General features: G+C 43.5%; 6 protein-coding genes across 11 annotated transcripts in view; 5 read left to right on the forward strand and 1 right to left on the reverse strand.

The window, feature by feature from the left end:
- The window catches only part of LOC311350432 (A-type potassium channel modulatory protein KCNIP2-like), a gene marked incomplete at both ends in the record, with an annotated part of 86128 nt that extends 81907 nt beyond the window's left edge, over window positions 1-4221 (forward strand). The window contains 8 exons of the mRNA XM_084470451.1: window positions 1-10; window positions 1246-1366; window positions 1800-1869; window positions 2509-2579; window positions 2944-3051; window positions 3494-3598; window positions 4029-4091; window positions 4174-4221. The exon at window positions 1-10 is cut by the window's left edge and continues 93 nt beyond it. Of these exons, the coding sequence (XP_084326577.1) occupies window positions 1-10; window positions 1246-1366; window positions 1800-1869; window positions 2509-2579; window positions 2944-3051; window positions 3494-3598; window positions 4029-4091; window positions 4174-4221 (596 nt within the window). The remainder of the gene's footprint in view (window positions 11-1245; window positions 1367-1799; window positions 1870-2508; window positions 2580-2943; window positions 3052-3493; window positions 3599-4028; window positions 4092-4173) is intronic.
- A 2046-nt stretch (window positions 4222-6267) lies between these two features.
- On the reverse strand, window positions 6268-10285 carry cox15 (cytochrome c oxidase assembly factor COX15). The gene is made up of 9 exons (XM_084470671.1): window positions 10121-10285; window positions 9590-9777; window positions 9337-9459; window positions 9026-9212; window positions 8539-8706; window positions 8052-8133; window positions 7756-7910; window positions 7525-7638; window positions 6268-7331 (listed from the first exon to the last, which is right to left on the reverse strand). The coding sequence occupies exons 1-9, from the start codon at window positions 10187-10189 to the stop codon at window positions 7200-7202; spliced, it is 1218 nt and encodes a 405-aa protein (XP_084326797.1). The 5' UTR covers window positions 10190-10285; the 3' UTR covers window positions 6268-7199.
- Window positions 9749-16722, forward strand: cutc (cutC copper transporter homolog (E. coli)). Its single transcript, XM_084470672.1, has 9 exons — window positions 9749-9884; window positions 10732-10809; window positions 11020-11079; window positions 11227-11436; window positions 12723-12758; window positions 14738-14871; window positions 15042-15069; window positions 15715-15820; window positions 16461-16722. Exons 2-9 carry the CDS (start codon window positions 10740-10742, stop codon window positions 16570-16572), a joined length of 756 nt encoding a protein of 251 aa, XP_084326798.1. The 5' UTR covers window positions 9749-9884; window positions 10732-10739; the 3' UTR covers window positions 16573-16722.
- A 2104-nt stretch (window positions 16723-18826) lies between these two features.
- On the forward strand, window positions 18827-44648 carry abcc2 (ATP binding cassette subfamily C member 2). The gene is made up of 32 exons (XM_084470724.1): window positions 18827-18968; window positions 20780-20953; window positions 21223-21360; window positions 21631-21771; window positions 21982-22104; window positions 22195-22250; window positions 22457-22682; window positions 22930-23114; window positions 24127-24304; window positions 25308-25562; window positions 26030-26095; window positions 26315-26452; window positions 27089-27235; window positions 28010-28094; window positions 28191-28257; window positions 28492-28618; window positions 28959-29135; window positions 29547-29714; window positions 29993-30182; window positions 30810-30948; window positions 34152-34254; window positions 34398-34617; window positions 36014-36168; window positions 36737-36892; window positions 37479-37678; window positions 38195-38321; window positions 38641-38742; window positions 39024-39167; window positions 42004-42162; window positions 42284-42450; window positions 43302-43496; window positions 44419-44648. The coding sequence occupies exons 1-32, from the start codon at window positions 18924-18926 to the stop codon at window positions 44546-44548; spliced, it is 4683 nt and encodes a 1560-aa protein (XP_084326850.1). The 5' UTR covers window positions 18827-18923; the 3' UTR covers window positions 44549-44648.
- A 2874-nt stretch (window positions 44649-47522) lies between these two features.
- Window positions 47523-50728, forward strand: LOC311350154 (pyrokinin-1 receptor-like; the record flags this gene model as incomplete). Its single annotated transcript, XM_084470171.1, has 6 exons — window positions 47523-47666; window positions 47760-47856; window positions 48155-48360; window positions 48726-48947; window positions 49910-50087; window positions 50277-50728. 6 exons carry the CDS (start codon window positions 47523-47525, stop codon window positions 50726-50728), a joined length of 1299 nt encoding a protein of 432 aa, XP_084326297.1.
- A 2150-nt stretch (window positions 50729-52878) lies between these two features.
- Window positions 52879-60480, forward strand: LOC311350430 (rho GTPase-activating protein 19-like). 6 transcript variants are annotated; one of them, XM_084470445.1, is made up of 11 exons: window positions 52879-52936; window positions 53239-53492; window positions 53804-53884; window positions 54390-54599; window positions 55232-55458; window positions 55825-55911; window positions 56522-56587; window positions 57356-57510; window positions 57810-57905; window positions 58883-58981; window positions 59858-60480. In XM_084470445.1, exons 1-11 carry the CDS (start codon window positions 52884-52886, stop codon window positions 60036-60038), a joined length of 1509 nt encoding a protein of 502 aa, XP_084326571.1. In that variant the 5' UTR covers window positions 52879-52883; the 3' UTR covers window positions 60039-60480. The 6 variants fall into 6 exon arrangements, with proteins under 6 accessions (XP_084326571.1, XP_084326572.1, XP_084326574.1 ...); XM_084470446.1 differs by having other exon boundaries at window positions 59861-60480; XM_084470448.1 differs by having other exon boundaries at window positions 57274-57510; window positions 59858-60025.
- The last annotated feature ends 3615 nt before the right edge of the window (window positions 60481-64095 follow it).

Consider the following 64095-nt stretch of genomic DNA (forward strand, 5'->3'; position numbering starts at 1 on the left):
GTGAAAGCAAGTGACCCTCCGCTGTCTCTCCATCTCCCATGTGACCTTTGATAACCAATACTCAGTAATCACAAATACATTGACTGAACAGGACTCCGTACCCTTGCTAGTGGGCACGTAGGTTTCGACTAGAGACACAAGCAATGGACACAGGCACAAGGGCACAAACACGGAAACAGACACACACACACTAGTGCATTAGTGCTTTATTTCGCCTAATGGTGCAGGCCTGTTGGCCCATTTCGTGATTCAACGTTATTGTTCCCTTTGGCAATGAACTGTCTTTTTTTGAGTGTGTGTGTGTGTGTGTGTGTGCGTGCGTGTGTGCGTGTGTGACAGAGAAGTAAGTGAGTGTTCCAGGGGAAAACTGATTGAGAGGGAGATAGAGAGGATACATAGATGTTCTGTGCTAGATGTATCTGGTTTTAGCCTGAGAGAGATGCAGGTTGATTTAAAGCAGTGGTTTGTTGATGACAGATTGCTTCTTGAACGAAAAAGGTTAAAAAAAAAGGATCTGTTAAAAAAACTGGAATGGAATGCACGTCTTTCTTTATGCTATCTCACTAATAATATCCTTCTGGCTTTTTAGTCATCATCAGCGATGGCAATTGCGTGATCAATTTTCCGTCTAATAAAATAATGCTATAGTATAATTTAAAAGTGATGAACGGGGACTAAAAATATAAAATAACGATAACATATCATCACAGAGGGATGCATCCCCTACAAACCTACTGAATACCTTGTGAGGAAATGTGAGAAATGTGAAGTATATTGATACACATCTCAAAGTCAGCTAAGAAACTCAAGTCAGCTAAGAAAAGTCTTAGAATTGAAGGGGTGTGGTCCCCCCCCCCCCGAGCTTTACCGTCGCCGTAATGACGGTAATTGGTCCCTGGCTTTGCCACGTGAGTGTACGGTAATTGGTCAACCCCCTGGCTATGAGGCCATGGGGGAAAATAGACTCCACACATTAAATGTGGTAAAGAACAGAAGGAAACCGAAATGATGTATAGATTGCAATGGATTCCATGGAACATCGTTTTCTGAAGCTAAATGTACTCCTCGACAACCCAGATAAAAAAGAAGAAAAAAAAAAAAGGAAAGTTAATTATAGATCGCTGTTGTATTTCACATTATTGGGTAATAATTCTGTTTATGCCGGTTGTCTGAATAATCCACTCCAATACAAAGGCTGTGTGGCTCGTTGTCTGACACGAGTCTCCGTCCCTCTCCCACAGACAGCATTGAAGATGACTTTGAGTTGTCCACCGTGTGCCACCGCCCGGAGAGCATGGACAAGCTGCAGGAGCAGACCAAGTTCACCAAGAAGGAGCTCCAGGTCCTCTACCGGGGCTTCAAGAACGTACGTGGCACCCTGGGGAGAACGGGCGGGCGGGCGGGTATGGGGGCAGCTTTTATCATCTCCAGTATTGATTATATAGTATAGATTGAAAGACAAAGGGCAATTAGTTCTGCTGTACTGTAGCAGAGACCATATTTCTGAATTGGACACAATGATACATTTAGTAATTTACTATCAAGTTATTTAGCTCTAGGATTCCTACAGATAGACTGAGGTCAGGGGGGATCAAATCCGGTAACTTTCGACTGGGCGTCAGAACACCCTAACCCCTCCCCCCCTGTCATGCAACATATAGAAAGACTACAAAGACTACACAACTAGATACTATGCTGCTTTAGATTGAAGGAGAGACCAAATTAGAGGGTTGGTAATGACACTGTGTGGTAGTGGATAGTGTGGATGTTCACTTCTATGTTTGTGTTCTGAACCCCAGGAGTGTCCCAGTGGGGTGGTGAATGAGGAGAACTTCAAGACCATCTATTCTCAGTTTTTCCCACAGGGAGGTGAGAAGTGCTGCAGTCCTATCGGCTTCAGATGTTATGGCTCATCACGACTTTTAGAAATGATTCATTAAGCATACGTTTCGTCTCATGAAACAACATGCTATTCATGTTTTGATTAAAGGAACACTGTGTTGCCTCCTCTAATGCTGTGCCTTATACTAACTTTCAACATGAGGAGTACACTATAAACACAATTTTTATGTGGCAATTATATTCCCCAGCAGCCCTCGGCTAACCCTTGAGACGGATAACAAGAAGATATTTTCAAATTGGTGCCTGACTTCACTTTGTTACTATATACTTTATACTTGGATAATAGGGCAGCACAGAGAAAACCCAGGCTGACCATTATTTTTCTTTATTACTTTCTATTCATGTCTTATATGTTGGTAGTTTAGAGCCAGAGAAAAAAACATGTGATATTCCAATGATCAGTGCAGATTTCAATTTCAAACATGACAGTGCATATCACATCCCATATAAACATCATATACAAATAAATTGAATATTAAGCGGTAAAGTTAGCGTTGTTGCTATATTCAGCTTAGCTCATGTTCTAATATTTGTTGGTGTTTGGCTTCTTCAAAAGACGCCGTTCATGTCTCAAGTTCTGCTGCTCTCTCTCCTCTGCCTTTCTAGATTCAAGTATGTACGCCCACTTCCTGTTTGAAGCCTTCGACACTGACAAGAATGGCTCTGTTAGTTTTGAGGTAACTGCTATTTTTGTTTTACTGTCTCAAAAAAAACAACACAATATATTTTTGTCTCCAGCAGGTTAATCACTTTCACTGTCCCAAGAATAATAGGACATGGAAGAATTATGCATTTTTTTTGTACCTGAACACTAAATATACTGCTTATTCATAATTTAATTTGAACCAGTGCCAGTTTATTATGAGAAGTCATTGTTGTATTTGCATGCATTTTCTCTATGGTTTTGGGTGGTTCTTAAATGTGTTATGTTTCAAATCAGATCTTTCTTGGAAAAGAGGTGCTTAATCTCAATGAGACTTACCTCTATGAATAAATGTAAAATAAATACAAATACTGTACTTCGGTGAACCTTCTTCCAAGGACTTTGTGTTCGGCCTGTCCATCATCCTGAGAGGGACCATCAACGATCGCCTGAACTGGGCCTTCAACCTGTATGACCTGAACAAGGATGGATGCATCACCAAAGAGGTAATGCACAGGGGACACACAGACACACGCCTCTTGCCCACTGTACACGTCCATCGACGGAAGAGAGTGGGTGTGTCCAACGCATGGGGTAAAACACGATCTGCGTATAACGTGCGTGTAACGCGATCTGATTGGGTGACGGATCCGTCGCTGCCTGAAAAGTTAAACTTTTCTCAACTTTTGGACGCAAGAGACGGAGCCGATTTGACGGACAGACCTACAATGCATTTCGGGAGCATCCCATGTAAAGTCAATGAGATCCGTCGACGGACGTGTACAGTGGGTAGGGGGTGTCACTCACTCACACACGCTTATACACACACATACACACACAACCACAGGCACACGCAAAAGGGTTACAATTAAGCTTCCAAGATGAATCAGCATTTATAGTGGGGTTCTTTTAGATAGAATGACACAATTTCCTTTGTTCCTTTTGCAGGAGATGCTGGACATCATGAAGTCCATCTACGACATGATGGGGAAGTGCACCTACCCCAATATGCAGGACGAGGCCCCCAGGGAACACGTGGAGAACTTCTTCCAGGTCATATGCTCTCTCAATTCTAGTGTGCTCCTGTAAGGTCCCTGCCTGCCTCACTCCTGATTATTCCCCAGAAGAATAGAATATAATAGAGCAAGCAGAGTCTACAATGCTTTTTTAAGAATAAAACATTTCACGCAGAAGAATGGCCTGGCCAACAATTACTTTTATTTGTATCCCCAAACTTTTTACCATATGCTGATGGCAATTGTTCGTGTTGGCTGATCAACCTTGTGGGTTGAGACATCTTGCTACATGCAGATTTGGGTCGCCAGAGTTTATTGACTTAAAAATAATTTTCAAAATGCATGTTTTTATTAAATACTGTATATAAATGGTGTTAGTTTTGGATACAAAGAAAGCATTGGGCTTTAAAAACTTGATTTCATTTGAATAAACCTCTGTGTCTGTTCTTTCATCTCTGTATTTTCAGAAAATGGATCGTAACAAGGATGGAGTGGTCACCATTGAGGAGTTCATCGAGTCATGTCAGAAGGTAAATGTCCATACATGGATGTATATGAGTTTTACCAGAGTTGATGGCCTGATTCCTGCTATTTTTCATTTTCTCTCTGCAGGATGAGAACATCATGCAGTCCATGCAGCTGTTTGACAACGTTATTTAAAGGAGCTGGAGCAACAGAGAATCCACCACACTGGGATTGAGGTGGCTATGTGGGGTATGGGTCTACAGTGTGTGTGTGTGTGTGTGTGTGTGTGTGTGTGTGTGTGTGTGTAGGTGCGTACGAGTGAGCGCGTGTGCCTGTGTATGTAGATTGTGATAAATCTCTATCCGTGTGCTGCTGGGTTGAGGGGCAACATGAGAGAAAAGAGAGAAAGAGGGTGATGAGAGAGAGAGTGTTTTGTCATCGTGAAGATTCCTATCAGACAATAGATCTCTTACTCATTTCTTGTTTATCCTGAAAACGTGTACGGACCTCACAGGAAGAGAGAGAGAAGATGACAAACAGCTCACACCCCGAAGACATTCCCATGTTTTATTCAAGGTTACGTTTGACAGAACTTAAAATGGCTGAGTTCCATCAGGATTGAAGGCACCGTGATTCCTGCTTCAAGTATGTCTTAAGAAAGTTTCGGGAACAAACTGTCATCTTGGTCCGTGTGGGTACAATCTATACTCAAAAGCTACAATTTGCCCCATCTTCTGCTGGTTCCTTGCAGTGAATCTAGCACCACCTGGTGGACTAAAAGGATCCCAAACAACCTCTAAGGGAACTATGGACCCCGACAGTGAGAGAGAGAGAACTGGTCAGCTTTTATCAAGGGTCAAATGGCAGATGAATGCACAAGTATTGTTTTCAATAAAGAACTAATTTCAATATCGCATGATGATGTCACCAATATCCAATTATGTATTTATAGTGGAACTCCAAAGTCTGCCTATATCTGTCAACCTTCCTTTTCATCTAAAGGTGCCTCACCCATAGTGTGTGTGTGTGTGTGTGTGTGTGTGTGTGTGTGTGTGTGTGTGTGTGTGTGTGTGTGTGTGTGTGTGTGTGTGTGTGTGTGTGTGTGTGTGTGTGTGTGTGTGTGTGAGGTTGGGGTATTAGACAGAGTCATCAGTTATCGTTCCCGTATAGGATAAATACTGCAGCTTCTAACCTGTATACTCATCTCCAGCCCTTCATATAGAGGACAAATAGTTTGTGTGGCCATATGTTTTGTGTGTGAATGTGCGTGCAATACAGACTGTGTGTACACATGTTTGTGTGTATGGCTGACAGCGGTTTGGGAGGGTACTGTTAAGAACTCCTGTGCCCCTCTTCCCACATTCTCCCTCTTTCTATCAACACCAAAGAGTCACAGTTCTACTGAGGATGCATAGAGAGCCATGGATAATGGGGAAATGGAGAGACTACCACAACTTATGAGGAGAGAAAGAGGGGGACATGCTAGCTATCGATAAAGCGGCTTTCAGAGATATTAAACTGTTCGATCTGCAACCCTTTGTGATGTAGAAGTTGCTGACCCAAATGTAAGGGTTTGGACAAATATAGCTTTATTTAAGTAATCCTTTATACCTATTTATTTTAGTTATTATTAACTGTCCGTATTTTATCTGAGCTACTGAAAGTGTACGTGCAATAGGTTCAACAGGATAGTGAGTCACTAACATGTTGTGAGGTACTTTTAAATGGCCAGACAAGCAATAATGTTCTCAGATATCATCTAATATTTTTCCACTCACTCTACCTTGTTTATCAGAGAAATAAAACAAAGGTGAAAAACATTGATGTCCTCACCACCTCATCCCGTCAGGTGAACTCAAATATGAATCTCAAATCAGGACCTAAAACAACATGACTATTTGTAATTTATTTTTATTTATTTCATTATATTTTTCTCTTGGAAATATTTTTTGGTCCCATGAAAAGGCAGCGTAGCTTGGATCCCTCCTTGCACTTGTCACTAAGTAACATCCATTCCTGACCTAGGGTTCGACCTGTCTATATACCCGCATGTACTGTGTCTAAGGGCAATGATAACCTACTAATCTGTTGTGCTGAGTGTGTCTAGTTACCTAGCCTCAACTGGTTGCATTGCATATTTGAGATGTGTATATTTTGTACAGAGACAATAAACCTACCATTGCTATGCAAAGATTGACGTGTGAATTGAAGTGATAATACCAACAATTATCATGGCCTGTCCTTTATTCAACACGGACAACACTGTCACACTTCTGGATGACACATAGAAAAGTAAAGGCAATGATTCATTTCATTTATGACATTGCTGTTTTTATCAAAAGCTTGAAGACAATAACTTAATACAAAGTATAACATAATTCCATAGGATTTCCTCACGCCACTTCCAGATATCCTTGCTGGAAATGGATTTATAAAGACAAACTACTAAGCAGTGCATAACCAGACCAAGGATACCCTCTAGTGTTCTGATTGGTCCAGTTAACTATAATATAGTATCAAAATACAAAATGTTTGAATAATTTAAGAAACACAATTTGATTATTGGATAATGTAACACAAACGTCGGATTCAAGTGTATGTTTAGGATGTGTTCATCCCTATATTACTAATCATATTCGAGGATGTTTGTTCTAAACAGATTTTTTGATGAAAACATTTTTTGGGTTGTGATTTGTATCTTTCAGTGAGGAAAATCGTCGAAAAGGCAACAGGTAAGAGAGAAAGCACCTGTCTTTTGCATCAGGCACCAACAAGATAACAACTCTAACACACACAGCGGTCTAACGCTGTATATAAATATGGTTAATAGTAGCATATTCTTGTTGCATAAAAGCTCTAACACCCAGTGAATCAAGACAACCCAAGTCACACAAGGTGACCAAAATATGTATTTTCCAAAACAATTTCTTCAGTTAGGAAACAGACCATATTGTACCTTGCGGTTGAACAATCAATTGTGATGCTATGGGGCGCCATAAAGAAAACTTCAATGCAAAAATCCATATCAAATTTCCGTCAGCCATTGCTCCTGCAATTTCCCTTGGTAAATAACGAGTCCATTCATCTTTGAAAGTTGTGATCACGGTGCACCGCCGGGACTCAGGTGGTGAGGCTGGAAGATTCTCAAGTGGTCCATTGAAGAGGCAGGCATTTCATTTGGCCACCTTGCGGAGCTCTGCCAAGACCCAGATGGCCAATGAGAGGAGGGCCACTGAGCCAGACTGGTGGGTCGCTGCCAGAGGCGTTGGAACGTACAGCAATAGTGTGCTGATACCGAGGGCCACCTAAAGAGACAACAGTGAGTCAATGGTTACTGGCGAGTGTCTATTTCACTCTAATACAGACCACTACATTTGAATTAGAAAATGAAAGGCACACTTCTCTTACCCTTATACCCTTTTCTTCTGACAAATGTACTTATTGTAAGTTGCTTTGGATAAAAGCTTCTGCTAAATGCCATAAATGTAAATGTAATACCTGGCTATAAGCCATCGCTGTGAGGAGACTTATTGCGATCCTTGCCCTCTTGGGCAATGCCACCCTCCTTGAATACATGTACAGGCCAGTGATGGCAGTCAAAGATGAGATGGCCTGGGAAGAAGAGCAGAAACAGAACAACCTTTAAGAAGCATTCGTAGGAATAAGGGTTACGCCCAGATCCTGATGTTACTTGATCAAAGATGTAAAGTAATTGGCTCGGCCCCCTACCAGGATTCTGTGGTCAAACTGTACAGTGGTGGGGTTCTCAAAGAGGTTCCTGAGCGTGGGGGAGAAGGCCAGCAGGTCGTCTGGGATCCATCGCTCCCCCATCTTGGGGAAGGAGTTGTACACCAGCCCGGCATCCAGCCCTGCCACAAACGCCCCTGCGACACGTGTTCAAACATATACATCAATTTTGCATCTAAATATCAGTATTTAGAAGATGCCTACACAGATCAATATCGATAGCGTATGGAAGGGGTTGCTTTGCACAACTGATGAAGAAAGAGGGATCAATTCCTTACCAGACAGAGCGGTGAGGAAGACCAGACCACCAGTGCCTTTGGCAAACCGCCTCAACTGTGTGAGACGGGCTGTGTCTGCCAGCTGAAGGGAAATCGATAGAAGACAATCAGGATGAGAGGATGGATTGGAAGAACCAAAATGCAGAAAATTCAGACACACCCATTACTGTTTCCTTTTAACTTGTTAATATTCAAGTCATATATTGTTTACACCAATTTCACATTCCGGTCTAGATTCTTTACCGGACCTTATTCATGACTCTCTTCTCAAGGTTATGGATCCCCACTTTACTGTCTGCCTGGAGGGTTTAGGATCAGGTATGCCTTGAAATGTAGTTTGTATATGGGCCTCTGAAGCCCTTTGAGACTTACTTAATAAAATAAGTGAATAAGTTTACATTTTAAATCGCATCAGTTTTGTTTGTCCCTTTAACAAAGCAGACACTGACTATTAAACAGCCAAGGTATCCCGCTGTCTGAGCCGTACCTTGTTAACGGGAAGTATCAGTTGGAGGCCGGTCCAGAGGCTGGCGCAGTACAGCAGCAGAGCTGAACCCAGGTGAGCCGACAGACGGTACTGGCTGACCCGCGGCACGTCATGGGACTCGGGCTTCTCCTCCAGGCCGCTCTTCACCATGTACCAGCCCAGGAGGCCCTGTGAACACACACACACACACACTCAGGTTAACATAAGGGTGTTTGATACCCAGCCGAAAAGGTTATGTGTTCAATCCCCAGCATCCACTTGAGCAGGAAGCCTGCCCTTTTACTATCGATCAATGACATCACTGTAAGTCGCTTTGGATAAAAGCGCCTGTTCGATGTCTAAATGAACATTTTAGGTAAGAATATATTGCAATACAACTCACCTCCCATTTCAAATTCAGTTTTTCAAATTAATTAAATACAATTATTAATGTAGAGCACCCCCTGATTGCACAAACTATACTAGAGAGGCTGTGGTCACTGTTTACCTGGAAGAAGACAAATCCACACAGGCCGACCACGCGTCCCTTCATAGAGCGGGTGAAGTAGCCTTTCTTCCAGAAGTAGACGGTGGGTAAGATGTAGGCCAGTCCGACCAGTCGACCCCACATGCGGTGGCCCCACTCCATGTAGAAGATGAACTTGAACTCCGGTAGGGTCATGTTATGGTTCATTCTGAAAATGCAATTCATAAAATACTAAATAATAAAATAAATCATGTCAAACGTATTTAGGAAAAAGGTGAAAGGTATGTCATCGTAAGCCTAAATGGCTATGGTTGGGTAAGAGGGACAATTACATTTTAAACTCGGGAAACTGCTGGTACTTTGCAAACTCCGCCTCCCATTCGACCTGTGTCTGAGGGGGCCTCATTTCTCTCACTAGATGCCAGTCCACCATGGACAGTCCTGATTCGGTCAACCTGTTAGATTACACAAAAACAACATGAAAACACTGCAACATTTATGAATGAATAAATTAAAAATACATACAAGCCAAGGCTATACATCTACAAATACGGACTCACTACATGTCATAAGTTAACTATTCACCTTGTGACACCCCCCAGGACAACAGCCCCGACCACCAGACCGCTGCATCCGAGCAGCCAGCGACCAACGATGCGATTGGAGGCTGCGTTGGGGACAGCGCATGCAGCCGGGGTCGTGGAAGCCCCTACCTCCGCTGTGATGGTGCTCTGCCCTCTCTTTACCAGCCATTGCCGCAAATGTGGACTCTTCTGTGATACAGATCAGGGAGGTGATTAGTTGGATGAATCAGGAAGTTAATTGGATACGACCAGGAAACCATTCAAGGACGTGACAACCACTCAGTGCAACTGCTTAGGTAACGTAGCTAAACAAGCTAGCATGTATCATCTTATACAGTTACTCAAAGTTAAAATGGCATGCATTTGTACTTAATTAATATGGAAAATGCATTCGCTTCTTGAAGGAGCACGGTAAACAAAGAACAACTTGAATCAATCGCTTGCGCGCTAACGATACAGTAGCAGCTGACCTTTGATACATAGTTGTAGCCTAGCTTCCTAAACGAGCTAATCGTACTGTAACGTTACTCACATTGTTAGATCGCAGGCCCTTTCCAACATTTCTACCACCACAAATCAACAGGGTCCGCAACGAAAGCATATTTGAATTGGTTCTGGTTCGTTCCCGCTAGGTAGATGTGCCAGGCAATGCTTAGGTAAAGCGTTACGACAGCATGTTTCCTAACGCAGGGAAACACGTCCACTTTGACACGTGACGTCACGGGCGTACTGGCGATCGAATACGTCATGAATTGAATAAGCGTTTTCATATTTCTTGAAGATATGCCGTTATGCCGTTTTTTTTTATTGGTTGAATTTGATCTTTTCAGTGTGAACTGCTCTTAGTTTCTTTAAGGTGTTTTAAAATATGGATTAAAGACAAGTCTAGGCGACCTAGAGTAGATTACTGGGGGGGGGGCTACCTTTTAATCGAAACAATTTGTTATAGACCAAAGCATTGTATTAAATCTTTATTTAATCTTAAAACTATTCATATTAAATACATTTTGGCAATGGTTATTATGGTTTTCATCTTTCTACATATTTACAGTTAATGTCCATATTAACATTCTTCATATTTATGCATACAGTCTGTATAAAGCATTTTTAATTGTGATGTCCTTGCCTCCCCACACAAATCAGACAGAAGGATGGCGGAAGGCTTCTTGATGGAGGTGTGTGTGGATTCTGTTGAGTCTGCGGTCAACGCTGAACGTGGAGGTTGGTGGAACACACTGTATTTTCTCTGGTGTAAAAGTAATGACACATAATTATGAATGGACAGGGTCAGCTGTGAACATGCTTTGCATGAAACAACATTTAATTCAGACATCTTATAACATTATACTACTGATAGTACAATGAGTACTGCACCAATTGTTGTCATGCGATGAGATCAATGCTGGTATAACCGTTTATCTTTCCTAATAGGTGCGGGTCGGCTGGAACTGTGCTCCAGCCTTCTGGAGGGGGGGCTGACTCCCAGTGTAGGTGAGACACAGATACTTAAACTTACTATGGATGGAAAACAGGTACCTTTTAGTAGTACCATGTTCCCATATTTTCTGTCTATGTTTAACAAGTGTAAAACATTATTTTATGTCATCCAATCCTTCCTATTGCTGTGGTCTGGTTCAGGACTCCTGCAGGTGGTGAAGCAGAATGTCAAAGTGCCGATCTACGTCATGATTCGCCCGCGAGGAGGGGACTTCCTGTACTCGGAGCAGGAGGTGGAGGTGATGAGGAGGGACATCCAACTGATGAAGAGCCACGGGGCGGATGGACTGGTGCTGGGGGTCCTGACGGAGGACGGACGGGTGGATGCAGAGCTCTGCATGGAGTTACTGGGTACATAGTTATTAGTCCTTGTCCATTTTAGCTCCCCTTTTGTAGCTGCGGCTCATGACATCATTGGCCTGGGCTGAAATTATTCTCAGAAAGCATTCGTTTAGCAGTTTAGATAACACACATTTAGATTACACAAAATAGTACACTGTTTTGCACACATTTATTACTGTTAGTCACTTGTATCCAAAGCCATCTACATAATATTCAGATCTCACATCTTGCTCAACGACGCATGCAGAGATTGGCTGTGGACATTGGCACTTGAACCCAGGACCTTTGTGTGGGAACACCCTAGACACTACACTACGCTACACCACTATGTACTCGTCTTGAGCTTCAGCCTTGAAATGTTCTGAGCCAAAGAAACGTTGTTTACTATTCTGGATGTGGGTTATAGCCGATAAAGAATTTGAGTAAGGAGAATGTTATTGATATTACTGGCAATAGTCATTCTATTTACTGTTTCGTGACACAGTGAATAGTAGGCATGGGCCATTCGCGAACGACTCGGTCGGAACGAACGAATCCTGAAGGTGAACGACGAGAACTGATTCCCAAAACAAGAGAACTGATTTTTTTTTTTTACATAAAACACAAATATGGTCACGTAAATAAAAGATACAAACGAACAGAACTTTGTTTCCCCTCAACTTTATATTGATTGAGTCTAAAACATTCTCATCGTGGTTGAGGCCGCTTGCGCTATTCTTTTTAAAACCACACACGTGTAGTGCTCGAGCGGAGTCGTAGGCTAATGCTACAGAAATTTGCTGTTTTTGCTGTTTGCTGTTTTAAAAGGATCCATTTGCGGGTGTACCTCATATTTAAAAGCAAAGTGGTGAGGCCAGACACCTGAGATTCCCTGCCAAATGACGTAACAGACCATATGACTTAATGACGAACGAACGGAACGAACGAATAGTGATAGTGAAGGGAACTGAAAGAACTGATTCCCGGAAAATAATCGTTTTGCCCATGCCTAGTGAATAGAACTCTTATCCAGCTGGCACAACATTTATAGATAACATTTTTAGAAGGCCCTTGCTCAGGTAGTAATATGTCATGGGGAGAGAAGCTGAGTCGCAAGTGTCACCAATACTGACCTGAAGAATTCTTTTCTTCTTTAGTCTTTATAAAGCATTCAATATGTAACTGAACTTTTAGTGTTTGTTACGTCACTTGCTAAGGAAAGGGGAGGCAACATAAAACCGCAGCCGTAACAATGTTGAAGTGTTTCATGTTTTACTGAAATGACCTAACATATTTGTCTATTTTTAAATCCACAGCTCTTTCTCGTCCTCTTCCCGTCACCTTCCACAGAGGTAATTTCCATCTCCAAATAAAGGCTGTTTGTCTAATAAGGTGTAAAGTGCAAATGGGGAAGTACTGTTCTCTTGCATATTCCTTATTGTTATCCTCTCTCCACCACTTTTTTGGTTGCTATCACGCAGAAACATAAACATAGAAAGACAAAAATATATATCCTATGATAGGTGCTATAATGGAAAAGTGTGCCAGAGCTTTTCTAAGCAATGACATGATACATGTAGTTTTTAAGAAAATTAAAGTTATGTAATTTCATCAAAATATCACAATTTATTTATAGGCTATTAAATATTACACATTTATATATTTTTTAAATATAAAAAAATAGAACTGGTTTTAGCCTAATAGCAATCATCTTGAACATAAATGTACATACATTCAGTCTTGTATAAAGTACTTGAAAGCGATACTTGAGTAAAAATACAAGTATCTTACCAGAAAATGACTTTAGTAGAAGTTAAAGTCACCTTTTAAAATATTACTTGAGTAAAAGTCTTAAAGTACCTGACATTTAGTGTACTTAAGTATCAAAAGTAATTATATAAAAAATGTACTTAAGTATTAAAAGTAAGAGTAAAAGTAAAGGTATTTAAAAAAAAAAGTGAGTTAGAGGGTTATATATGGTTTAAAATATTTCTTGCAAATACGGCCACGTTATCTTCGTCACCACCACGGAGTTCACCAAGTTCGCCACTGTAGTCGAGATGCTCGTCATCTGCTACCGGAGTGGTAACGTTAGCAGCAGAGCCTGCAGCAGGTGCTTCCATGGTGGCATCAATAATGTGACATGCCCGGACAAGCAGGACTTCTTCTTCGTGCTTGGCGGTTGACATGACAACAAACGGACATTACGTCACCAACTCAAACTTCTTCTGATTTTAATTTGTAGTAACGAGTAACGAAGATGGTTAGGAGAAATGTATTGGAGTAAAAGTACACATTTTATTTAGGAAATGTAGTGGAGTAAAAGTGAAAGTTGTCAGAAATATAAATAACGAAGTAAAGTACAGATATGTGAAAATTGTACTTAAGTACAGTAAAGTAGTAAAGTATTTGTACTTTGTTACATTACAACACTGCATACATTGATTAATCTAAATTGATTCAACAAACCAACATCACTATAATTAAAAGCACAACAAGTAGCTGTTATTTGGAGCAGTCGTTGTTGTTGTGTTCTTGTTGTATAGTACACAGTAACACCAATGTTATTAGCCCTTGATCACAGTTACTTTCTCAAAGGTCTTCACGGCCACATTTTATGACACTAAGTCTGTAAGCCCCTAAAAAAAGAACAAGGAAAGACCCTAATTATCGGGAATTTGAGAAGGAACGCAGAAAGAGGGATTCCTCCTCCTAGGGAAGGTTAAGAGTGCAATGGGTGCCACGATGTCCATGAGAGGTGCTGGTGAATAGGCTGGTAGCTGTCAGGTGGGGTGGTCAGGCGTCCAGTCATGATCACTGTAACTAAACCAAAGAGAGCATTATGGTGAGATGGGGAAGGGTGGACAATTACACTACTTACACATTCAAACTTTCTCACATTTATTCAGCTATGCAATATTTTTTAAACCTCTTATACATTACACTTATATTCACATTGTTGTTACACTTTATTCAAACTGAATCACTTATTTGACATTTTTTAAATGTTCTTTATCTTTACATTGTTGACTCAGTTTAGACTTTAAACTTTTGAACCCTGTTTAAATCTTTTCACTCGATTTAAAGCTATTCAACAATTATTTACATCTTAAACTGTGCAGCTTTATTAAACATATTTTTAAACCTCTCTTTACACTACAGCATATGAAGTTCATCACAATCTAGACACCCCACACCACCAACCACCAAAAAGTAGACATTACAGAGAACGACTTCAATCTATAAAAACTCACAGGCTAGGCAAGCACTCATAATAACGGCATCGGTTGATGAATCCCCATGTGTTGAAAAGGTGTCTCTCTCCCTGCAGCATTTGACATGGTCCAGGAGCCCGAGGCAGCCCTGGAGACGCTGATGTCTCTGGGGTTTCACCGGCTGCTGACGAGCGGCTGCGATTGCTCCGCGTTGGAGGGACTGCCTGTCATCAAGCGTCTGGTTAAACAGGTATGAAGGACGGGGACATGGGGTGCTTTCAAGCATCACTAGAGGAGCGTGACGTTTACATTGCCATGGGTGAGGGGTCTCAGGATGTATGCTCTCGTCAGATACACTCTGTACTCTGTACACTCTGTTCTGTACATGTTTTCATAATTGTAATCTTTTCACTTTAACAGGCTAAAGGCAGAATTGCCATTATGCCAGGTGAGTACGAGCCAGTTGGTTTTCTTTCACCTTATCTAACAAGAGTTACATTTCTGTGTGTAAATTAGGTACTTGTGACTATGGGGAACTATATGGACTATATGGGGCTTTCGTCATATGACAGTTGATTGATGGATGGGTACTTGGTCCCAGTTTGGGGAAAGCTCTTACATCACCACACATCAGCAGAAAAGAGAACATATTAACAAATATGAATATATTTAAGCCCTGTGGCTTAATATGTTTTTGCGAGGTTTCAGATTGCAGGGGTCTGATGTTATTACAGGGAGTCCTCCATGCATCCTCCACACAGTTAGGAAATTACTAACTGAGGGATCATGAAGGTGCTGCCAAGTGCATCCAAAAGACTGCAAAAGAACCAACGAGTCAGGTTGACGCGTTGGTTATATTGAGGGCCTCCTCAGCAGCCATTCATCAGTGACAGCAGTTAGACTATTTCCAAGTTAGTTTTTGTCCAACATTTTTGTCAATGACAGGCCGGCTCATGGTATGACATCATCAACATAGATTGACCAAGCCACTTGTTGGACTATAATACACAATTTTGGGCCATAGGGAAAAGATTGGCACTTTGGCACAATCTACATGTGACATTTTTTAACATTTGTTTGGTTTTGAACTCAGGTGGTGGCATCACAGAGAGGAACCTCCAAAGAATTCTGGAAGGATCCAGGGCTCAGGAATTTCACTGCTCGGCTCGATCGGGTCGGGATTCCGCCATGAAGTTTAGGTGGGTTTCAACTTGGATTATTAATATGGGCCACGGAAAAAGAGTAACCAGCTAGTACAAGGAACCAACTAATTTATTGGTGCTATTTTTGTGAGCGGGGAGCAGACCCTCGGAAGAGGGTGTGTGACACTAGGCCTGGGCGATATGGCTGAAAGACATATCACGATATAACTTGATCATATTGATCAATATTGATAACTATTGATAATTTGAATGACCTAAAAAGACTTGGAATTACCATGCTGGATTTAAACACTTCTGTTTAACACTTTATGACCTTCCACTGTTCTTCATTGATAAATACTCCAATGTCGATACAACAATGAAAAACACTCAAATATTGTAAATAAGTATGGAACCGTGTTTGTGTAACAAACCCAGCTGCTAGATTCGGTGGTCCAGTCTCGTATCGATATATAGTGAACATGTTTTATATTGATATTGATCAAAAGTCTATCACAATACGATAATTTATTGTTTTATTGCCCAGGCCTATGTGACACACCCAGCTTAACGGACCTGTGTCAAACCCCAGGGTACACAGGCTACCACAGATCCTTGCACAAGACGCCTTAACCCACTGACCTGCTCCTTTATGACTTGCATCTTTACATAACAGATTCTGTGATCTCTCACACAGGAATAGCTCAGTGACGATGGGAGCCTCTTTCTCAGCCCCTGAGTATGGCCTGAAGGTGGCAGATGCGAGCAAGGTTCGCACCCTCAATGCAATCGCCAGAAACGCCATGTGACAACGGTGTGTGGAGGGCATCAGATGATGTCACCATGGGATGGATTCGCCTCAAGTTGCTATAACAACCATACTTTGTGTGCTTTGGAATGCAACGTTCTAATGAGGTTTGTCAAGGTTGTGGAGAATTTAATAAATTGAATACATTTTTCATTGATTCATTTGATTGAAAGTCCTTTCTTTTCTATTGGAGTTTGGCCTCGTCCACAGTTAATTAAGTAGTTATTAAGTCTTTCTCTTTCTTTACACACTCATGTAACTATCTTTACATTGACATATACATATATTGATACTTTATAATATTTTTTAAATATGTACAATTACTTGGGCCTTAGAATATTTGCCTATGTCATGCTGCCATCCGTGGTGTCTCACACACACACACACACACACACACACACACACACACACACACACACACACACACACACACACACACACACACTCAAAATTGCAAACTCATCCATGTTTGTCTGATGTTGCTATCAACAGGGATGTAATGATTAACCAAGTTGTGTGTGAATGGTCAGGGTCATCTTGCCAATGAGTACAGCACCATACATGACATCTTTACACATGTTTACTATCAGCAATACAGAAAAGAACCAATGAGTGAAGCGCCTTGCATAACATTTCCTTAGTTGCCTCCCAGCTGGTACATAACCAAAAGAGTCATGCAACAACGATTGAAGCTCAACTTTATTAGGCTATGACTAATTCTTATCGTGCTATCTTGCTAAATGCTATAGTTATTGCTTTCCTTAGCTCTGACCTGGGACACGAGAGGCATTGGACTGTAGACTCTGTTTACACACATTCTCTGATTGGAAGCCATGTTTATTGTTTGGCAGTACATACTTCATTATCCTTAACACACACACACACAACTGCATGAATATTGTTAATTGGGCTAATTGGTTAATTGGGCTAATCTGATGGCATTTTACCTCTTACCAGTGTTATTTAATGGTTTATAGCAGGCGCTCCCCACAAGCAGAGATCTCTAATCATATGAAGGCAAATTTAATATTTCCTGTTTGTTTGTTGTAAGGAGCGACAGGACACTCCCAGTGATAATCACCCCCTACAATGGGAGAAAACAGAGGAAGAGCAAACAATCTGTTGTGCTCTGGTCAAGATGTGTTTTGGGGAACCAGCTCTTTGAGGTTTTCGTGTTCCGAATGGGAAACGGATGCAGAGAGAGAAACAGATGGAGAGAGAGAGAGAGAGAGAGAGAGAGAGAGAGAGAGAGAGAGAGAGAGAGAGAGAGAGAGAGAGAGAGAGAGAGAGAGATTGAACGGTAGACCTGCTTCGCTCTCATATTGTAAACCAAATGTCCTTGGCTAGCAGCAGGGACCCTCTTAACTGCGTCCAACCTACCTCAGACCCATTGTTCTCTAGCAAGCATCAAAGCAACATATTTGTTGGTTGAGCCTTAACCTTAACTGTATTCACGGCTGTTCTGGATGCAGTGGGTTCATGTAAGAAAATAAAAGCTCACAATGATCTACTACATGTTTTATAGAAGCATCGACAAATATACAGATGCACATGCAGTGATACTTGTGGAATGCCAAGCACACGCACATGTATAGCTGGAGAATTAAAGGGATGCTACGTCAAAGACGTAAAGTCTGTGAACCCCACGCCCACCCATCCCCGACAACCCTTCTACGGAGCGCTTCCATAAACACATGGGCAGGAAGGGGGAGGAGGGGTCTGGTTGTGCAAGTCCCGCTAGTCTTTTCATCTACCCCTCTGCACGTTCAAACTCGCACTTCTGCCTAATGTTTTTTTTTCCCTTGGCTCTTGCCTGGGACACGAGAGCTCTACGACCCAGCTCTCCAGTTAGGACAAACCATGGTGCAAGGGAGGAGCCTTGTTCATCGTGTCACTCATCTAGGCAGTATACATTTATGTAGGCAGTCTACAGTTATGTAGTGTGGCAGCGTTCTAGAATAGGCTACTTAGCAGTGATTGCTTTTGTTTACAGCGCAGTGACTTTACTAATTGTTTGTAAATCAGAATACATCCTGGAGGACGGTCTTAAAAGGACGCATTGCTTAAGTCTCGGGCTAAACATTAACCAGTCCTCTCCTTTACCACTGGGTGTACTGTGCTAGTCTTGTCCTGTATGTGTGAATGAAGAGGTGGAACTGTCTGCTCTGTTTTTAGACGTTTCATAACTCAAAGTCCTTCGCGGTCACACACTCACACATACTGCCGTCTCTGGAGCCGTGGAAATAATCGCGGGCGGGTGTCCCTAAAGCTAGTGTCCCGACACCGACACATGTGTTGGTGGTGTGATTGTCTGGTCATCTTAGCGGCGTTGGCGCTCATCTCCAGGGAGCTATGCCTGCCGCGACTCTGGACAAATACTGCGGCTCTATCTTCTGGGTGAGTGGGACCATGAGGGTGGTGGAGAGTGCCTAGTCATTTAAATGGTTTGCTGTTAAACATTTACACAGCACACAAAGTGTGTATCGATCAGATCGGATGATTAAATTCCAGTCGAGAAATAACTTTTAACACTTGTTCACTCACTTGGTTACAATGTTGTGTTTCGACTTGAAATGTCCAAAAACATTCCGATGAGAGCGAAAACATAGGCCTTTAATTTACTGCGTGTAGTTTTCAAGGTAACATTTCACCATTCTAAGTAAATCCGAGGTGCCGTCTGTTTATAACGGAACCATTAGATCTGAGCTGAACGGAAAGTGTGTGTGTGTGTGTGTGTGTGTGTGTGTGTGTGTGTGTGTGTGTCTGTGTGTGTGGTCAGTATAAAAGTTTGACAATTGAAATACAGTAGAGTCGATGAGTAGCCACATTAAACAAACAATTGTAAAATATACAGCAAATGGATCAGTACGCCCATATATGTTGTGCACATATTGCCTACACACATAACTATTTCAGTGTTTTTCCGTCTCTTTTAACAAATATCAATCGTTGGCATACGAAATAATGTGACTCAGCAATATTGAACGACGTTTGTAATTGTTTGTCAATCGTTTTATTGTAGTAGCATTTGGCCTACTGACTTGCATTATAAAGGTAGTGCCATACGTGTTATGTTGATAAATGAATTGTACATGACATGTATGAATCAGTAGAAACGGAAAAACAAGTGATCCCCCTGAACGGCTAGAAGAGGGCCTTCAGGTCTGGGGCCTATGGAGGAGCTAAGAGGGTACAGAAGACGCTGAGGGGGCAGAGAAGAGCCGTACGCACAGCAGGAAGATGGATGACAACCTTCATGATGACCACGTCAGGACAACAACGCAGACTACATAAGAGAGTCGTTGGTCTCATAGATGAGTCCCACACCTCTCACCTGCGATTCCCTGCCCCACTCAGACCAATCAGTGGACTAAAAAGAGCCCCAGGGTTCTGAATGACTGGGAGCCACCCTTACCCTGTACAAAGTTTACACCTGCCACCAACCAATGGATGATATATTGGACCATTGGCAGGTAAACAGAATGAATCGGCCTGCTCCTAACCAAGATACAGCACTACTGGGTGCAGGGTTATATATAAAAACAACAGCTTGGCCCGTAAAAAGATACACTCCGGCACGATGAAGGATTTCCCCTAACATCCTCCATCATGAAGAGCATGGACCGACACAAAGGCTGGCACACACATGAGGTAGTCTGCCTACCAGGCAGACATGGGTGTTGATGAGGCTATCCTCTACCTGTTGCGACTAAGAGCCCAGGCTGATGGCACTGTGCCATCAGCAGGGTCCTGGAAGTGAGCAGCAGCGCTGTTCCCAGAGCACTGTTCTGGGTTCCTTCCTCTTCACCCTCCATGCCTTGGCCTACATGTACAAAGTAGATGCACATGTTTTCAGACGACTCTGATATCATGGGATGTATCAGTGGGGGACGATAACAGATGGATAGAAAAATGTTTACTTGATTCATCTCTGAGGGGAAATATAATGATCTTCAATGATTTGACGTTGAGTTACTTTTTCATTGTTGATCCCAATAGTCCCAATATTTTAATTTAGAGTGTGGCGCTTTATTTATATATATATATATATATATATATATATATATATATATATATATATATATATATATATATATATGTATGTATATATGTGTGTGTATACTGGCTGTTACTTTATAATGGTAGCTACACTACCATGACTGTTCTATATAATGTTGTGTGAATAATAACAGTAATGTGTTTCTCAGAACTCGTCCTTCCTGGACACAGCAGAGCCGGACCTGCCCGTGTGCCTGGAGCAGACCGTATTGGTGTGGCTTCCCCTGGGGTTCCTCTGGCTCTGCAGCCCCTGGCACCTGGCCGCTCTGCTCAGGAGACGCGGGAAGCCCTGCAATGTCTCCAAGCTGTACCTCAGCAAGCAGGTCAGTCGTGGCTGTCTGTAGGAGGACCAATACAGATGTCACATGAGGATATTATACAAACCATCTGAATAATTGTGTTATAGTTTGATGTTCTAGTATTTGCAAGGCTAGATCATTTTTCATTGCCACAATCTAAAACACAAAAACAAGTTTCATTCAAATGTTATTATTCATTCAAAATGAATTGTGTTTAATGAATGAATATTTCCATGATCATGTTTTGTGTTCCAAAATAAGATGGCCTAATCGGTTTTGTCTCCTCTCCTCAGCTCGTGGCTGGCCTGTTGTTCATTACTGCCATCTCTGGGCTGGCCCTGACGCTAGGAGAGGACCATGGCCCATCGAGTGGAACTGGCAGCCATGCATTGGTGTTCTATGTCAACCCCATTATCTACGCCATCTCATGGGTACAAAAACAACAAAACACTTAGACCGGGTGGCTGTTTCTATCCCCACATTTCAGATGCTAATATCCTCTATATGTTTCCGCTATTGTTTCCCAAACATTGTCGTGTTAACATGTGACCTACCCAGTACTCTAAGCTCACGTGTTAACAACCTTCCTCCCTTTAATTGGCGATGAGCACTGAGTTTCAATTCCCTTTCTACATTGCTTCAGTAACATTGCTCTCAGAGCTATGGCGTCATAAAGCTGAGAGTTTCTGCTTTCTGACCAGATTTTGGTCGTGCTGTACCAGGAAGGAGTACGGCGAAGGGAAGGAGCCGTGGACTCCTCTACCCTCTTCCTGTTCTGGTTGCTCCTGGTGTGCTGTGACATCTTCCCCTTCCAGACCCTCCTCCGAGAGGCTCTCAGACTGGTGTGTACAGGAAGGGGGGAATGGGTTTGTGTATGTGTGTAGTGGTAGGGGGTCAAACGCAGCAGCTGTAACTTTAGTAACGCTGATATATTTAGACCTCTCACTTCGGCGGGAATTTCTTCAAAATAGGGAGTGGCTGTTCCGGGGTTAAATGAATATAAACATACCCTACACTGCTCCACCATGGCACCTCCTCTTTAACCCGTATAGGGAGAGGTGCCGGATATTCCCAGATACAGCCTCTTCTACATTTCATTTGCGATGGAGCTGGTGGGGCTGGTCCTGTCGTCTTGGGCAGACATCCCCCGAGATGCAGCACAGATGGTCAAGAAGGTACCGGCACCGCCTGGATCAAAGTACTAGGGACCACCGGGTGCTTTGGTCAATTCAAAACCCCTCTTTTTTTCTTTTTGTTTCCCAAAGAATCCAGAGGCAGGGGCGGCATTTTTAAGTAGAATCACCTTCAACTGGTTTAACAGGTACACTCCAAAATCATCAAGAGACTGACTGACTGACTGACTGACTCACTCACTCACTCACTCACTCACTCACTCACTCACTCACTCACTCACTCACTCACTCACTCACTCACTCACTCACTCACTCACTCACTCACTCACTCACTACCCCCCCATTGCCGGCTCTTTGGTCCTCTCTCCTAACCCCCCCTGTCTGGTTGTGTCAGCATGGTGGTGAATGGCTACAAGCGGGCCCTGGTGCAGGAGGACCTGTGGGAGCTGAAGGAGGCCGACACCACCAGCCAGATCCACCGGCACTTCCACTCCCACATGGAGTCGGAGCTGGGCGCCGCCCGCATCCGCTTCGAGAAGAAGAAGAAGTCTGAAACAAAGCCTGAGAAGGAGGCCCGGCCCACCCTGCAGAACGGCATCAGTCAAGATGTACTGATGATGGTGCATACAAAACTCGCACACACACACACACACATGTGCATGTTCATGGTCGATATTAACAACACAAAAGGTGAAGGGATGTGGAGGTGTTGATGACTTGTATAGATTGGGATCAGGATGGCAAGGCACTGCTACAGGTCCAGTTGTGTGGAGCAAGGGAGCTATGTCTAGGTGTAAATCTCCATGCATATTGTTATTATTATTATTATGATTAATTATTCCGCAACATTTTCACATCCCATCGTAGGAGGAAATGGAGGGAAAGAAAAAGAACAAGAAGGGGAAGGAAGAAAAGGTGAAGGAAGATGAGAACTACCCTCAAGCGTGGCTGATATACACCATCGTCAAGTGCTTCAGGAGAACTCTGGTGGAGTCAGCGTTCTTCAAGCTCCTGCAGGACCTGCTAGCTTTTGTTAGTCCTCAACTCCTGAAGTGAGTCTTTTTAAAATATTCATTCAGTCAATCATTCAAACGATTCAAACGTCATAAAAAAACGTGTCTCTTTTTGATTTAAATAGGCCTCCTGTTAAATATTTCAATGAATCCAGAAAGAAACATGCAGATTTTATCATCCTAGTCACCATGCTAGTCACACATTGCAGACATCATGTCAGCAATGACTGATCTCAAAAAATACACTTTTCTCCAAAACGCCATTGAATCTGAGTGTGGAGAAACTGGGACAATAAACAAAGCATTCTAGGTCCCACACTGATATGACCAAAAGCTTTGTTAAACACGAATGTTCTTTGTGTCTGCTGATAATAGCAGTACATTCGGCACTCGGCAGGGTACAAGGAACTCTCTTCCATCCGTAGTCCCGTAAAGGCACAAGCCATTATGTCATTGTTCAGAAGTGTCACATAAGTCACTGCTTAAAAAGCCTACTGTAGTCATGAGTACTGTAGTCATACTTTTATTAAGTGTCGAATTAGAGATAGTCTACTAATTCAATTCACATTAAGTTGAATTATTGACCCGCAAAGTAAGCTTCTGGGAACAGGGCACAGCTCTTCAATGGTTAACCTCTCAATGAAAAGATAACATTGTTTTCAGTGCCTTCCTATTTGTTGTTGCCTTTGTGTTGTCTTTGAGAGAAAACAAGGGGAGGATGGAATGATTCAGATAATTAAAGAAGGGCTTTATTACAGCAGTGTATCACAGAGAATCCAAGTGTAACCTTGTTAAAACTTGTTTCACCAAATGGTTTCACCATTTATTTTGTAACCTTTTTACTTATTTTTGGTTTATTTATACATTTAATTGATTCATTAATATTATCCTAACTTTATAACTGTCTTGTTGTTGTCATGTTGATATTCTTTAATGAGTATTGCGTCCTCATTAATTTATTTAGCTACAATTGAACATCCACTCAGACACTAACCCCATTTCCATGGTAACGATTATTTGCTCTAAAAACTCCATTCACTCACTATTTCAGGCTGATGATCTCCTTCACCCAGAACGAAGACGCCCCTGATTGGCATGGCTACATGTACTCTGTGCTGCTGGTTCTGGTGGCAGTCCTCCAGTCCCTGTTCCTCCAGCAGTACTTCCAGCGCTGCTTTGTGCTGGGCATGAAGGTCCGCACCTCCATCATGGCCGCCGTGTACAAGAAGGTACGCACGGTCGGCTGCGATTTTCCCCCCTGAACAAGATTTACTTTTCTCTTGGAGCTGAAAGACACGGTTGGCTCTTGGCCATCGTGGTTCCAATACAACACATCACCATTGTGCAGCGATTTCTTTTCTTTTCCACCATACACTCGTCGTCACAGACGGACGTGTGAGGGGCTTTATTTAGTGAGAGTTAAAGTACAGAAGGACAGCATGGAAATAAGAATGACAAATATAGATTACATTTTTTTTTTTTTTTGGAATACAATATAAAGTGGGATGTCGAGAGAGAGAGAGAGAGAGAAAGAGAGAGAGAGAGATCTCTAATTAGAGGAGTGTCTGTTCTTTTCAACCGTTCATCCAAATCGACTACACACTCGGCGGGCTATTGCGGATGAAGGGAAGTTTCAGTGTCGAGTGTGAAGCCTAATTTTTACTCCTGCTTAAAGTGCTGTACGACGGTTACGTAGAGCCCTCTACGTCGCCGGAGAACCTCTCCGTCGTCTCCGGCTGCATGAAATATTTTTTAAGTGTCAGTCACTCCGTCAAGCGACAACGGAGACGGCAAGGGCTGAGATTGGTCCTCTAAAAACATAATTTCCGGAATTACTTTTCCGGTTTGACTACTATCACAACGTAAACACTGGCAGCGCCTGCAGCACTTGCATTGCGTATCCGGCACCACGACGGAGAACTATGAGGGCTTGAGGGGTCTCCGTGGTTACGCAGTTGGATTGCGCATTATGCAGTTGTAGAAGTGTAACCAGCGCTTGAAGTTCGGCCATTACGAAAAGGCATGTTCTGAACATTTTGAACGGGAACTGCACTGGTGTGTACATAAAGTGAAAACCAGTGATGTACATTGAATGAACCGTAGAACGTACCGATGATTGAACTGCAAGTACAGATCAGACCGGGCTTTGCAGATATGTTCTCGGTCTCCCGTGTCTGCTTCTTCAGTCTTTCCTCACAACCATCTCCACCCCCCCCCCCCCCCCCCCCACAGGCGCTGGTGGTGTCCAACAGCTCTCGCAAGGAGTCGACGGTGGGGGAGACGGTGAACCTCATGTCTGCCGACGCCCAGCGCTTCAACGACATCTTCAGCTTCATCCACTTGCTGTGGTCCTGCCCCCTGCAGATCTTCCTGGCCATCGCCTTCCTATGGCTGGAGCTGGGCCCGTCAGTGCTGGCCGGCCTGGCCATCATGGTGCTCATGGTGCCAATCAATGGGTTCCTCGCCACCAAGGCCAGGAAACTGCAGGTCAGGAGAATGCCCTGTGTGTGTCTTGTGTGCGAGCGCGCGCACGCAAGCACTCATTAATTCTCACACTCAAGCACACACAGGCACTTGCGTACACACATTCATACACACATAAAGGCATTGATACACGCACAAAGGAACACATGCACGGGCAGGCACATATACACGCGCACAAAGGAACACATGCACAGGCAGGCACACATGCACACAATCATGCGCACACAATCATGCACACATATGCGCGTGCTCGCGTGTGCACACGCACAAGCATTGAATTGCCATTGATTTCTACCCTTGAGTGGTATATTGTCTCAATAGCAATAGCTTTTTGATGAGACTATTAATATATATTTAATATCCTTCTACTAACCATTTTGGTAACTGAAGTATTTTATCAATAAAAATGTTTTGGAGGGGTTTATTAAGATCAAATCTTGGCATCATCTTTTGTGTTTGCCTCCTTTCAGATTAAGAACATGGAGTACAAAGACAAGAGGCTGAAAATCATGAATGAAATACTCAACGGCATGAAGGTGAGTGTGACTGTGCAGATTTACCACTTGATTGTCTGTCATCTTGTTAAAAAAATGACTATGTGGCAAGTTTGGGCAATAAAAGGCTCAAGGTAAAAGGTTGTTCATCAGAAGAATGGCAAGGCCGAAGATCTCCTCTATGCAGCAGACACCATCCGCGTACCGCTCGTACCCTGATGTTCTCCATGACCAGCTGCCATACGTTTGTTTCCTCCACAGATCCTGAAGCTGTTTGCCTGGGAGCCGTCCTTCCAAACTCAGGTGGAGGGCATCCGTGGCCAGGAACTGCAGGTCATGAGGAAGTTTGCCTACCTCAACTCCTTCTCCACCTTCATCTTCTACTGCGCCCCTTCTTTGGTGGGTCCAAAGACAGGGGACTGACAAGACAGAAGTAGACAGACTTGGAATAATAACATAAGCAACTAGGGGGTCACGGCAGGAAGTACAGCACAGTAATTGAGATAAGTGCTCGACAACAGCAAAATTGAAATACATGGAAAGCATATCTATGTACGCAATATGAGTTGTAGCATTCTAAACGTCATAAAAAACGTGTGTCTCTTCTTGATTTAAATAGGCCTATCTCCTGTTAAATATTTCAATGAATCCAGAAAGAAACATGCAGATTTTATCATCCTAGTCACCATGCTAGTCACACATTTTAGACATCATGTCAACAATGACTGATCTCAAAAAATACACTTTTCTCCTAGTTCTCAATCACTCTCAGTCAAAAGGCCCTTGAACCCACACTCAAGCCCTTGAGTGTGGAGAAACTGGGACAATAAACAAAGCATTCTAGGTCCCACACTGATATGACCAAAAGCTTTGTTATATTTTGAGTTGTAGCAAACAAAAATGCATAAATATTTAAATGTTAGACATGCAAAATAAGTAGATAAAGAGTAATGGTGAACGATAAAGAATTAAAGTAAAATAACAAGAGTGTATGGTACAACATTCACTGTGTGCGTGTGCATGCGTTTGCTGTAGGTCTCCCTGGCCACATTCGGGGTGTTTGTCGCTGTGAGTTCAGAGAACGTGCTGGACGCAGAGAAGGCGTTCACCTCCATCGCACTCTTCAACATCCTGCGCTTCCCCCTCACCATGCTGCCCATGCTCATCGCCATTATGGTGCAGGTGTGTACACTCACTCACTCACTCACTCTCTCACACACACACCAAGGATCTCAGAGAGTACATTTATCCCCTGAAACTATGCCCTAAACTATAAAGAACCATTCTGACACAACAACTAATCTGTGTGACTTCGCAAAACAAGTCACTGCGAAAGTAGTGTGAAATTGCTAGACATGGAAAGCAGGTTTTTCTCATTAGTTCCACTATGCCCTACTACTGCTAAGCCTTGGTCGTTATTATAGTGAGTGTTATGAAAGGCAGGTGAAATTGGATTTCAAATGATCTACTCGTATTATATAAGGATACTCTCCACCCTGAACAACATACCATCATGTGAGGTGTTCTTTGAGGACACATGACACTGATTTAAATGGCTGTTAAGGACAGACACATTGCCCTCTATGGGGTTGAAGCCATGTGCTCAATCATCCTCAATCATCATCAACCATCATGAACCTGTTGTCTAATCTGCCACCTAGTGGTTAAAAGTGGTTAGCGAAAATAGAGCATGAAAGGAATATGTTTTCATTGTGTTACAAACAATGCAGATACATTGGTTCAGTCATATGACTGTGTACCCAAATTCACAATGAGGTATTAATGTTTTTCACACACACACACGCCAGCACACATGCCACCCACACACACAAACTGTTACACCCAAACACACGCATATGCTGTAACACCCACACACACACCGACTCACTCACTCACTCATATAAATATAGAGATAGTTGAATACTTACTCAGGTGTATTTGTTTGTTCATGTTTAGACGGCAGTGTCGAAAAAGCGCCTTGAAAAGTTCCTGGGGGGTGATGACCTGGACCCGGATATCGTGCGCCACGACTCCAGCTTCAGTGAGTCTGCTTCCTCTCTACTGTATGGATGCGTGTGTGTTACCTTTTTGCGTGTGTCTCTCAACCTTTCCCACCCTGCGGTTGTACTCCCTTCAGACACAGCGGTGAGCATCAGCGACGGCACCTTCACTTGGGAGAAAGAAGTGGATCCTGTACTGAAGAAGTGAGTGTATTGGATCGAATCTAACATGTTCACAACCCCTTTAACGCCGTCTGGAACACCATCATACACGCTATCTACTCAGACAAACTCACACAAAGCTAACTGTGTGTGTGTGTGTGTGTGTGTGTGTGTGTGTGTGTGTGTGTGTGTGTGTGTGTGTGTGTGTGTGTGTGTGTGTGTGTGTGTGTGTGTGTGTGTGTGTGTGTGTGTGTGTGTGTGTGTGTGTTCTCTCAGCATTTCCTTGGATATTGGTCGGGGGAAGCTGGTGGCTGTGGTGGGAGCAGTGGGCTCTGGAAAGTCCTCCCTCATCTCAGCTATCCTCGGGGAGCTGCACAGCGTCAAGGGATTCGTTAACCTGCAGGTCACTGTCAATCACACGCTGATGAATCCTTTGCATTCGTTTACATTCACGTTCAAAATGAAAAGCTGTTGAGGCCAATACACCCATCTACCAAAATAAATAGGAGAATATTTTGGTAGGTAAAAAATAAAAAAGATATTAAGACGTATCAAGTGAATCTGCACTATTCATGAACTGGATAGTCTCAGGCTTAGTGTAAGGGATCTGGGTTTTATCTCAAATATCCACAGTCCACCAGTAGGATCCATAAACAAGATTGGACGAAAGATAAACAACCTGACTTTGAATAAATGAGATGTCAATACTACATCTGGATCTCTTTCTATTCCCCACTCTGCAGGGTTCAGTAGCCTACGTGCCACAGCAGGCCTGGATCCAGAATGCCACCCTCAGGGACAACATCCTGTTTGGTTGCCCACACGACAGCCATCGCTTCCAGGGGGTGCTGGACGCCTGCGCCCTGGGCCCCGACCTGGAGCTGCTGCCCGGCCGGGACCTCACTGAGATCGGGGAGAAGGTGAGACTCCAGAGCCACTTCCGTCGCTTCGAGTCCATGGTTGGACTCGAAGAAGGAACAGCATGCGCAAAGTTACAGAGATAACTTTGTGCTCGCTTTGTCTTTCTGTGTGTTCAAGTGTGCCAGCATTCATTTGATGTGTTTCTTCTTTTCTCCTCTCTTCTTTTCTCTGGTCTGGCCTCACCCCGTCTATTCTTGTCTCCTCTTGTCTCCCTTCTCATTTCCTCTACTCTCCTCCTCTTCTCTTCTCCTCTTCACTCATCTCTTCTCTCGTCTCCTCTTCACTTCTCTCGTCTCCTCCTCTCTCGTCTTCTCTTCACTCATCTCGTCTTGTCTCCTCTTCTTCTCTTGCCTCCTCTCCTCCCCTCTCTCCTCTCCTCTCCTTTGCTCTCCTCTCTCCCCCTCCTCCAGGGTATTAACCTGTCTGGAGGCCAGAAGCAGCGGATCAGCCTGGCCCGGGCTGCCTACAGCCACTCAGACATCTACCTCCTGGACGACCCCCTGTCCGCTGTGGATTCCCATGTGGGCAAGCACCTCTTCCAGGAGGTCATCGGGCCCAAGGGCCTTCTCAAAGACAAGGTTAGTCATTGCCCAACATAAAGAAATGTACAAACTCAAATGCCCTTGATTCTCTTTTATTCTCTTCATTATTCATCGATATAGCTAACAATGATTCACCCACAGCCAGTCAAATGTCCATTTCCAAAACGATTGAATAAGTCAGATCGCTGGTCTGCTTTTCTCTATCTTGCTGGTCTGCTCCGTTTCCAATATTATTGGAATGCAATAATGGCCAAAGGCAAACCAGAGCTGGCAATCTCCTGAGCCCCCCTGTCTCGTTGTTGATGTGCGTGCAGACGCGCATCCTGGTGACCCACGGGGTGAGCTTCCTGCCCTACGTGGATGAGATTGTGGTGCTGGTGGACGGGGTGGTGTCGGAGGTGGGCTCCTACCAGGGCCTGCGGGCCACCAAGGGGGCCTTCTCCGAGTTCCTCGACACGTACGCCAAGGAGGAGAACAAGCAGCAGGCGCAGGCAGTGGCGGCAGGTCAGTATCATGTGTGTGTGTGTGTGTGTGACTACCTTGCGATACATCATCCCACTTATTACCCGTCTGCTTACTAAAGAAATGTATAATTTGAAGAGATGTATAATAACGAAGTAGAACTACTTCACTACTGTACTTAAGTACTAAAATGCTGTATCTGTACTTTTTATTTTTTTCTCCTACTTCAACTTTTACCTCAATACATATTTTTGATGGGTTTAATACTTTTACTCCGATACATTTTTCATGTGCTGAATTGTTACTCTTTACAATTATACCTTTTAAAAAACAAATAGTCAGACAGATGCTATGGTTCAAAATAACATCGAAAGAAAGGTCTGTTATTCACTGCAGCGGTCTGCTGATAGCAAACCGCTGAAAGCCTTAAGTGACCAGATCAGAATCAGAATCAATTTGGTCTATTTATCAAAGTCGTGTTCTAATTATCTCCATCTGTTGCATTATGGTCCCATGATTATCATGACATCAGTTACAATATAGTCTCATATTGTTATTAGAGTAAGGGTTAGATTCAACAAAGCACCTCTTGTGCGGTTCTCTTATTGTGCTTGTGTCTGTCTCTGCGTCGTGTTAAACACATCCAAGCCCATCTCACTTTCACAACAGACGCTGGTGGGCTGGAGGTGGAGGTGGAGGAGGTCTCAGGAGGTGAGGACCTCCAAGCGGACTGCGCTCCTGAGGACGTTGTGACGGGCACGCTGAAGAGGGAGGGCAGCATCCGTCGCAGCCAGCGGAGCCTGGGGAGGTGAGCAGGGCATGACTGGAGAGAGAGAGAGAGAGAGAGAGAGAAAGAATACAAGGGTTCATGTTAGTTTGAGAGAGATAGAGCAATCTAATTTGAGGAGTGTATGTTCTTTTCAACCGTCCATCCAACTCGACTACACACTCGGCGGGCTATTGCTGATGAAGGGAAGTTTCAGTGTCGAGTGCGAAGTTGTTCAAATGAGCGGTTCTCGAGAAAGCTGTACCGAAAGCAATATGAAAGGCCTAGCCATCGGCCCGTTCCGAACAGGCAAGGAGCGGGACCTGCACTGGCAGGTGTAGTGCTGTGGACCCAAGGTGGTGCATTGTCTTGGTGTACTGAGAGGATACAAGGGATTATTTATCCCATTATAGTTATTTTTTTTCCTTTTTGGTTGGTTTTCCAATGTGCCCATGAGTGAATTTCAACAGCTCCAGTTACAAAACAACAGTACAGTTAAATGAAAACAGATACGACAATGACTATAGCAATAGTGCCACAATACAGATAGTGCAGTGGTCCCCAATAGGCGGCCTGCGGGCCAGACCAGGCCTGCCACCAGTTGATTTATAGCCCGCAAAATAATTACTGAGAAGAAGAAAAATAAATGTGTATATATATATATATTGCGGCGAGCAGAGTAGTAGAGATGTCAATAGCATTTGGTCACTTAATTGCTTTGAGCACAATCAGAGAGATAATAATTAATCCACACGGAAAATAAAGTTGATTAATTTAATTCAAAAGTTCTTTCCCCGAGGTACTTAAACTCCTTCACCTTCGTCCGAAAGGACGAGATCGCGGATACAAGCGGCCGAGATGAGTTTTCTCAGGAGGGTGGCTGGCTTCTCCCTTAGGGATAGGGTGAGAAGTTCAGTCATCCGGGAGGAACTCGGATTAGAGCCGCTGCTCCTTTGCTTAGAAAGGAGTCAGTTGAGGTGGTTCGGGCATCTGGTAAGGATGCCCACTGGACGCCTCCCTTGGGAGGTGTTCCAGGCATGACCAGTGGGGAGGAGACCCCGGGGAAGACCCAGGACTAGGTGGAGAGATTATATCTCAACACTGGCCTGGGAACGCCTCGGGATCCCCCCGTCAGAGCTGGTCAATGTGGCCCGGGAAAGGGAAGTCTGGGGCCCCCTGCTTGAGCTGCTGCCCCCGCGACCCGACCCCGGATAAGCGGACGACGATGAGGATGAGGAAAAGTTCTTTCCTTTCGCGTATTGTCTTGCCAACCTGCCTTTCTCCAGAGTCGACTATTCATTGACCTTTGTGCTTGGGTAAACGGGTCATAAAGGAGAAGACATCCCCTTAGGCGCTGTTCTCCTTGATAAGAACACAGGCACCTCTGTGTCTTGGGACGGTCTGAAACTGTCTAAAAAACCCTGTCAAACTGTATTCTGCACTCACTCTGCTAGAGAGGAGTCTAATGTATGCATGCATTAAACCTAGGATAGTTGCTTTCCAATGTATTGTGTGCTTTTTTGCAGTGGGAATCTCATCTGGCCTAGACGCAATCTCTGTTAAAGGGAATTGCCACGACACTAGGCGGATAACAGAGAAAACAACAAGAGAACAATGGCTACCAAGAAAGAGAAAGTTGACAATGAAAATATAATATTTTTACTCAGATTGGACTCAACAATTTTTATTCATTCTACCTTGACATGACATGGCTAAACAGACCTGCTTATTCAGTTTACAAGCACTATCGGTTCACAAGGTTGCTAACCTAAAAATGCTAAACATAGCAGCTTTAATGAAGCATTCCCACCCAGATCCGATCCAAGAAAGCAGAAAATATCTAGCCTTACATCTCCTTATGAAAGCTCTGTAAAAATGATTCATAAAGAAAAGATTAGAAGAAAAGCATTGCTCCATGTATCATGGCGTCTTGCAAAGAGCAAGAAACTTTTCTCAGATGCAGACCTTTTGAAGTCGTGCTGTGGATATGCTGGACTAAGTGCTATGGGGGAAATGAACAAGTAGTGGAAAATACAGATTTCATGCCATCACTGTGCATCATCTGTTTCCGTGGAGACCTTTTGTGGTGAGTCCATTCGCTGCAGTTCAGATGCAGAGATGTATGTATGTTAGTGGTGGCTCGTTCGCGAACGAATCAGTTCAAACGAACGACTCTTTAAAACGAACGAACGGACCTGATTCGCCGCTCTCGTTCGTCGTCGTTCGTCTCGTTCGTTTGCCGAGACTCGACTCCCAGCTCCACCCACTAGTCGCTGAGTCGCACTGACTCGCGAGTCGCCGTTCGTTCACTGACTGTGTTTAGCGGTGAAGACTCGAGGACGGAAAAGTCATGAGAGTCAGCCAGGCAACAACATCCCGATTCCGAACATGAAGCACTCCTCAGCTAAAAGGAACTTAGTTAATGTTGTGTTGATTGATGACCGTTTGCACCATTGCACAATCGTGATTCGTTTGAGAATGAGAACGAGGGAGGAGCCGAGTCTGACCGACTCGGCATTCGCGAACGTGCATTCGCGATTTGTTTGAACGAGAACGAGGGAGGAGCCGAGTCTGACCGACTCGGTGACTGAGAATCATGATTCACAGCTACGACTCTTCTTGGCGAACTGACCGATGCAAACTGATTCATTCAAACAAATCATGAAATCCACCACTAATGTATGTGAACGGCAAAGTGGAAAATGTAGGGAAAAGGTTATCATCTGTAACTATTAAGTATCATCAGAATCATCTTGCCACCCCCCCCCCCCCCCCCCCATCGTGCTCAGGCACGATGAAAAAAAAAATATATATTTTACAGTTAATCAAGTACCACTGTCTAGTAATAGCGCAACAAGAATGGTAGACGTTTTAGCAGAGGATTGCTTTTCAGCAATCCTTGCCGATCTCAAAAAAATAGATTATATGTCACTAGCCATCGACGAGTACTGTGATGGACTCGCCTGTCAAGGGGTGAGTTTTAAAGCTGATTGGTTTGGTTGCTCGATGGCCGATGGGGCTGGAGGTTGAGTGGCCCATTGTTTCCAAGGGGATTTAAAAAAGGGCCCACTATGAAAAGTAATTGGGGACCCTGCGATAGAGGCTAAGTGAGCTTACACCAGCACCAGAATATAATCTTCCTTGTGTGTTTCTTTGGTTATAGATGAACATCCCACTTCATGTTCTTCCTTTTTGTTTGATCCCCGCTACCCCAACCCCACCTTTCATGTCCACTCTCTGTTCAGTGTGAGATTGAGGTCAAACAGCTCATCGCCAAAGAAAGAGGTTGCTACAGATATGAAGAAAGGCCAGAGGCTCATAGAGAAAGAAACCATGGAAACAGGACAGGTACTATTTTCGTCACCCCATTGGGGAAAAAGTCGTGCACACACACGTGAGACTGACACAAAAACCCTTACACACATACCCTGCATTCAATTGCAATTTTAAAAGATGTCTGTGGCGTCCCGGCCTCCTGTACCTGTGTGCAGGTGAAGTTCTCGGTCTACCTGCAGTACCTGCGAGCCGTTGGATGGGGCTACTCCACCATGATGTTCCTGATGTACTTGATCCAGAACATCGCCTTCATCGGCCAGAACCTGTGGCTGAGCAACTGGACCAACGACTCTGTAGAATACTTCAACATGACATACCCCGCCTGGAAGAGAGACACCCGCGTTGGCGTGTTTGGCGCTCTGGGAGTAGCTCAGGGTAAGGTGTGTGTGTGTGTGTGTGTGTGTGTGTGTGTGTGTGTGTGTGTGTGTGTGTGTGTGTGTGTGTGTGTGTGTGTGTGTGTGTGTGTGTGTGTGTGTGTGTGTGTGTGTGTGTGTGTGTGTGTGTGTGTGTGTGTGTGTGTGTTAAGCACACACACTTTGGGGGAGCTTATTGCTTATATAACGCTTATAGCTAACGTTTTTTTTGTTTGCCATGACATTTCATATGTTGAATGCTGTCGGGGTGAAGAGAGAATTTCAACAAAATCTGCATCTCAAAGAAATTGCCTGCCGTAATTCAAAGGGTTTTGAACTCATTTACTTATTGCAATCTTCACTGATTCAGTATTTCTGTTGTTGCAAATTAATGTGTTTCCATTAGAGAGTAAGTGTCTGAGTGGTACATAGAGAGATAAGAAATGCATGAACGCTTGTACTTGCATACATTATCATCTGGATCTGAGCGACAGTGACATCATGTTGGGAATCTGTTATGAGCGGACTTTGGTTCATCTCCAAACATGTTTGTGGTTATGCAGTAACTTTCTCTTTCATATATATCACTAGTGGGAGGAAAGGCAGCTTTGTAGTTCCTAATGGTCACTTGCCTGCTTTGAGGAATCATGGGCAATCATGGCCAACAATACAATACAATACAACTTTATTAATCCCACTAGGGGCAATTTGTTTGAGCATCTTGTTGTACATACAAGCAAGAAATACACATACACAACTACGGAGCATTAAGTAGTTGTGTATATGTATTTGTTGTTTGTATGTTAATGTATGTACAACAAGATGCTCAAACAAATTGCCCGTAGTGGGGAAATTTGTTTGATACACATACACAACAGCGGAGCATTAAGTAGTCGAAAATTGAAAAACAATCAGTGTACGTGGCTTGAAGTGCACTTTGTCGTTAGCAGTATTGTTGTTATTATTGCTATGGGGGAAATGAACACGTAATGGAAAATACTGATTTATTCTTGCCATCACTGTGAATCATCTGTTTCCATGGAGACCTTTTGTGGTGAGTCCATTCGCTGCAGTCCAGATGCAGATGTATGTATGTGAACGGCAATGGAAAATGTAGGGGAAAGGTTATTATGTGTGCCTGTAACTATTAAGTATCATCAGAATCATCTTGCCACTGTCCTCATCTCACTTATTCTCTTCCGCAGTCCATTTCCCTTTCTCCTTCTCTCCATTTTCTCTTTACAATACTGAAACTTGATTGAAATTACCTTACATATGCCATGTATCTGCGCCATTCTCATTATACATCCATGAGGGTGTCCTGCTGGGCCCTGTATCTGTTGTATTAGAACTACAGATTAATTCTGTCTCTCTCGCGTGCTCTCTCTCTCCCCCCCCCCCCCCCCCCCCCGACCCAGGTGTGTTTGTGTTCCTGGGCACCCTGCTCATGGCTGATGGCTCAGTGTCTGCCTCCCGCATCCTGCACTCCAGGCTGCTCCACACCATCCTGCGGGTGCCCATGGTCTTCTTCGACACCACGCCCACTGGCAGGGTGGTCAACCGCTTCGCAAAGGTGCGGACATGTGACATAGTTTAAGAGGGGAGGATTCATGAAGGAATCCCAGATGGGGAAATAAGGGAGGGTGTCACAGTAGTAGGAATGAAAGATTAGTATTTATTTTTTAAGAGAATCAAAACTATCAAAATATATGTATTTTCCTTCATGGTCAGAGTTATACATGTGTATATAGTTATACATACTCAAGTATTTCGCACACGTGAACCTGTTTTGGTTCTGCGTCGGGTTTATGTTAGCGGACCAATCAAAGCCCTTTGCGGCTGCGTTGCCTCGACGCAAGGTTACAATTTTTTGGGAGGCACACGTCAGGCCCTTGCGGTGAACGCAAGGAGGGCCCGCAAGGACGTAATTGGTCTGTAAACCCCCTTGTGGTGTGTCGACGTCTGACCATAACTAAGAGCTTGTTCACTACGACGTCACATCACCATGACCGCCACAATTTAAGGAGCATAGGAGCATTTAAATATTAGTCACTATGTAGGTAGTAATGTTGGCCATTGATTAGTCATCACTCCACAAAACTCCCATGATGCATTCTGCTGTGACCCTATTCGTCCTGCAGGATATATTCACAGTGGACGAGGCCATCCCCCAGTGTTTCCGCTCCTGGATTCTATGTCTTCTGGGCGTTATCGGGACGCTCTTCGTCATCTGTCTGGCCACACCCATCTTCGCCGTCGTCATCATACCCCTGGCGGTGGTTTATTACTTTGTACAGGTGGGTCGGTTGTGAGTCGGTTGTGGCGTGATTCCTTTTTTCATATAAATGCAATATACAAATGCAAAACAGTCGTATGAATAGAACCTAAGTATTTCCTCCCTACTATTGGACTATTAAGATTTAGCAGACGCTTTATTAATTGTCATCTATGCACAGGTAAGGGTAGGTAGACTCCAGACGTTTGGGTTGAAGCCCATAACCTTTTGGCTTGGGGTTGAACACAGGTTTCACTAACCAATACACACCTTGCCCGTATCTGATAAAAAAACGAAACAATACACTGCATCCAATAAAGTAGAGCTGGCCAATTATTCAATATCATTGTTTTATTATCTTTGAATGGTATTGCATCATGAAATAAAGATATCAACTAATCATGGATCCAGTTTTTATAGTTATAAAAATATATAAAATACGATGAGATTCACAAACTCTTAAAACGTCAGTGAGAAAGTATGATTAGTAAAAGTCCAATAACCTACTTTTAATGTCCATCCACGTCACTGTAATGACCCTGGGTCAGACGTGTGTGTGTTTGAACCCCTGAGAACATGGTGATGTTGACCTATGCCTCCCCCTCCAGCGGTTCTACGTGGGCACCTCCAGACAGCTGCGGCGGCTGGACTCTGTCTCCCGCTCGCCCATCTACTCCCACTTCGGCGAGACGGTGGCGGGGCTGTCTGTCATCCGGGCCTATGGCCACCAGGAGCGCTTCCTCAAGCACAACGAGATCACCATGGACGAGAACATCAAGAGCGTCTACCCTTGGATCGTGTCCAACAGGTACCCAAATTCAGCGGTGCCATCAGCACACCACCCCCCCCCCCCCCCCCCCCACCAGCGTTTAAAGAGCGGTAGACGTGACAAGGTGTTTCCGTTTTGGCCTGGGGACCGTCCTGATCACTTTACTTGACTTCACTTTCTGTTTTCGTTCGACGGATTAGTCGGGATCTCTGGCCCCCCAACATCTCCCCCTCATCATTCAGTGGGCGGGATACTGACAGAAAGAATGACTTCCGCCAATCAGCGTCACAAAACGTGACGTCTTTTCGCCAGAGAAACTCCGCCAGTGCACTCTACGTTTTTGTTTGATAGGGGTTATTGAGTGTATCTGTGACTCTCTGTACCGCATGTACAAAGGCGTGTTGGCATGGCACCGTGGCGTGTTATTTCCTGGGGGACACAAGGGGGAGTGAATCCTGAGCACCTATATCCACCGCAGGGCGGTGTATTTTGTGTTAATTAATCGAAATGACAAGCCGCTAAGAATGACAGGCTTTGATTGTGTGCGTTTCACAGATGGCTGGCGATCCGCCTGGAGTTCCTAGGCAACCTGGTGGTGTTCTTCTCTGCTCTGTTCGCCGTCATCGCCAGGAGGAGGCTGGAGAGCGGGCTGGTCGGCCTGTCAATATCCTACTCTCTCAATGTAACGCCCCCGCGCATGTACACACACACACACACACACACACACACACACACACACACACACACACACACACACACACACACACACACACACATATTGACTCTGACCACACAGACAGACAAACTCACTCATTACACTTGGGACAATGTTAAAGGTTAGTTGTCTTACCCTATCCACACTACACACAAAATGAGTAAATAATGAAATCCAAGGATTGTGGGGATGGAAAAGCCTGGTTTAAACGGGCACCTTAAGATCATAACGATAGGCTAGGTTTAAGGAGCCCTAACTCTTGGTCTTGGGCCCGCTGCTTGTCCAGGTGACCCAGACGCTCAACTGGCTGGTCAGGATGACCTCGGAGTTGGAGACCAACATCGTGGCCGTGGAGCGAGTGAGCGAGTACTCTGAACTGGAGACGGAGGTAAGGACGGAAGGCAGGCTACTGCAGGGGTCTTTCTTTGGTAGACTGCAGGGTGATTGGATATGCCGTTCTGTTCTTGGAGGATTATGAGTGACAGGTACTCAACTTCCACTCCACAGCTATAGTGATCTAGCTATAGTTACTTTATAGCTATTTATAGTGCTCAACCAATTGAAATGTGAGCAAACTCTTTTCAGCTTTGAAAAAGATCAATTTAATGCAAGTTATTGACTTATTTCTCCATTTCACTTTCAACCCATGAATGTGTGTCCTTCCATTAGGCTGAGTGGCTCTCTGAAACGCAGCCCCCGGGGAAATGGCCTGATGCAGGAAGACTACAGTTTGATAATTACAAGGTCCGCTACAGACCGGAGCTGGACCTGGTGCTGAATGGCATCACCTGTGATATAAGCAGCACAGAAAAGGTTGGTCATCTTGGGCTGTGGGTGTGGGGGTTTGGGTGTGTGTATGGGGGGGGGGGGTTGAAATATGCAATGAAATTAAGCTCAGCCATTAGGGACATTATTCAAACCTACGTTGCATCACTGGCAGGCAGTTGATATAAGGTGTATTAAGAGTGATATTAAGAGTATTTTATTAAAACATGACAGTATTTGTTGTTGCTCCGGGTTATTAACTAATGTTAATTAATGTACCCTTTTTGTAAAGTCTTACAATTTAGATTATATGGGCCATCTACAGCCATGAAATGGATATTATTATGTTCTTATTATAATTTAAGGATAACTTCTTGTAATGGAGTGACACAAGAAAGCAGGTCGAGACGTTGCTATCCAATTAACTCTGATTTACTCGGGGTAACCTGTAACAATGTTACAGGTTACACTTAGGTACCGTAGAGCACCGTAAGGCTGGGAATACATGACATTTCCTCCCAACTTAATAAGGTTGTTTACATAACTACAGTATCTTCAGCAATACCGTTGGAACTGAAATAAGCAATAGCATTACTTTGCATTGGAACCCTAACTTAATAATAATCTTTACTACAGTCCACAACAGTCTCTTTGAAGACAAGTCTCTATGTTGACTTATAACAGTCAGGTGCCTAATGGATCCTTGAAGGATAACGCTTTGTCTCTGATATTAGAGGTTCTCCAGCATGTGAGAACTCTCTGTGGTGACGTGCTGGGCTTGGCTCCGCTATCATAGCAGCTTCAGTGTTCTTCAGCGTTCTTCACCTCAACCCTGTTCGGGTTCAGGTGTACTGCGGCCTGGAGTGGGATGATCCAGGGAGGTAGCACCCTTGTCAGGACACTAGGGGTGGCACGGTTTTTGAAAAAAACACTGTGCGGTTGGCATGTCACGGTTCAGAGTGTGTGTTCGTCGTACGGTCCTACGGTTCAGGCTAGGGAACATTTTGGATTTCAGGTTACTTATACAGTGTTTCCCATACATAGACCAATGTGTGGCGCAGCGCCACAGATTCAACAACAAGCGCCACAAATTGATTCCGCTTTTTAAATAAATTTTTATTTGAATGCGATTTTGAAGTATAAATATCTCACGCTCTCACGCACACGCAACAAATGCAAACAGAGCCGGAGCACTGTGTGCGCTGTGCACTGCGCGCACACTGGAGAACTGCGCAAAATCAGCCGATCGCAACGTCCGTTACTGTGAGACATCCTATCGCTCCGTGGCAGTGACAGACTGGAAAGATTAAAAGAAAAAATAACAACAAGAACCGTACCGAACCGAAAACCGTGACCCTAAACCGTGATACGAACCGAACCATACATTTTGTGAACCGTGCCACCCCTACAGGACACTGTGCAGTGTCTAATGGCGCCTCCTGGTCTGGATGTGTCTTAGGCGGCAACATGTGGTCTGTGTGGCGTCTCCACACTCCTGCTGCTACACTTGCAGTGTAGGAAACTGGTCCTGTTTGGGACCTCACGACTCCTGGTGTCCACTTCTCCCCCTTCCGGTAATCGCAAACAAGAACGGTCTCGCCCACAGCAAACTGTCTGGTCTCGGAGTGTGCTGCTCGGCGTAGCTGCTGAGCGTCCTGGTTGTGGGTTACCGCACTAGCTACACTGGGCTTTCCTGCCAGTTAAACTTTATTGACCTGAACCATTCCCTTCCAAAAAGTGGTTGTGCATCACCACTCACCGCATACAATGATAATTCAGCTGACTGATTCTGTTCAGTTTTACATTCACATTAATTACTCCTTCTGGAGAAATGGCCCTTCCAGTGTAAGTTCAAAACAATATCTTAAGGCTGTAATGGAATGTATCCCAAAACACAAAGACAAAGCAGCCCCAGTGTCCGTTCCATTTCCATTGTTTTACCTTCAATCTCTGGGGTGATTCAGATGTGTTAATTCCTCTCTTTGAGTAATCATATTCAATGACGGTTCATAATCTGTATCAGTGTCTGTTTCATCACTCCTCTTTTTTTCTTTATCATACTGCCTGAATGTTCTTCCTTTAATCTAGTTTTTTTCCTCTTTTCATAGTTTCATAGTTACTTTTACCCAATCGCCCTATGTGGCCTTTCTTTCCACAGTTATGGCAATCTTGGCCTTTGTACCAGCAGTCATCGTCTGTATGATTGTCTTTTCCACATCTCTTACATTTACATGTCGTTCTAGGCAGAGACAACATGACTTTGTTGACCTTTATGGAGCCACTCAGCTGTTGTGCTTCTCTGGCGACTGTCTACACTGATAGGGCAATTTTACACTGCCTTGTGAAAGGTGAGAGTTGCCGTTTCTGGGTAGCTTCACTCCACAAACCAATCTAAAGTGCCTCTTCCAAATATGCTCTGAAATCACAATATTCCAAGAGTCTCTTCAAAGCTGCTACATATTGTGTGACAGTCTCCCCTTCTTCCCGGTTTATGAAAGTTCTGGTGTAATTAAACTACGCAGCAGTCCATACATTCGCATACCCATGCGAGTAAGTAGCAATCACACTCGCTTTTGTTCTTTTATCCCATTAGCATTTATAAAGTGTTCAAATCCTTCAATATACGTGCCCCACTGCTCCACGGTCTCATCAAAGGCATCTATATGTATATAATATAAGGATAACACAAGAACGCAGATGGAGACGTTGCTATCCAATTAACTCTGAATTGCTCAGGGGGAGAACAATGTTCCAGGTTACAATTAACAGGCATAGGAAACAACCTTGCACTTATCTATTGCATGCATAACAGATAGGATGGAGGCCCACCTCAGCCTTGGTCATATGGATGCAGTGCTTCACACCTCTCTCCTCGCGTCCTCAGATTGGTATAGTCGGTCGCACCGGAGCCGGCAAGTCCAGCCTCACCAACTGCCTGTTCAGGATCATCGAGGCGGCGGAGGGACGCATCCTCATCGACGGCATAGACATCTCCAAGATAGGCCTGCACGACCTCAGGAACAGGCTGACCATCATACCACAGGTGTGCACACACACACACACACACACACACACACCCTCACACACACACGCGCTCACACTCATACTATGCATTATCTATATATGCATAGCCATAACAATAGGTAATTGTATTTCTGCTGTAGGACCCGGTGTTATTCTCAGGCTCGCTGAGGATGAACCTGGACCCCTTTGAGAACTTCAGTGACGAGGACATCTGGAGAGCGCTGGAGCTCTCCCACCTCAAGGAATACGTGGTGGGCCTGGAGAAGGGCCTGCAGTACGAGGTCTCGGAGGGGGGAGAGAACCTCAGGTGGGTCCCTGAACTCTAGCACCCTGCTGGATCGCTCTTGGATTACAACGAACCGTGCAGTAAATCACACACTGTGCTCGCAGCCAATGTAGGCTGATACCGAATGGCCGATACATTGGGAACCATCTGTGTGTTCCTAACTGTTCTACCTCCTCCGGTCATAATTGCGAAGGAGGCTTTATTTTACAGCAAAGAATCGTCCCACTTAGAAATTACAAAGCACATTCCCCGTTTATGAATGCTGGTAACCGCTGCCTTGCAGTAATTTAAAATATTACTGGCAGTAATTAATAGCCAGGTTTGTTAAAGGTTATGAAAGGAACTGACTATCAAACAGAAGACTCATTTTAAATTCCTTCTTGTGGACCACCAGACACTAGTGAATACTTATTTTAATAAGCCAATCATGGAGGTTTATTTCAGACAACATTTAAAATTTTTCACACTCTGAAAAAAATTGTTCTCCAGTCACTTTTTCCTGAACATGCAAACACAACGAAAGAGTACTACTACATGCGGACGTTGTGAAATAAATTCTGTCAGCAACATAGACTCCATATACCGCTGAAAATAATATAGAAACCATTGACCTCTTGACCATTTAAATAATTGGACCCAACTTTAATGGCAATTTTCTTTTCCGTAAAAAGGGTTGATGTGTAGCAAAACAACACATGTACACACAATACTTTTTTTTTTTTTTTTTTCCTTTTATGTTGTATGTCTTGCTATTGGGTCTAGAGCCTGTGATAAAGTTTATAATAATACGTTTGAGAGAGCCTCCCCTTATAGCTTCCACGCTTTGTCAACATCCCCTGTAATGTAACGGCGACCCGGTGGTCCCTCCACAGCGTGGGCCAGAGACAGCTGCTGTGCTTGGGCCGGGCCCTGCTCCGCAAGTCCCGCATCCTGATCCTGGACGAGGCCACGGCCGCGGTGGACCTGGAGACGGATGACCTGATCCAGACCACCATCCGCAAGGAGTTCTCCCACTGCACCGTCCTCACCATCGCCCACCGCCTGCAGAGCATCATGGACAGCTCCAGGTACACGGAGGGAGGGAGGGAGGGAGGGATTGGGGGAGGGGGTGAGGGGCGAGAGAGAAGGAAGGATGGACAGATGGTAGGACAGGTGTGTGTGTGTGTGTGTGTGTGTGTGTGTGTGTGTGTGTGTGTGTGTGTGTGTGTGTGTGTGTGTGTGTGTGTGTGTGTGTGTGTGTGTGTGTGTGTGGCAGAGGAGGCTCAATAGGAAAATTACTGTTTTATAGATGTACACAAATAAATACACTTTCATTTAGAAAGTCCTGTGTTTTTTTTAAAGATATTGAGGGATTCTGCAGGTCATGTTGGAGAGCTGTTGATGTTGGAGTAGCTTGTTCTGCTATTGAGGCACCACACATGAAAAAAGTATAGACTGCTTAATAATTGCAGTGGCAGCAGTGCCAGATGCTGCTCATTAATGGACCTCAGAGTGCAGTGCATGTCAAGCATCTTGTGAATTTAAACCAAATGGGGAACCAAGTCACTTACAATTATAAATCCATAACATTAATCCCCTTGAAGATCCCTTGGATCAAAGAGATTGACACCTTAATGACCTCTCCTCACCAATTATTGTGGGATGTCTGAGGGTATAATGACTATAAATACAGATCTCTCCGTTTCTTTTTTATTATTTTATTTTATTTTTATATTCATGTGTGAATGTACACTCAAGGAGACATCGATTGAATAAGTGGATGCTGTGCGTCAAGTCTGTGTAAGTGTAGGTTGATTGTCGCTATATTAATACTAGAATGAAAATCATTCACACTGATTCATGAACACCAATTACCATTACGTCGTCAGAACGACTTTCCCATAATACATGTGTTGGGGTTCACAAATTAAAATTGTAAAGAACGTGTCATGTTTGATTTGCTATTGGTCGATGGCTCGAGTAACACCATCTCTTTCTGACACCTCACAGGGTGATGGTGCTGGATGCAGGGAGAATAGTGGAGTTTGATTCTCCTGAAAACCTGCTGGAAAAACAGGGGCATTTCTATGCCATGACCAGGGATGCCGGGATAACCACAGGAGATGTCACAGTTCTATGATCATGTGTGTGTGTGTGTGTGTGTGTGTGTGTGTGTGTGTGTGTGTGTGTGTGTGTGTGTGTGTGTGTGTGTGTGTGTGTGTGTGTGTGTGTGTGTGTGTGTGTGTGTGTGTGTGTGTGTGTGTGTGTGTGTGTGTGGTGGCCAATTGCAACACGTTCACAAATAATTTATAATTACCACAACAATATTTGATGCCGATGTGGAGTGTTTCGACATCTTTGCGTCTGTTATTGGACTGTATAAGACTTCACGAAATAGCTTATAACGCACAACCTGTTCATACAATGCTGTTTATAGTGCCACCGAGGGTGATTACATAAGAATTGTTTTCTAATTTGTCATATTGTGAAGACTGCCTGATTTTTCACTCACTGTACTGTTCATGAATGTTTGCAATGTTTGAATTTGTTGTGTTTATTGGAGTCAACATGCGTCTGATAAAACTGCCTATTCCTAAAGAAGAAAACGCTTGCAGTGCTTTTTTCTCTCTTTGAATTGTGTTCAGGTGGCATGTTGGTTACAGTTAGTTGTAAAAACCTGAATGACCTACAACAAATGTAGAATAACCAAAACCATGTTTGAGATTAGACACCCAAATTTCCCAGACATATGCAGACATATACTGTATATAAAAAGGTAAAAAGGCTACAGCACTATGTGCATTAAATAAAACGGTAACAGCAAAGTTTAAATCTGGTTTTAATGTACCCCCCCCCCCCCCCCCCCACACACACACTCAAAAAATATGTATATGATACACAATACTTACTGGTGCAATTCTAATTTACTGTACAATCATGAACGTAAATGGAACTAGAAGGATGCTAAATAACTACTGTATGAATACATTGAGATAACATACTTGTTGATACAAAAGCAAAACTTATACATAGCCAACCAAAAACCAAAAGAGTAAATACCTGCACAATATATAAACATGAATAAATAATATAAATTCAGAAACACATTTTGTGCAATGAATGTGCATGTGTATTTAACATTTTATAAAGACCAGCATGAGGGGTTGGAGATGTCCAATAATTATTGTTGGTCAGTATCAACCATCAAGCTATGGCGACATCATATTGATTCTTACTTGAGGGAACATACCACTCAGGGGAGAGGTGGAGTTGGCAGAGGGAGGGAGGAAGCGACAAAGCAAAAGCAGACCATCAGACGAGGACTACTTGGCACAAGACTGCTGATAACTCTTTCCTCTCCGCTGAAGGGCGTGGGGTAAGTAATATTAATTATGCTTTTTTTTAATCTTGGGGATTCTGTGATTGTTTAGTTGTATTAAATGGATTTGGCACCGCTGAGCGGATATGCATTTGACCAGGTTGAAAACATTTATCAGGTTGCATTCGTTTTCTCAGTTTATTAGTTGTTTTTTCATGCATATTGCTATTCGATTTCTAACTACTGATTAATCCGTTTTTTATTTTTAAATGCCTGATCCCATATCTTTCTAAATTGTAAATTTCCATTTACCTTGAATCCGTAAACAATGTGTTTGAAAAACACTGTATTAATTTTAGGAAAAAATACTTTTCTAAATTGTCGGTAAAACATTTTCTCTTTTGAGGCATGCTGAGTAGCCTAGGCTATGTTTTGTATTTAACACTGAAGGAATGTCCGCTCTCTAGTCACACTCCTCCTAAATGTATGCATACTGCTGTTCAATGCTCCTTTAGATACTGTATATAAAGAGCTAAAGAGGCTACAGCACCGCTATGTGCATCCCCCCCCCCCCCCCCCCCCCAACACAACAACACAACAACACAACAACACAATGACCTATGCAGAGAACCGTACTACTTTCTTCAAAGTAAACACCGTGTATTGTGACAATAGAGGCCATGCATTAAATATGAAATACTGTGATTTTCTGAAAATGATGCTATGTCCATCAGATCCATTAGTATTTCCCTATCTAGAGGATTATCTGATTAGCTTTATTTATTCCTAGAGGAAAATTCATGAGTCAAAGCAGCAACAGAAAGGAGAATGAAGTAGCCTACAGGAGTGGTACAGGCTAAGTACAGAACCAAATAAATATTCATATAAATATTAAGTAAAATACCTGTAGCCTACTATATTTATGAAAGAGTAAATTATTTAACATATTTCTGTCAATGAATATAAATATAAAAATATAAATATAAATTACCGATACCAATAAATAGCCTTAGTCTCTAAATCACTTAGACATAAATGTACATTTACGAATAGTAATGATTGTATGAGTCAATACAGGATTCATTAGTGTAGGGTCCAAATTATGTAACAGACAGTGCAGGTCTTAAAGGGCCAACATGCTGAGGCAAAGGCGGATTAATCAAAGTAGGGAAGATGAATGCTCTTTTTTTCTTTTCTGGAGTTCATTAGTGGCTGTATTCAAAGTGTGCTTCAACATGCAACATTGAACATTGCCAACATTCAACAAAAGTGGCCTTCATTTGAAATCCTTACAAATGTAAAATGAGTTGACCTTAAAGTCCTATGAACCTACACATAAATAAATAAATGTAAGCATCCATTATAAGCACTATAACACAACCTTGTAAGGAAACTATAAATTACTCTGGGATGTCTAAAACATGTCTCAAACAGCCGAGGGCCTGGCTAGGAGCCAGTGTGTACAGACAGAAGGCCTTCCATGTAATCCCTTCAAATGCCAATATGAGTCCTAATTTAATTGTGTTGTGCTTTGTATTGTGGTATAAAGACTGACATTAGCGCAGGTGTAACAGGCGTGTGTCTAAAAGTGTAGGTTTTCATTCTTCAAGGTCTCATTGATACGCTCTGTGTTTTTGTAATGTTTGAGGAGAAATGGTAAGTACTAGCCTTGTACCTTCGATGGACTTCGATGGAATGACAGCTCACTCAATGGAAATTGGAAAACTCAAGTGACATTCAACATTTTTAAATTGCTTTTGCTCTCTGTGTCTCTTTGAGGCCAGAAGCAGCCGCCATGAACCAGTCAAGAGAGTTCCACTTTCTGTTTTCCTGCAACGTCAGCCCGAGTGCCGACCTCGATATCAGTGTCACCAAGAGCGAGCCATTGGCTGTTGCTGTTCCCATGACGATATTCTACAGTACCATCTTCTTGCTTGGAGTGAGAAAGCCTAACCAACCTTTTTTTTAAGAAGTAACATTGAAGCCATGTTGTTTTAAATTGTTATGAAGGGGACACTGTTTCTCTCTCCAGGTGTTCTTCAACGGTGTGAGCCTACTGACTCTGGTTGTGGATGCACATATGAGGACCAGTGCTATCCGTCTCTATCTCATCAGCCTGGTCCTTTCTGGTATGGACTGTTTGTCTGCGTATATGTGATACCTAGCATCCTAAATAAGCCACAATGCAGTGATTACAAGCTGAGAACAGGGTTTCTCAGTCTGTTGGACATCACAGGTTGTTTATCCAATTACTTCTTGTCTGTCAAATACACTGTTCATCCGTATGCCCAGTGACAGGCAGATTAATCAATTCTAATTCCTTCTAATCTCTTTGCCCATTTGTCTTTCTCACGGTCCATCCGTCCATCCGTCCATCCGTCCGCCTGCCTGTCCGTCTCACGCCTATCCCTCCCTCGGCCGTTCCAGACATCCTTCAGCTGCTGACGGTCCCGGTGACGTTGTATCGCTACTACTGGGAGAGCTATCCATGGAGGCTGGGCCACACCCTGTGCAAGGTCTACTTCATGATGCGGCAGATGTACTGCGCCAGCACCAGCTGGGTCATCATGGCCTTCACCGCCGAGCGCTACGCCGCCATCTGCCATACGATGTGGTCCGTCTCCAGCCTCAAGGTATCGGTACCGGTACACTGTGCAATGGCTAGTGGTTGGACGTTGGACTGGTGTGTAGTTGTCTGCTGTTGCCTCTTTTCAGGAAAATGTGTTTTTCTGAATTATATTTTTTTGAGCAATGACCTCTGGCTTTATGCGACTTTGAAGTTGGCCAGGGGGAAATTACATTTAAGAAAAAGGAGCTTTTGTTTATTTTTCGGTTACTTTGCATTGACAAACAAAATAAATAATTTGGAACTGCTTCAGCCACAAGAATTACGACTGCGTTTATGTTGAAAATTATGTAAGATTAGGAAAGAATATCCATGATGTTGACGTGGCTCTTTGAAGGAGTCCTCATCTGTAGTAAGTAAGACATCCTTCAGCAGTCGCGCCGGCCGTGTATCCTGTGGGTGTGGATCATCTCTCTGCTGTCCGCCGTGCCCTTTGCCCTGGTGTACGGCCAGGCTCGCGTCTGCATCCTCAACTACACGGCGGCCACGCCTGACGACGCACTCCACGTCTCCACTATGTGTGAGATGATGGAGCCCGACCCCGCCCACATCTACAAGGGAGCCCTGCTGCTCAGAGCCGGCCTCTTCTTCTTGGTGAGACGAGGGAGAGATACGTTGGTTTATTACTATTTCTGATTTAGCTGGCCCCTTATCCAAGGTCACCTGAGGTGTGTGTCAATCTGGAACAACAATCTACTTAGGTTGTAAGCAGTGGCGGAGCCAGAGGGGTGGCCGGGGTGGCACTGGCCACCCCTGGAACCTGACTGGCCACCCCAGGTGCCACCCCTAGTCAGTTCACCGTATGTTTCGTTGAAAGCGCGTTCGCTCCCCCCCCCCGTCAACAATTTAATATGGACCCCCCCTATAAAGCCTTGGCCACCCTCGTGCCACCCCTGGAAAAAAAGTCTGGCTCCGCCACTGGTTGTAAGTAGATTTGCCATAGATTTTATACTTTTTGTACAATTACAATTAGTACAATTAGTGCTAGTGCATTTAGGTTAGAGCTTAACAAAGCTAAAAGCTATGAAGGGCCACCAGTCAGTATTGGGGAAATGGAGGGACTCTGCATGTTGAACGTGTAAAAGGTTGCTTGTTACACCATCAAGTTTGGACAAATAAGAAGAGTCTCTTCCCTGGACTGGGAATTAGTTTCACACAGTGCCAGAAACCTTTCATGAGTAGACCACACGTCAAGAGTCTGCACACTGATCACCAGCAGCAGGCATTTTAACTTCATGGGGGCAACTATAGGGCGCCAACGGACTGAGATGGGTACTGGTTTGACACATATGTTGAACACCAGATGCACTGAGGATTAAACCAGTAAAGCTTTGCAGTTGTCCAGCCATGAGATGTCCAAAGCTTGCCCCCCCCCTCCCCCCCCTTGCATTTTAATACAATGCTACGCCATTTTCTTATTCAACTAATTTTTTATGTGGACATACATGTGAACCAATCAGTCATATTGCAGATGTGATATTTTCCAGATAAATGTTTAACTGAAGAAGACCAGGAGCCTGGCCAAGTGCTTGATGGATTATCTTGGGCCCCTATAGGTTCCGTTGGTGGTGATATTCACTCTGTACCTGCTGATCCTGCTGCACCTGAGGAGGAACAGCCGTCAGAGGAAAGCCATGGGCCTCACCCAGACCGACCGGGAGGAAAGGAGAGATGTCCAGTGTCATAAGAATGGAAGATTACTCTCAAATGAGAAGAGAGCTCTAAGACTCATGGGTAAGGAAGAGGAGGAGGATCACCATGTTTGTACAGTGCCCAATTTTTGGTGTTCAAATAAACACCATTCACTTATAAAGCCCATCACTGAGCTGAACTGATACAAATTGTCATACATAATTAATTATTTCATAAAGTTATTTGTGAATTTAGACTAAAATACCATGTGTTTTATCATTGGACTTCCAGGTGCTGTGTTGGTGGTGTTCTTCATCTGCAACTTCCCGGACATCGCCTCGTCCCTCATGCAGGTGTACGTGGAGGTGTGGTCGGACCGGGTCCTCTCCGTCTACACGGTGCTCAAGTCCTACCTGGCGCTGCCCCTGTGGTACATCAACAGTGCCCTGGACCCCCTGCTCTTCTGCATCTCCTCCTGCACCTTCCGCCGGGCCTGCCTGAGGACCCTGCGCAGCCTCCGACCCCGCTGCCACACGGAGGGCTGGGGGAGCAGGGGGAGCAGGCCCCGCCTGGGGAAGAGGAGCTCCAGCGGAGAGGCTGGGAGCGCCATGGGCCGAGAGAGGAGCACGTGTGTGTATTCTGGAGAGATGGAGGTTAGCGCAGGCTACGGGGCTCACGTTCGGAGGGACGGCGCTGGTCGTCGAGGCCCTGTTGAGCCGGTGGCTGAGGAGGTAATGCTCTGAAGACATGGCAAGCCTCTGGCCCCGCTAGCTTGTGTTGACGTTTGTTGGTGAAGGCTTTGCTGAATGTCTCATCTTGCTTCAGTGGACGCTATGTGTGTGTAGCAGTGATGTAATTGTATCGTTTTACAGGTAGGCTATTGAAATAAGGTTGTCTTTAAGTTTAGAATTTACCAAATAAGTTGTAAGTTGTCGTATTTCTATGTAATTTTCTATGTAAGGTAGAAAATGTATTCATGTTTATTTATTTAATAAAATCAATGTTTTATGTATTTATGTGCTATGAGCATTCCAGTGGTAAAAATGTTGTATCTCAAATGACCATCTACAGTCAACCTTTTTGTTTAAAGAAAAACATATTTTAGATTTGACAGGTTATTCTGTATTTTCACATTTAGTTGTTTTCCATTTAATTGTAACAAAAAAAAGGGGGTTGAATAAAGATATTTTTCCACCTATTTGAAATTGTTGTCAGATTTGGTTAAGAACAAAAAACACCTTTAACCAGTCACAAACAGGACGAATTAAATGGAATTGAATGGAACTACAGATAATGATACAATAACTATTTCAATGCCAGCAAGATTACTGTGCCCTCGTACTCAGTAAAAAGTGCTGGGTTATTTTTGTAAACACATTGCTGGGTTATTTATGCTGGGTCAAAATTCTGGGTTGTTTGGGGCACTGTAAACACACTACTGGGTTGTTTGTGCAGGGTAAAATGGTATAAGGGGCTTATTCGCAGGTGAACATCTGGTTGGGTTATTTTGACCCAGCCGTTGGGTCGTTCATTTTCCCGCTCTTTCATCGTGAAAGTTCAACAGTGGAACATTCTGGACATTTCTTTGTGGTCAGACAAGACCAACGGCTGTCAGCAGCATTTCATGGTAGGTTAAATGTGAATACTTATTTACTTAGATTTGGCCTGAAAGACTGATGCTTTAACAATCGTTAATCGTTAGCCGTCTACAAAGATTTTATCGGCCGCATTTTTTTAAATTATATTTTATGTTTAATGTAATGTTTCATTTAATGTTTCACCTAATGTCCCACTAACGGTTAGCTTGTTAGCTAGTTACCTGTACAGTTAGTAACTATGAAACAGTTAGCTCGTGGGTAGCTACGGTTGACACACAGCTAGCAGTAGCGCTAATAGCTGACCAACGGACAGTAGACAGCTGTCAATTCTGATCCATTTTATTTCTCAGACACTCCATTGTTCCGATGGTGGCAGAGCAGCCCCTCCTCCGGCGGTGGCGGGAGTCTGCATACGGCAACAATCGCTTTCTCCTCCATGGCTGTGGACGTGTGCTTTTTAAAAAAATTTTTTTTTATACAAACTACCCGAAGCAGTGGGTGCCCACCTGGGAGTTTCTACAGCACGCATTGTACAACATAGATGGGCATGAGTCAGTTTTTAGTTTGACATTGTTTTCATTAATTCCAGTGTACCTTAGATCAAGCTGTAGGCAAATTATTCCATGCCATGCAGTGTAAAAAGTGTTATGAGTGAAGATACTTATATATTAAATCCATATTTAAATGCACATTTACAGTGGTCTAATTGTGTTTGTATGATTATGTGAAAATATTTTAAATTACACAATCATTTATATGTTGTTTATATTTTACATCTGTATACTAAATGTAGATATAACAATATAATAAACATAGAATAATAACTAAATATTAATATTATATTATAGAGAGAGCAATTCAATGAGACAAGAAATAACCCAGTTAATGGGTAGTATTTAACCCATCAATATAGTTAATTTCACCCACTAGGTTGGGTCAAATGAACAACCCAGCATTCTGGGTTAAAAGATGTAACCCAGCACTTGGGTCAAATCAACCCAGCATGTGTTCTGTCCAATAGTGACCCAGTAGCTGGGTTAAGGTTGGGTTATTTTTTAACCCAGCACTTATATTCAAGGTGCTATCAATATTCATACTATTTCTTACCCTAACTAACATTTAATGTTTGATTACAGTTTTGTGTGGCAAATAAATGTGTGGCCCTAAATAGGACCTCAGTCTGTTGGTTTTAAAGCCACATGGATTTAACCGTTCCACTCCGTGTTTTACATAAACGCTTTCAGCCAATAGTAGAGTAGGGGCGTGGCCAGCGCAAAACAGCGGAAGATTCGAATCGAAGATGGCAGCGAAAAACTATACCCACAACATAAACAATAGCAAACACGACAGAAGGTAGGAGATTGGGCCACGATTATGTCGATCATAAGCGTTAAAAAGTCAAATACACCACTTGAAAAGTATATTTGGTTATTTCGCCCAGCATGATTAAATAAAGGATTCACCTAGCTCAATTAGAGCTACGGAGAGTTTGACGCGTACGCTAACTTGGCTAACTCAAATAGCTTGTGTGTAAAATTATTACATGGTCGATCCTGCCACAGTTTACGTTTGGCTGCAGGGCTAGTTTCTACAGTCCCGTCTCTTTCTGTTCCCCGTTCAACTCTCCTGATCTTACCCTTCTTAAAAACCAACAGGGGTACGGTGTGCAGTGTTGTGATCAGTCAGGAGGCGACGTGCTCCGGCAAACCCGTCATCTTCAACCCGGACTTCTTTGTGGAGAGGTTGAGACACGACAGACCGCAGGCCTTCGCGGACATAGTTCTCAGTAATATCACTCGCCTCATCGACCTACCCGGCGATGAATTCGCCCAGCTCACAGGGGACACCGAGCCGAGGCTGCCCTCCCACAACGGGTTCCTACGCTCCTTCAATTTCCTCAAGCGAAAAGGTTGAAACCTTCTAAAGAAAATGTAGTTAATAACCACTGCCTTATTACCAAACAGCATATTTGGGCTATTCTAAATTATGATGATGATTATTTATTGTTTGTCATTTACGTGTTACGGAGTATTGAAAAATGTATTTGGAGCCTAGCGAGTCTTTGACATAGGCCTATCATTACTGAAGCCACCTCCCTGATGTGAAGCTATTCAAACAGTTCCTACTTCCTCTGTATTCCAATAATGTCATATTCCAGCTAAAGGGTAAAAAAGGCCATAGCAATTCAAATGCAGTTATTCGGTTTGTGGTGTTTTTCAGATAAAGGACTGGTTTTTGGTGCACCACTGACTGAAGAGGGGATATCTCAGATATATCAGCTCATTGAATTTCTGAGCAAAAGTAAGTACTGATACTAGGGTTATAAAAGATTAGTGACATGCTGAAAGGCCTATCGGTCAAATGTATTATATGTATCATATGTATATTTTTATTAAATGTCAAATTCAGACTACATTATGCTGTTGGAGTTTGTACTACAAAGTCAAAGAATGACGTCTTCCTCTTTGTAGTAACTTGTAATGCTGAGTCAAAGTTTGAGCACACAGCTTTTTTTCAGAAGCCGCTGACGTACTATGCCGAAAATGGAAGCTGAGCACATCTTTGCAGTTAAATATTTATGAAAAAGCACTTCTGCCGGGCCTCTTTTCATTCGCTGTGTGTGTGTGTGTGTGTGTGTGTGTGTGTGTGTGTGTGTGTGTGTGTGTGTGTGTGTGTGTGTGTGTGTGTGTGTGTGTGTGTGTGTGTGTGTGTGTGTGTGTGTGTGTGTGTGTGTGTGTTGCTGCCACGGTTCTCCACGTTTCTCTCCACCCATCTGTCGGGCCCCCTCCTCCTCCCATCCCTCCAGACCTTCACGTGGAGGGGTTGTTCCGGGTCCCGGGCCACAGCCTGAGACAGGCGGCCCTCAGGGAGATGTTGAACTCTGGAGCAGAAATAGACCTGGAGACCGGGGACTTCCACCCCAACGACGCAGCCACCCTGCTCAAAACCTTCCTGGGAGAACTGCCGGAGCCCCTGCTGACGCATCGACACTACCACGCCCACCTGAAGATTGCTGGTATGCTCATGGCACGCACATAGACCAGGGCATTCTGTGGATTAGGATTGAAAAGCACAATTTGAACGCACACTATTGTCAGCCAATATCATGTCAAAGTTAAATATTCTTCGTATTCTACGTTTTTTGATCGACCCTGAAGCAACGGCAACATATTTGTATGAAGTTATTAACCAAATGTGGGTTTGGAGGATTCAGTTCATTTTCAATGCATAGGAATGCATTGAAAAGAGGAAAGTAGTTGGGTAGCGGGCAGAGGTTTGTGCAGTTAATATTTAGTAAAAAGAGAAGTTGGGAAAATATTGATTTACTGGGTTGCCACGGCATCTTCAGACAACCCAGCCAGACCAAACAGAGCATATCAGAGTTTATAATAATAAATTATTATTATTTCCTGGGTGTATATATGACTGTATACTATAATGCCATTTATTTTGTTCCTTCACAGTAACTGTGAGCGGAAACTAAGTCCCTCACAATAGCGTGCATATTTTCTTCTCTTCACCTCTGCTCCACGCACGTGAAAAACCGTGAACTTGTCCTTCAAAAGTGCTTGAAACGTATCATTACAAAAGAGTGGCCACTCCAGATTTAACTCCTTGTTTTTGTGGGTCTCTGTGGGCTTTTCCCAGAACGCACTCTCTTTGACGAGCAAGGGAACAAGACGAACGTGCCCGACAAGGAAAGGCAGATCGAGGCCTTCCAGCTGCTCTTCATGCTGCTGCCCCCGGCCAACCGCAGCATGCTCAAGCTGCTCCTGGACCTGCTGTACCACACCGCCCGCAACCAGCACACCAACAAGATGTCCGCCATCAACCTGGCTACCATGTTCGCCCCGCACATCATCTGGCCCAAGAATGTAGGGGAGCCTGCTGCAGGGTTCTTTGGTCTTGATATTGCTGTAGTCTAAAGATGTTGCCAATGGGTCATGGGTTAGTCATGGGTTATCTGAAAAGTGATGCTGTTTATTATGTTGGGGATATTTTATTGAAAAGTATCAAATAGATACAGGGCGGGCCTTTTTAAAACACCTTATCGGACCATGTTAAGGAAAACTTGTTTAAGAAAACACAAAGCGTCACTCTTCCATTATCTATTTGTTTATTTGTAGATCCCCCTTTTTTCAAGTTTGTTCAGTGTTATTTACACCTATAAATATGCAATAATTTTCCAGAAATTAATCTGCTTATTATAATTATAGTACTTTCCTTGTAATTTGTTGCAGGTAACGGCCAACGATCTCCAGAGTAACATCAAGAATCTCAATAATGGCATAGCTTTTCTTATCAAACACTCCCAGAAACTGTTCAGGGTGAGTCATCTCCAAATCTTTTCTTCATTTGTTTTCTGACCATGTCATGTTGACAATAATAATTTAACAGCAGGACTTATGCCTTTCAATTATAAGCTAAAATATTTCAAAACCAGATTTTACTGTATTAACGCTACAAATGATTTCTTATTATTTGAGTGGCCTTTTGGGACTAGTTGGATCATAAATCCCAATATAATATATTCAACCTTGTTTGGCCGGATTTGTTAATTGTAATGTGGGTTGTGTTAGGTTTAAATATTCTCATTATGTTCCCAAGCCCCATGACTAAAAGAGCTGAATGTCAAGTGCTCTTGTTTCCATGGTTACATGCATGGGGTATAATTTACATTTTAAACATTCCCAGTTGGCCCTACTTTAAAAAGTTGCTCTTTGATTGATGGTCAAACTACCATCAAACGACCCACACATGGAGAATATACGTACACACCACAGCTAAATAACAGTCAGTTGACCCGATTCACGGGAGTCGTTCAATACAAAATCAGAGTAGAGTGCTCTCCTGATGAAGGACTGGACTGATTTGACACCAGTTCACTCGCATACCTTAAGTGTGATTTTGTTTTTGTTGTTCTTGTGTGTATTACAGGCCCCGGATTACGTGAAGGAATATGCCCGAGCATATTTCACTGGCTCGAACACCCTTCAGTCAAAGGTGAAGCCTATTTTCCTTTCCACTATGATAGGTACCCATCTTCCATTTGAAGTGAATTCAACATCATTCATTCATTCATTCATTCAGTTCTCCAGGTCCTACTCATTATTTGTATGTATTTCTATGTTACAACTGCACTACTACTACTACAATGTTAGAGACATGGCACCATTGGCCTCCTGAAACAGTCCTTATACTGATGCGTTTCACAATGAAGATCAGTCTGGCCTAATTGAGTTCCAAATATGGCTGCCTATCAAATTAAATAACTGGCTCCCTTCTCGCTCTGGCCAAATCTGGTTGGAAGTAAAGCAAAAATACATTGTCCTCTGAGAGAAGAGGACAACACAGATTTCTTTCAATACTCTTAACATTGTTGTTCTCAGTCTATTGTGGATTAAACCACTTTTGATTGCTCCATAGATTTCTACTTTCCTTAGGCGCTCCCATTGTATTATTTACATTTTTAATTAAACTCCCGCCCCCGAGCTCCGATTGGCCCTCTCATTTTTTTAATTCTTGTAGAGACTTTCACTGTGCTCGGGGCCAGGCTGATCTGCAGAGAGCCACAGCATGTGCACCCTTCAGATTAGGATGTTCTCACGGGGCTATGGCATCACTCAGTGTCTCACCCTCCAATGCCTCCCTCCTCCCTCTCTCCTATGCCTGGCGCCTCGCGACGGCAGGATGACCTGGCTCTCTGCACCGGGCCAGCGAGCAGCTCGGTGGAGGAGGTCTGTTTCAACACGCCTCCACCTCTTCCTCCAGCTACACCATCAGCCCGCGGTGTGGGGCTGGGGGTCAGCTCTCCGGCCGTGGGGACGCCCACGGGCCACGGGCACACGGAGAACGCCCTCAGGGAGCTGCACCAGCAGATCTGCAGCATGCCGGCCTCCGCCAAGAAGAAGAAACTCATCAGACAGGTGTGTGTGTGTGTGTGTGTGTGTGTGTGTGTGTGTGTGTGTGTGTGTGTGTGTGTGTGTGTGTGTGTGTGTGTGTGTGTGTGTGTGTGTGTGTGTGTGTGTGTGTGTGTGTGTGGTCCATGTTTCATCATCACCTTCAGCTTCTAGTGCTATTTATCGTAGCGGATGCTCTGATCAAAGGGGACCACCAGTAGTTTCATCCGTGATACGCCTCATTGAGGAGCAGGTAGGGGTGAGGCATCTTGCTCAAGGACGTCTGCAGAAACTGCGGTTAATGCTTCGCTTGTCTTCCCCGCCAGTTGGAGAAGCAGAAGCCAGGGACCCCCGTGCTGGACCCTCCGAGCCCGTTCAACAGGAAGCACCGTCGCTCACGCTCCTTCGGAGGCATCATCAAGGTACAGTGCAGGAGACACCCACGCACCCACGCACGCACGCATGCACACATGCACACATGCACACACGCACGCACGCATGCGCGCAGGGCCACAGACCAATGGGATTGGAGCCACACGGTCTCGGAACCCATCGGCTACCAATAAACCGTTGGCCATCGCCTAACCACGATTTAAGCCTCTACGGTCAGTCGAGCCGGCAAATCCTCGGGTAAATACTTCCTATTCTGTGCGCCGGGAATTGTATACATTGTTTGAATGTGGATACATTTGAATAAAGTGAACCAAAAGCTCAATCGTCGTCAGGTGATAGCAGATATTCCGAGATTGCATTCCGACAGCGTGGGTCATTCGTTTCTGCGATCATTCATCCCTGTGTGATGATAAGCCACGCCTCCTCAATTATGAGCCGATAAGGAGCTCCCCCGCAGAGGGGGTTGACGGAATGCTAATTTGTTCGAAGCGGAGGGAAAGGAAACAACTGGGTGGAAGTGCAATAACATTTCCAATAAGAAATGTAATTGCAGCACCTGGGGGAGGGAAACAATGAAGTTGAACTTCGCTCAAACAGGAGGGGAGAAAAATTTCAGAGAGGATAAGTCTTGATCACCGTGCATTCCAGAGCATTTAGCAGACGCTTTTATCCAAAGCAACTTACAACCATTTATACACACATTCACACACCGACGGCGGAGTCAACCAAGCAAGGCGACATTATCGAAACATTTTCGGTTTCCAAATAAATATGTTTCAGGATAAGCTTCTCCTTTCCAAACATCTTATATTAATTAATTAATATATATCCAAATATACTCAACATTTGTTGGACACTGTGATTCAGGTGTGGCCCTATTTATATTTGCCTCCGTTCTTGGCACCTTAAATTGTCTATTGGAGTCAAATGACCCCACAGCTGTATTACACCAACCCTAAATGTACAAACGGTGTTGTCCCCATGTTTGTTGTTATTGAATACGCAGAGGAGGGTGTTGGGTAACCAGGCATCAGCCGACAAGACCAACGGCCGACCGGGGTCTCCTGCAGAGAGCCATGGGAAGGAGAACGCCATCTCTACAGGAGTGAGTATTAACGTTTACTATTCTCACCACTTCGGGAACGGAGCAGATGCTTGTGTCCAAAGTTATTAGTGAGCAGGAGGGAGGTTCTCACTCCGGGATGCCGACATCGGGGATTGACCCCAGTACCTTTCAACTGAGAGTCAAACAACCTACCACCATCTTGCCCACCATGTGGTTGATGGATATCCAGTGTGTCTGTGTAAGTAAGTCCCATCTTGTCCTAGGCCAGGCAAGGCAGCCAGGGTAGACAAACCATACTCCAAGCTTCCCATCGTTGTGTTGCATTAGCCCTCCTCACCAGATTCACTTGGGAACAGAACAATGGGTTATGCTAAATGGATTCAGCATGACATTAGCTCCCACCATGAGATATCTGCACTCCGAACATTGCCCCTGAAAGGTAATTTCTTTGTTTATTGAATGGGTCTGTAGGGTAGCTCAGTGGTTAGCTGATGGTGACATGTATTCCGTCTATATAGGATCCTGAGGCTTTTGGTTCATGGTCCTAAAAAAACAGACCATTAATTGCACTAGCAAATGGGTCCACTATTATGGAGCTCTCTGCTGGCCATTCATAATGTTGTGTTATTTGTATCAGATCCCTCTTGGCTGTGATTGTCTCCTACTCTGCAGCTCACTTGTCTGTACATTAGAGTGCTAGCCAGGTGTTTTCCCCAAACTTACTCAGCTCAGTGCTAGTGTTTCAACCGTCAGAAGATGACCTCCGCACCAGATTGTAGATGTTAATGTCTCTCTCTCTCTCTCTCTCTCTCTCTCTCTCTCTCTCTCTCTCTCTCTCTCTCTCTCTCTCTCTCTCTCTCTCTCTCTCTCTCTCTCTCTCTCTCTCTCTCTCTCTCTCTCTCTCTCTCTCTCCAGAAGATGTCCGTGGTGCCAGCGAAGGAGACATCGGTGTGAGTGTGTGGGGGTGTGTTGGCACGAGGGTGCGTTGTGTGTCTTTTCCTCTCTGTTTTCATGCAGAGTTAATGAAGCTAGTCGATGTCAGCCAGGGTTGGCTTGTTCTTGGAAAGCCCTCCTGCTGATGTCGCTGAGTGGCTGAAGGGAGACTCCCAGAGACTTTTGACATTTAAAGTTTTTGTCTTGCTCTTTAAAATTCAGTGTAAAAAAAAAAAGAAGAAATCTTCAGGTGCAATGAAATATACAGGATAAGTTCATATTATTTAATATTTTACCTGGCTATTGTGAGTATTTGAGGCCGTTTAACGGATTTCTGATTTTTATTCTGAAAACCTGAGGCTGAAAGCCTTGAGGAGAACATTTATGTTGAGATAGCCTATGCCTTTTTCTTTTAATGTATACTTATTTAAGTGTTTACATTTTCATTTTTTATTTAAAATACAATTTCTTACAATTTCTTACTAGGCTACAGTGAGATACTAGGCTACAGTGAGATTTAAATTCAGAAAGATTTATGGGGTTAATATATAGTGAAGGGGAGGGGGGTAATGGATAAAGTAGAATAAGGTGAGGGAACATGATGATTGTTCTAGTATCTAATGGGAGTGGATCTTTTTTTATCCAAAGACAAACTGTGATAAGCCTAAAACATTGTCTTAACTTTGCTGTTACACAATATATATTATTTTGTTTGTTAAGTTTGTCTTTTCCACAGGCCTGGAATTGTGTATGCAATTTCATACCTTGCTTTTTGGTAAATACCTTTTTGTTTTATATTTGTTTTCATTCGATTTTTTTTAAATTATTTTTTGCCCAAGGTTTTAACTTGGGGATCCGAGGTAAATATATTTTTACTTAAAACCTGAACACAAATGTGCTGTGAATTTGGAAACTGGTGTAATTCAAATCTGTCCTCCATTGTTTGAGTTGTACTCCTTCAGTGTAGCTCTCCTTTCCATTTCTGTGAAATTCTAACACAGTGCTGAGGTTACTGAATATATGGCAGATGTTCTTGTTCGCCATCATGCAGTGTAAAAGCTGCCGCAAATGTGAAGAATGCAAACCACTTTGATTAAAAGACATTAAGCCATGAATCTTTAATGTGTTTATTTACTAAACAACAGACAACGCCACATGTTTGTTCATCATTTACTCTGCAATCTGAAAATTATTATTAGCGGTGATCTTTATCCGAGTTAGCAGTTTCCTTCTAAACCACAAGGTGGCACTGTTTAGAAACATATGCTCAAGTTCCCGCTAAGGCTGTCTAAAACTATTGTTCTCGGGGCATGTTAAACACAACTCGCCATCTAGCTGTATGAAAAAGGTTCAGATGTTTGTATTGAACTTTCCCTAGCTCTCTTTAAAACCCTCATACTTGTTTGTGCCTATTGACGCCCACTTATAATTATCTTGTAGCAGTCTGCATTATGCATTTTCTTTTCTCATTACACATTAAAATATACAGTTGTATGATAAAAGATGAATATATTCCAGACAATGGTCTACAGAGAGCCATTTAATTGTTTTACTATATTCTTCATTTTCTTTATAGGCCATTGTTAATTCAACTGTGTCCTACCCTAGCTGTTTTTGCCAAAACATTCATTTATTTCAAATAAATGATTGACCATAAACTCCTAAGAAACTTTAAGTAGGTCTGCTGCAGCCAATTGGGACAAAACATGCAGTAAGAGAAAGCTATTTTTTTTTTTTTATTATTTCAATTTACTTTCTGTGTATGATTTGTCAGCAATAAAAACAAACTGAGGTCAAGTATGACTGGATAAAAAGACGACGAGAAACAAAAAAAAAACACGACAGGGCAGTTTGCCACAACAGCAGGAATGCAATCGCTGTGTCATTATGGTGTCCGTGTCAATGCATGTTTGGTATTGTAAGTATATGTTGTACACATCTGTTCCTGGGGCCCGTGCTCTTTCTCAAGTTCCCTAAATACTCAACAGACAGCTTCCATGGCAGGACAGAGGGAATTGTTCTCTGAGTCGATGCAGTTTAATTTAGCGTTCCTACCCCACATGGGCCCTCCATCGGCCTGTCTGACAAACTGTAATCAACAGTACGTTATATGCTGTAAACACAGAAACCTCTAGAATACATATAAGGGCATTTTAAAATTCTAGTACAAAGTCTCTCCCCCTATATGCTGTATTTCATGATTATTATGTCTGGCACTCTTTAAAAGTGATGGCTGTGTTTTCTTTTAGAAGCCAACCAAAATAAATATGTGCCAGAGCCTCTTTGTGTTTGGGTTATTATAGAAGTGTGGTGAACACAAATAAATGCATGTTTCCTATGTGTCTATATCTTAACGTGGTTGTTTCTGTTGAGCCTTCTCTCTTCCATTGTTGGTTTCTTTATGTGTCACACTGAGACACTGTAGCCCGTTAACTGTTTTAAATGTGTTCGTCCATTTAAATTGAGTGAAATGTGTGCCAGCTTGTGTCCATCATCCAATGCAAACACAAACCTTGGTTAGTATTATACAGAGCTGACACAGAATCACAGTACTTTGGCTATTCCAAGACATGACGTCAGACATAATACACCAAATAACTTGGAATGAGTGCGCACTCCTGTTTTTTTCTTAATGAGTGAGCTTGCTTACTTGATGCAGCCAACACCGTGATCCAGCCAACACCGGACCCCACGCCCCCCCCCCCCCCCCCCCTCCCCCCGATACAATAGTGTTAATTATTTAATGGCGGTACGTCCCCCTGCGTTAAGTTCCGTTACTTTCCAACGGGACCTGATCGTTCCCCGTTGTGCTACGTCCCTACTCGCGGGCTAATTGTAAAGTGGTCACCATGTCCTCCCACGCTTCCTCACAGTGGCGTAGCTAAGATTCCCCTGCATTGTGTTCTGGGTGCATTCCTCTCCACGTGCACTGTGAGGAGCGTGCACGTGGGACCAGCCTCTCCTCCTCCTCCTCCCATTACCACTAAACTCCACCGTCTGCCCTTTAATTAGTCATTCATGGAAGTGAAGATCTATGCTGCACTGACACTTTTACTGGCTCCCTGTGTGTGTGTGTGTGTGTGTGTGTGTGTAAATCTATATGCTTGTGAGTGTGTGTGTGTCTGTGTGTTGGAGCGCGTGCATGTTCCTGCATGAACAAATGAACACGTGTGTGTTTTAAGACGGGCAGAGGGGCATTCATCCTGTTCCACTTAAATCATTCCCACCCACCTCCTCTCTCTCTCTCTCGCTCTCTCTCTCTCTCTCTCTCTCTCTCGCTCTCTCTCTCGCTCTCTCTCTCTCTGTCTGACTCTCTCACACAATAAAATACAATGCAATACAATTAGATTCAATTGCCAAACTTTATTGGCATGAGAAACAAACGTTACGTGCCAAAGCAGGTGAAAATTAGGAGGTCAAAATATAAAATGTTATATACCAAATATACAGTCTATACATATCAAATATTAGTATATTAAATACTACTTATCTAAGTGGAAAAAGTAAAAAGTGGAATAGTATAACAACTCCAGTATCTCCTATTAACAGATAAGTTAAAGATACACTGTACATACACTGTACTTACAATAGTGCAATCATTGTGAACAGACAATGAAAATTGAAGTTACATTTTGACAAAGGTTTGTTAGTGGTTAAGTCCAGTGGGATGATTGTGCTTATGGGCAGCCTCTCTCTGTCTATCTGTGTCCGTGTGTCTGTCTTTACCTCTCTATTTTTCTGTCTCTCTATATTTCTGTTTATCTCTCCTCTTAATCTTTATCTCTCTCTCTCTCTCTCTCTCTCTCTCTCTCTCTCTCTCTCTCTCTCTCTCTCTCTCTCTCTCTCTCTCTCTCTCTCCTTTGTCAGACTAGAGGATGTAGCTTGACCCAGCGTTCCTTGTGATTGTATTGTGGTGTTGTCATGTGACGTTGTATGTCTGTAATGATTCTGCATCTGCATGGAGACCTCTTTAAGATTATACTGAGGTCCAGGCCAGACTCTTTAAGGTAATTAGTACTTGGGTTTATATATCAAAAACCTATACAAAAGCCAGTGTTTTAGACCTTTCTACTACCAGACTGACTTTTTTTTTGTCACACTGTGTAGTGTACTCGTGAGTGTGTTTGTGCTCTATCATTACAATGTCTATATCCGATAGCGATTCCATTTCTTCTGTGTCTACGTGTCTTAAAGAACATTTTAAATGGACGCTTCTGAAT

This window comes from Micromesistius poutassou, assembly GCF_964030765.1.
Source record: "Micromesistius poutassou genome assembly, chromosome: 7".
NCBI lineage: Eukaryota > Metazoa > Chordata > Actinopteri > Gadiformes > Gadidae > Micromesistius > Micromesistius poutassou.

Coding starts and splice junctions, on each gene's coding strand:
- cox15 (XM_084470671.1), bottom strand. CDS start 10,189: ATGCTTTCGTTGCGGACCCTGTTGATTTGTGGTGGTAGAAATGTTGGA. Junction 8,707..9,025: donor GTGGATTTGTCTTCTTCCAG/GTAAACAGTGAC, acceptor GTGTGTTCACAG/GGCCTCCTGGGCTGGTACAT. Junction 7,332..7,524: donor CAGCGATGGCTTATAGCCAG/GTATTACATTTA, acceptor TTGTCTCTTTAG/GTGGCCCTCGGTATCAGCAC.
- cutc (XM_084470672.1), top strand. CDS start 10,740: ATGGCGGAAGGCTTCTTGATGGAGGTGTGTGTGGATTCTGTTGAGTCT. Junction 12,759..14,737: donor TCCCGTCACCTTCCACAGAG/GTAATTTCCATC, acceptor CTCTCCCTGCAG/CATTTGACATGGTCCAGGAG. Junction 15,070..15,714: donor CAGAATTGCCATTATGCCAG/GTGAGTACGAGC, acceptor TTTTGAACTCAG/GTGGTGGCATCACAGAGAGG.
- abcc2 (XM_084470724.1), top strand. CDS start 18,924: ATGCCTGCCGCGACTCTGGACAAATACTGCGGCTCTATCTTCTGG. Junction 25,563..26,029: donor CCAAGGCCAGGAAACTGCAG/GTCAGGAGAATG, acceptor GCCTCCTTTCAG/ATTAAGAACATGGAGTACAA. Junction 36,169..36,736: donor TGGTCAACCGCTTCGCAAAG/GTGCGGACATGT, acceptor TTCGTCCTGCAG/GATATATTCACAGTGGACGA.
- LOC311350430 (XM_084470445.1), top strand. CDS start 52,884: ATGGCAGCGAAAAACTATACCCACAACATAAACAATAGCAAACACGAC. Junction 55,912..56,521: donor ACTCCCAGAAACTGTTCAGG/GTGAGTCATCTC, acceptor TGTGTATTACAG/GCCCCGGATTACGTGAAGGA. Junction 56,588..57,355: donor CGAACACCCTTCAGTCAAAG/GTGAAGCCTATT, acceptor CTCTTCCTCCAG/CTACACCATCAGCCCGCGGT.